Raw genomic sequence first — 72,089 nt, 5'->3', positions numbered from 1 at the left:
ATGAGCAGGTTTTAGAGGTATTTACACCAACAATGTGGTCTAAAAACTTCTTGCTTTTGTTGCTTAAAACTGTAGAGGATCATAGGAAAAACAATTTAAATTCAGAAATTAGCTTGCTTATCTGAAAGAACAATTTATGTTTTTTTTTTTTACTTTTAGTACTGTTGAGAATAAATGTATAATTGAACCAGAAAAAAAATTGATGGTATATGCATTTTTTATATTATATTAACAATTCAGATATACCATCATAATACGATAACAAAAACTGACATCATTTTCAATGGGAGATGGCAAAAAATTGACTGAGTTTGATAAAGGGTGAAGTTGTTCAATAAACCGGGTCATCATCTGACATCATTATGCATAGATGACCCTACGATTTAGGTAAAATAAGTAATCAATCTGCCATATTTCTCTTTAGAAAGTGTAAGAAAAAAGCATTGTTATGCTGAGAACCTACCTATTGAGCAAGCTTTGACCACCTATTTTATAAATTTGAGAGACAGAAGTGGAAGTGCGAATCACAAAAGAACTAATAACAATGCTCTAAATTGATTTTAACTTTGTAGACTAACATTAATATAGTATTTAGTAATAATAAATGAAGTTTACATGATTTTTATAATTTGTATTTATTTCCATTAATTATCAGTTGTCAGTCTCCATTTTATAAAATGAATTAAAAAACTACTTATTTATAGTATAATAATAATACATAAATACTAGTTTCCTAATGCTATTATCATCACAATGTTAATGGTATTCGTTTTAAAGTGAAATTTTGTATCAATTTTATTGTTTTAATGTTATATTTATATATATATATATATATATATATATATATATATTTATATATATATATATATATATATATATATATATATATATATATATATATATATATATATATATATATATATATATATATATATTATTTTTACTTTATTTACAACACCATTTGATATACAACAAACCCCTACAAAGCTTACAATAATTCAGTTAAGATTCAATCTGAGTTATTGAAATGTAATAAATTTAACATCAATAGAAAAGTAAAGCTGTCATCATTTAAAGTATAAAGGGTGTTATCAAAATATGTTGATAGTAAAATTAAGTTACTAATAAAATCACGTTCAACAATGATAAACATTCTTACTGTAGTAAAATATAGTACTAACTGATAAATTTGAACAAATAAATATAAAATTAACAAAAACAATGAATAAATAAGAACATTAACTTGAACTTTAACTAAATCTTAAATTTGAATTAATTGGTACTAATTTGTTCAAGCATAACCTTAAAAAATAAGTTTTTATAACAAATTATATGTATAACTAGTTATACATATAGTTAACTATCAGGAGTTATATGTATAACTATATGCATTTTAAAGCATATTATTTTATTTAAACATTACTTAGATCATATTACTTTGAAAACTGGACCCAGAGGCTTTATTCTCAATAACACTGTGGTACTCCAGATTTAAAATTAAAAAGTTTCTGTAAATATCCTGTTTTTGTTCCTCAATGTAGTTCGTAAGTCCCTTAAGTCTTAAGGACCTTATTATATCTAAAGTTAAAAGTTTTGGAGCATAAAAAAAGTTACAGAAACCCATCTCCATCCTATTTTTTTCTTTTTTTAATAAAGAAAATTGGGAATTCTTTGACTTTCAAACCTGCATTTCTTTGTGGGACACTGCAGTGTCCCATGCATGCAAGATTGGTTTTTGACAACATTTCAACTTGCATCAGTTAATTGTTTGCAAATAATTTACTCAAGATCTATATTCAAATAACTATTATATTATCCTAATAATACGTCTATTTGCACAAATCTTAATCTTATTTCTATAAAGAAAGATAAAAATTATTCGTGGTATTTACATACTTGCTTGCCATTCTCTTTATTAATATAAAATATTTTCACACAATATAAACGTAACGCAATGCAATGTCGATTTAAAATTTTTTTTTTTAGTTTCTAGCTTTTAAATTAATTCCCATGCAAATCCCACAGGAAACCCACGTGGGATTTCCCATGTGTGTAAATACCATATGGTTCCCACATGTAATATGGTTTAAGGTGACAAATTTCCATACCACATGGGAAAATCCGTCCCACGTAAATCCCATCAATCCCACACGGAACCCACGCGGAACCCATGTGGGACGCGGTTTTATTTTTCACTGGGAACGTGTTGATGACTTGGAACGTTCCGGACGACCATCGACTTCGATTGATGATCGCCATGTCAACAAAATCAAAGAATTGGTGCTTGCAAATTGTCGGTTAACCATTCGAGACCTTGTTGACATGGTTGGAATATCATTTGGGTCGGTGCAAGCAATTTTGAAGGATCATTTGGGCCTCAGAAGACTCAAATCACGCTTGGTGCCGAAATTTCTCAATTTCTGTGAAAAAGAGCGACTATCAAGACGTCTAAAAACAAATTATTACTGGCGATGAGACTTGGGTCTACGCATACGACCCTGAAACAACCGACCAATCGAGTGAATACCGTGAAAAAGGCGAGCCGAGATCGAAGCAACCACGTCAAAGTCGCTCAAAAATCAAGGTCATGTTGACTGTTTTCTTTGATTATTGTGGTGTCGTGCACTACGAATTCCTTCCAACTGGCCAACTGCGACGTTTGCGTGAAGCTATTCGCAAAAAGAGACCGGAATTATGGGCCAATAACTCTTGGATTTTTGCACCACGATAATGCGCCTTCGCACACAGCACTGGTTCTTCGTGAGTTTTTCGCCAAAAACTCTACCCATGTTGCTCCATAACCACCGTATTCGCCCGACTTAGCACCGTGTGACTTCTGGCTGTTCCCAAAGCTCAAGAGACCACTCCGGGGAAATCGTTTTGAGTCCATTGAAGAGATCCAACGTGAATCGGCACGCGCATTGAAGGCTATCCCTACCGAGGACTTTTCGGCATGCTTCGAAGACTGGAAAAAACGTTGGCAAAAGTGCATTGGGGCCGGGGGGGATTATTTTGAGGGGGACGATACAGATTTGGAAGAATAAATAAAGATTTTTCATTTTATAAAAAAATTCACCTTACTTTTTGATCACAGTAGTATATATGTAAATTATGTTAGTGTATTTTACAAATAGAGTGCTCAATGTTCTTAATGAACAGAGCAATAATAAATTAGTAAAAAACACTTATCTAACTTTTATCTTCTACTTTAAGTTTCACAATTGCTGGATCATCAGGAAGAGTTCTTCCTGATCATGATCCCGTACTCTTCCTGATGATCCAGCAATTTATATATATATATATATATATATATATATATATATATATATATATATATATATATATATATATATATATATATATATATATATATATGTAAATTATATATATTATAGCTGAAGATAAAAATTATATACACTTATCTAACTTTTATCTTCAGCTTTAAGTTTCACCATTGCTGGATCATCAGGAATAGTACTCTTCATGATGATCCAGCAATGGTGAAACTTAAAGTTGAAGAGAAAAGTTAGATAAGTGTAATTTACTAATTTATATAATATATAAATTAGTAAAATACACTTATCTAACTTTTCTCTTCAACTTTATATATATATATATATATACATATATATATATATATATATATATATATATATATATATATATATATATATATATATATATATATATATATATATATATATATATATATACATATATATATATATATATATATATATATATATATATATATATATATATATATATATATTATATGTCCTAAACCCAAACAGTTTGAGTCAAGTCACCTTCGTTTTACTTAATGAGCCAAATGTAATAAAAACCTGCTAATGCGGCAAAATAAAAAAATAATAGATAGAGATAACATGTCTAACTAAATTAGGAAACGAGCAGCTGATAGAAAAGAGCTTCAAAATGTTGCAAAGAAATGCAGATCCTTAGCTGGATACTTTAGGTAAAAAAAATAATTTGATCTTTTTTAAAAAATAATTAGTTTGATTAGTTTGATATTAATTAGATATAGATATATATATATTATCTATATGTTGAATTTTTTTATGATAGTACTTTTTTATTACTTGTTTTTTATTGTAATGTTTACGCGAGTTTTTTTAATTTTGGTATAATTTAAAATCTGAAAGTTTATTATTAATTACTAACGTTTCAAGTATTTTTTATTATCGACTGTTCTCAAAATGTAACCGATAAAACATTACATTAAAAGAACGTGATTTTAAAGAAGAAGAAAAACGAAATGATTTTGACGAACTCTTGCGCGGAAAACAAGAATTATCAACACATGAAATACACAAAATGTTTACGAATAACTTAAACAGAAAATACATTTTCAATTTCCCAAAACACTAAAACATGGTTGCAACCGCGCTTGTAAAGAAGAATATTTACATAAATGGAGTTGTCTACAGCAAAAGTGAAGACGCATGTATGCAGTAGACTTACTGCATATACTGCACTTTATTTCTAAAACAGGATTAAAAAAAAATTTAGGAGCTTTTGTTAACCGTGGATATAAGGAAAGGCACAATGTTTTAGAGAAACAAAAACTACATATAGGCAATAGATACCATAAAGAAGCTATCGAACAAGCTAATGGCATTTGTTGTAGTTTTGAATATCCAAGACCAACCATTCCATTACAAAACAATAGCACTTTAAAAACTGTGTTACGATGGCGCACCAAACATGCAATCTGTAAAAAAGGTCTTGCCGGCTATATTTTAATAGGATCACCAAAAGAAACTGTAACACATTGTATCTCACATAATTTGAATTTATCAATTGCTGCAATATCAAAAATACCAATCATTGATAACATTTTGGAGTTATGCAGAAATATGTCCATTTATTTCATCAAAAGAAAAAAGAGTGCTTGCTGGAGCATGTTGCAGAGATCCGTTGTAAATCAACTGAAAGAAAAAAGATTTTGAGTGAGATGTGCAAAACAAGATGGTCAGAAAGAGATGCCGCATATGAACACTTTTATTTAGCTACACCATTTATGGCAGAAGCATTTGAGATTATTTTCACTCTAATATATGGCACAGTTCAATATAGAGTTTAGTATGGATTGGGACGCACAAGGAAAAAGAGAGGTCAACTCACTCCTTAATGCACTCACTAAGTTCGAATTCATAATTGGTATTATAACTTTGTACCGCTTACTTCACCCGTTGTCGTATATAACAGAGAGGTTATAAGGGCGCACAACTGATATTGTGTATACATACAATAACATTCAAGAAACAATCGACGATTTGAACCATCTACGGAAAAATGTTGAAAAAGAAACTTACGCAATTTACCAACAAGCCACTCGTATGGCAAGTAAATTATTTGTAGAATTCCTGTTTTACTATAATTAAATACTAAGAGTAAACAAAATTGTTTACTCTTAGTATTTAATTATAGTTATTTATTATTGATGTGGAAATTATTGTCCTATCATATAATTTTTCAATAGTTGTATTTTTATATAGTTGCTACTTTTTGTTTTGGGTAATTTTTTTTTCTTTAGCCAATTAAAAACAAACAATTAGTAAGTTAGTTTGAATTGTTTAGATGTTTTGTCATTTAAAAATATTTATGTGCTGCATTAGTTTCAGCGATACAATTACAATCCTGCAAATGCAAACCTGTTTTGTATAATGCCAGAGTAGAATAGTTTAATAAACAAAAAATGACTTAATTTGCACCATTTCTTGCTACAAAGATGATGAATCTGATATTGAGGCTGTTGACTATTATATGAAAAAAAAACCAACTTGCTGCAGATATTGTCTCTGTAGAGTCACAATTTTATTAATTTAACTCCCCAAAAATTGTAAAAACTCATCGTAAGTGCTGTGACTTGCAAAAACTCATTACAAGTGCTGTGATTTACAAAAGTTCGTCGCAATTGCTGTGATTTCCAAAGGTTCATTGCAATTGCTGTGACTTGCAAAACTCATCGCAAGTGCTGTGACTTGCAAAAACTCATTGTATGTGCTGTGACTTGCAAAAACTCATTGTTGGTGCTGTGACTTGCAAAAATTCATTGCAAGTGGTATAACTTTCATAAACTCAAAGCAAGTACTGTGACTTGTAAAAATACAATGCAAGTACTGTGACTTAAAATTTTTGATAAACAGATGTGGCTTACCTTTACTTGGTGTCTATTGTTAAAAATGATCCTAAATAATTTCATTAATGGAATTTATCATTGTTATCATTTACTAAAAGCCAAGACAATACTATATAAAATAAAACGTTAAAATAATCAAACGTTATTTTTTGGTAATAACATTTTATGCTTTTTTTAGTTTGAAATTAAACTTTTGTGAAGCACTGTATGAAAGGTTAAAAGATTTATAAAATTTGGTAAATCCCTTGATTTTATTGCCTTTTTTACCACTATTGGCAGATAATAGAAATCCCTCAGTATTAAAAGAATGTTTTAGTAGTTTATTCTACAATTAATCAAAATGTTTCTTTCGAAAATTCGTTACACTTATTTGGGGTGGGGAGGGGACAGACGCCATCTGTCTTATGACCATGAATGCACCACTAATGTATCTTTAAATCTAGTAAAATATGTATTTACTTCTTTTTTGTTGTACTTTAAATAATCAATCAGATATTTCAAGAATTAAAGCATTTTTTGATATTATAGTACATCAACATATCTACTATGACTTTTACATTCATCTCCCACATTTGGTAGGTGTCTGGTATGAATTTTTTTATTTCAATTTATATATATTTTTTAATTTATTATTCTAATTTTGAAAATGGTAGTTGCATGTTTTTATCATTATTTTCAGGTCAAGTGGGGAAGGGCGGCGCATACGCTCCTCCCATAATATAAACACCACTTGTATACGTAAAATCTTGTATAACATAATTTTATACTGTATACTAATTTTACTCATTTTATTAAAGATAAAAATATTTATAAAATCAAGTCATTTTTGATACAAGGGTGTATAAAACCATCACCACTACACCCACCTCTATTGCTAACATACACCTCTCATAAATTTTGGTGGTTTAGTATAAATTTATAACAATTTTTTTGTATATTCATATTGCTTATGTCTTACAAATTATTTTTTTTTGAAAAAAGTGTTCAGTGTTGCGCGCGATTGCGCACGTATTTAACTCTTTTACGCTTCTAATTTATTCTTATATACACGAGGTTTATTATTGAATATATGTTTTTTTTTTGTTTTTTTTTTTTCTATTTATTTCGTCATTTTACACATTTTACAATGTTATCTATAAATTTAAACAAATATATATAATTACAAGCTGACTGGGGCAAGTAGAAGTCAAAATGACTTATCATCAAGCCCCTTTGTGAAATACAAAAAAAAAAATACGATTAAAGTTTACATTTTCCAATATTACATAAAAGAGTGAAATTATTAAGTTTAAAAAAAAAAATTGGTTAGAAATTTTAGAAGGTTAAAGAAGAACTTAAAGTTAAAAAAAGAAGAAATTTAAGATAAAGTTAAAATATGAAATAAGAAATAAAAAATTACAAATCTGTACATATTCGTATACATATTAAAGACAATAAACAAAAAAAAAAAAAAAAAAAATTTAATTCGCTTCATATGCATATACATATTCAATACAATATTAAAATTAAATAAAGTACATAAAAAATTAAAAATACAAAACTATTTCGATTTTATTTTCAAAAAAATGAGAGAATGTACGTAATGTTTAAATTTAGTAAGTGTTTTTTATAGTTCTTTTAAATATAGCAATAGATTTTATTTTTTTCATATTTTCGTCAAGAACCGAATTCCACAAGCGTGGTCCCCGGTATATAGTCGAGTAGTCAGATTTTTTGAGTGATGTTAGTGGGATGTAGTAATTACTCATTGAATTTCTTGTTTCATATTTATGATTAATTCGAGTGAAACTTTTAAAAAAATATTTTGGAATCATTTCATTTTGAAGTTTAAACATAAATAACAAGTTATGGTATATATTTAGTTTGTATACATTTAGAGCATTTATTTCCTTGAGTAACGGCTCGGCACTTTCGTATCTACTTGCGCCCAAAACTAATCTACTTGCTTGCTTTTGTTTTGTATAAATAATTTTTAGGAAAGATAAATGATTGTTTGCCCAGGCAATATTACAATAGTTAATATGACTATGTATAAATGAAAAGTATAAATTTTTTAAACATAAATTATTTAAAAGATGTTTTGTCTTGTACATAATCCCCAGGGTCTTTGAAACTTTGTTCTCGACTAGCTTTATTTGGCTTTTCCAATTTAAATTCTCATCGAAAATTATTCCTAGTATTTTCATTGAAAAAACTCTTTTTATTTTAATATTGTTAATTGTTAGTTCAGGTAATTTGAGTGGAAGGTTCTCGGATTTAGATGACTTAGCAAACAAAATATATTTCGTTTTTTCAATATTTAATGAAAGTTTATTTGCTTCAAACCACTCATTAAGATATATTAATTCTGTGTTTACAATATAAAAAATATTTTTTAAATTTGAGTCAGAAAAGAAAACATTTGTGTCATCAGCAAAAATAATATAATTAAGTATTTTTGAAGACAAATAAATATCATTAATATAAATTAAAAACAGCAGGGGTCCAAGTTTTGATCCTTGGGGAACTCCGCAATTTATTGATTCAAATGGGGAACATGTTAAGTCATATGGTACTCCTTGTTTACGATTTTGTAAATAACATTGCAGCCACTTTAAATTGGAGTGAACTACTCCATAATTGTGTAGTTTATAAATTAGAATCTTGTGGTTGACAGTATCAAATGCTTTTGATAGATCTAGAAAAATTCCGAGTGTGTAACTGTCGTTATCAAAACCATTTAAAATTTGGTTGGCAAGATCAATTACTGCATGTTCCGTGGAATGGTTGTTGCGAAATCCAAACTGTTTATGATAAAGAATGTTGTTTTTTTCAAGATAATTGTACAGTCTGTTGTGCATAATACGCTCTAGTATTTTGGAAAAACAAGAAAGTATGGAAATTGGTTCACAAACCGCACTTAAGAAACGTGTATCTCTTGTAGTTATATTATAAAACCAATTCGTAACAAGAGACTCCTAATATAAAATACCTACTGATTATAATGTATCCAAGAAGATACAACATTCAGTTTCATACAGGCAAGGTGGTGGTTCGGCGCTCCCTCTGTCCATCCAATAAACCCGGTGGTTAGAGTTTAACATAAAGTTGTAGTTTCACTCTAACACCTTTTAAGACTATGAACTATAATTATAAATAAATGCATAATTCATAAAAATGTTAAAATAAATAAAATATCGCTAAGCGAAGAGCCATCTTTATTTAAAATGTTTCTTTTTATATTTGCCTCGATATTAACTTCTGGTAATCGGGAATAATTTCAGCGCGGGTCCCAGACAGATCCCACCATAAATACTCTTATGTATCCCATACCAGATAACCGGACGAATCCCATACGGTACCCATATATATTGGTAGGCTAGACAATCAAGCAAATTTGCTAGATTTTTTACCCATATGGTACCCTTCTGGAAACCAAAACAAATCCTCTTGAAAATCCCGTAAGCCCAGACTAAAACCATACGCTACCCATATGTCAATGTTGGCTTGGTATCTTTTTTTTTTTTAAAGCATATTGTTCAAATATGCGCTGAGTGATGCTACATGAACTTTCTTATAGCCTGTTGCTACAAGGGAGTGCTGATACATCAACTGTCTTTTTTTTTTGTAGCTATTTCGGTGCTCCCAGTAGTTCGTACGATCTTTATAAACTCTAACAGAGCACCGCGGGAAAGCATTTAACAAATAGTTCACGCCTCCTTCTGTACCAATGTTGCTTGTTGAGTTAGAGCAAACCCACGGACTTTTAGGTTCTGAGCCAGAACTTTAACCACTGCGACATATATCTTCAGAAAACCTCTACTCTGTGGATGGTTTCAGTAAGTCAATTTTAAAAGTGAGAATTTTTAACTACTGTGTTGTTTTTTATATTCATTTGTCTATTTAAACTAAATAGACAAAGAACCACCTATTCAATTTTAACAGACATACACAAACACACACACACACACACACACACACACACACACACACACACATATATATGTACATATATTGATGCGCGCGCAAAATTTATTGTGCTTTCAGGTGGGACGAAAAAACGCACCGCAGGGCCTCATTGAACTGGCCCAAGAAGAAAAGGAGTTTAAAAACATCACTAAGCTGTAAAATTTCATCCACCGCTTTTAATTCTCGATTTAAAGAGTGAAGAATTGGTTGTTGCAAAAAGTCAGAAGTTTTATCTACTCAATAAGGTACAGCAATATTAGGAAACTTTATAACATTAAATGTAAACATTTATTTGTAAATATGTGGTAAACATCATACATTTGTTAATATTGCAATTTTACTGTGAATATTAACAGTGTTAATATTAAAATATTACCACTGATAATATTGTAATACTAACTGTTAATATTGTAATATTAACACTGTTCATTTTGTAATATTAACAGTGTTAATATTACAATATTAACAGTGTTAATATTACAATATTAAATGTGTTAATATTACAATATAACCAGTGTTAATATTTGTTTCTTCACCTGAATATGTAGATATAAATTTACCATGTAGTTATTAGGGGAGAATAAATTAATAGGAATAGGAACATGGCAAAAACATGATATTTAAAATAATGTAACAGAAATTACTGGTATAAATGTTGATTTGACATAATTATTTAAAGAGATACAGTTAGGTAAAAAAAATTACTTTTTATTAATTTTCATAAACTAGATTTTCTAGGACAAGTCATTTTATTCTATAGTTATAACAGGAACAGTAATGGCAAAAAGAATAAAATTATAAGTTTAGAAATTCTAGGGAAATTGAACAGTTTAGAAAATTGATTTTAAAATATCATGAAAAAGTTTTGCATTTCTTTTATAATCAACAATCTTGTACATTTTATAACTTTTTTTAGTGAACCACAATTTTAGGCATATATAGTTTTTTTAACTTATAACGCATTTTTTTTTTTTACATGAAAAAAATAGTGGCTCAGTCATATTAATGAGAATCTTGATTTGTGTATTAATCGAACAAATGTATTGCAAATGTATGACAATGTTTAGCAAATTTATATATTGTGACACTAGAAAGCTTAGTCGTTTCTACAAATATAATAAGAGCTACAAACTGTTTGTACTTTAGAAATTCTTGTTCTATTCTCAATGAGAGATTGCTGAAATTTGTTTTTTCCAAATAGCTTATGTATTCTATTCTGCGGCATAATGAATCCGCTATTGAAAATTGGTTATATTGTTTGGTGGCAGTTGAGTTAATCTACCTTTTAAGTTGCATATTAGATCGGCGCTGAACCAGAGCCATTTTCAACCATGAGGATAAGCATCAATCACAAGTTTTAAAAAACTTTTTATCAGCAAAAACATGCAACTGGGTTTTCAAGAAATATTTTAAAATTAGTTAATATTATTATTAGTTTGATACAACAAAGGTACAAACAACTAAAACAACAGAAGATATAAAGAAATTTTTTTTTCAATCACAAAAACTGTACCACTGGTGGTACCGTTACATTTTGCACACTGCTTTTGCTAAATGCACACATTCATAAGTTGTGCATTTAGCAAAAGCAGTTTCAGTTATAGATTTCCGAAATCAAGTTGCAGCCAAACTATTCATGATACCCCTATTCCATCTAAATCATATGTCTAATTGCAGTTTATGCCAGCTAGAAAAGAAACAAAAACTTCACAGAGATTTTGAATGTAAAAAGAATGGTACAGCAAAAACAATGGCGTAAACTCACCCTTCTCATTATGCAGCTTATATATTTCGCTATCAGCGTGAGTTTGCTTTAAAAACATGTTGTATCTATACTAGTTAGTGCTAATGACAAGCATCGGATTAAAGTAGGAGAACCTTTATGTCCAGTAGCATCGGCCGAGCGAGGTCGCCAGGTGTTTGTTTATGGAAAAACGTTGTTTCAAGTTAGTGATCAAGAGCTATTTTCTCCAATCAGACATGCCATTGAATTAGCAAATCTTATATCCGAGGCTGCTAAATTAAAGTCAATTTTGTTTATCTATTCTGATGGTCGTCCTGAACACGGAGTGACCTACATGAGTGTTAATTTATCTATGATTTCCCTTTTTTATATCTTGATCTTGACTATTTGTGTGCTGCTCGCACTGCTTCTTATGCTGAACGAGTAATGTCAACCTTGAATATGGGTCTTCAATCAGTTAGTGTTGCACGTAATATAATGGTTGACAGTAGTAAAGAGGCTATAAAAAGTTGTAATAGTGTTGCAAAAATAAGAATAATTAAAGAAAAGCATAATCTTCGCGAAGATATATTGGACTCACTAGAAGTGAACATCTGAGTAAAATAACTAAAAGATTACAGTTAAAAGAAGTTTAATGTTATGCATTCAGCTTCTGAAGAACTTAAAAATAAAGTGTGGAGTTGTTTGAATAGATTAGATTCTGAGTTTAATCTAAGCTAGTGAAAAAATTTGTCTGAACTGTTTGACACCAATTTTTAAACAACTTTTAACTCATTGTTGCCATCAACGTCACTATTTCTTTGAAGTGAAAAAGTGCGGTAATCCAGAATGTAAAATCTGTTGCAGGTTGAGGCTGTCTACTGAAGAATTATCTAAGATCAAATTATTTCCACACCCTAAAATGAAAGATGATGGTCCAAATCTTTTGAGAATATTCGTGGGACAGAAACTTCTGAAAATGATGGACCTTCACTAAAGAAAGGTAAAGGCATTCTCTTCCTTTCTATGTCAGTGTACAATATGCCAAGAATAATGGCACGATGCTGTGTTGTGATGAGTGTGTTATATGGAGAATAATCTATGCTTCACGAAAACTTAAAACCGATAAGAGGAAACTGCTTGAATTTACTCTAGATGGTCGGTGTTTTTTTTGTGGTTCCTTACTGCAAGATGCAGAACTGCCTGAAGGTTTGCAAAATGTGGTGTTTGATCGATCAATGATTGTGGTGAACCAGTTGAACTTTTGTACTACTCAGCTAACTATTTTGACATTTTTTTTTATTTTTCAGCAGACCTACCAATAGCAACACAAAAAAAAGACTATTTTCCTCAATGTGACGAATGCTGTTCTCAGTATTGCATATGTGTTTTTTGTGAGCATTATTGTATTACAGTATTGGTTATACAGATTATAATCATATTTTATAGAGAATATTACAATAATACTTTTATCTCTTTGTTATCTTTATGCTTAGAAGAGCAAGGAAGACGTTTTAAATGTATTCTGCTTTTTTTTACAAGGTCTTAAAAATAAGAAGTTTTATTTTGTATTAAAACATTGTTTCAAATTTGCACCACATAATTTTATGAAAATTTCATGCTAGAGGTCAATTGTAGTTATAGTTAAAGAAATTATGAAATGACAATATTTATAAAATATTCAAGAAAATTCATAATTTAAAAGGATGTGGTGTAAGTCAAGGCCAAGGACTTAATTTTTGAACTTAAGGCAAGTCCAAGGACTGACAACTCTGAAAAAAGTATAAGAACATAAAAAGTTAAAAAAAACACGCAGTATTAGTCCGAGTGACAAGCCTCGTCGAGTCTTCATGGTGCTTATTATAATAAAATAAAAACAACCTTATTGTGTACAAATAAGTCTTACGTATACGACCTAGATCAATACACATTACTTACTCGACCTAGATTATTCTAAGTCGAGTATGCAATACGATCAAAACATCTATATAGGCTCGTCAGGTCTAAATCAGATCTGTTTGAATTCTTATTCTTCACTGATTGTTATACCTGATGAGCTTTACAGCTTGTTATCCTTTACTCAACCTAGATTATTCTAGGTCGAAAACGCAACACAATCAAAACATCTATATAGGCTCATCTTATTATGCCATCTCATCGTCTTATTATACCAGGTTTATTATACTTATAGTATTGTTTTTGAACCTTATCGCTAAAAATCAATCTGCTGCAATCCTGACCTTTATAAGTATAAATGGTATGAGCCAGTTATATTCTTTATGGCTCATTTTAAAAGCCCTTTTGGTTATATATTTCTAAGGTATCTACATTATAATAAATCCACATTTTTAAAGTTTGATTAATAATTTTTAGTACTAGCAAATATTTAACGAAAATTTATAATAAAAGTAAAGCTATCTTAACACCAAGCACTTGGACATTAAAGTTTATTTTGTTGTTTGGATATATAAAGGGTTTTATTTATGAAAAAAAAGAGGAGAATAATTTTGTTCACCATATTTCTAACATCCGGCCCACTGTTCACTGGTCGAAAAAATAATCCTAGAACCTAACAGTTTACATATCTATAAAGAAAAAAATGTAAAAAAAAGAATAATGAAGCATGTAAATTTGCCGCCCGTCCACATACTTTACAGTTATTTTTTAGGACGGGAAACAACTTTGCGATTTAAAGTGGCCTTATCAATGAAAAACCTTATTATAAGATAATCTTATGATAACTATTCCGTAAACTATAGGTATAAATTAGAGTTAACTATATTCCATGCCTATATATTATAAAAAGAATTTTAACGTCATGATGATCAATTTTAACGTCTGAATCGCAGAAAGCATGAAACTCCGAGTAATGTTACAAATTTAAATGTACTTCATTATTATTCTAATATAACATCCCAGTTAACAATAGTATATGGGTCATATATCGGACCCATGTGGGCTGTTTTATGGGCCCTATGTAGGAAGCCTATCTGAGACCCATAAAAATTTGTCCGCGGTTTATCAATGGGTCCTATAAGGGCTAGTCCATATAATTAGCCCATATTGGACCCAACAACTCCTATGTTTTTATTTTATTTTTCTTAACAGAGTTTTTCATGGTTGGCCCATATTGGACCCAACAAACTCCTATTTTCTTTTATTTACTTTGACCCATACATAATTTTTTATGGTTACTACTTTTTTGGACTTAATAAACTCCAATTTTCTTTTCTTAACTTTATTAGACTTTTATTTTATTTTATGACCTATATGGCGTATTCGATGGTTAGCCCATATTGGACCCAAAAAACTCCCTTTTTTTAGGACCTATATTGAACTTTTTTAAATTTATATATATTAGATAAAAACAATAACAATATGCTGAGTATAATATATATTTCCTATTAATGTAAATATTATATTATACAAAAAAAGTTATAAATAAATTAGAGCTTGTTAGACTGTTTTCTTGCTTCGCCACGCTTAGCTCTATTACCATCACGATCGCGAGCACCAATAAGCCATTTTGCAAGGGACATTTCGAAATCTTTCATCGTACATCCCCGTAAGCAAGCCCACTTAGAGCCGATTGTTGGCAACCTCATATGGGTCCTAAGTGCGTCTGATGTTTGGTTTATTTGCGGGACCAATACGGACAAACACAATTAATAAATAGTGAGCACAACTTTACGGGACCCGTCTGGTTTTGATATGGGCTTCCTATATATAAATTTAGAAGTGGGCAAGTCCACATAGGGCCTATTATGGGCTGACTCATATAGGTCATAAGTGTATTTGATAGTTGGTTTATTTATGGGACAAACACAACAATTATGTGGGCAAACACAACAAAAAATATGTTAAAAAGCAAGATAATAAAACTCTACTGGACCCGTCTAGTTTTAACGTGGGCTTATCTATGTTTAAAATTTAAAAATAATTGACATAGAGGCAGATATGAAAAAGGTCAAATTGAAAAATTAAAAATGGCTAATCGTCTCGTGAATTTAGAGTTTATGAATCATAAAATGATGTTATTGATGATGTTAGGTTATTTTTATTTTGTTGTGTTTTATTTAAAACATAACAATTTCTTTAAGGTATAATGCCTCAATGCAGTTTTAGTATTAATAACGATCATTTAAGAAATTGCTTTATTAAGATTATCTTTTATAAATAAATTTATAAAAGTAAATTTATCACAATGATAAATTTACTTTTTGATGTGTCATTGTTTAATGTTAATAACTTTCGTGAATGGCATTATTTATAATGTTCTATTGCATTAATATATTAATGCAATACAATTTTGTGCTTTTAAGAAACATAAGTACTCTTTTTTAGAAAAAAATTATTTTTATAACATGGAAAGATGTTCCAGAACTCAGCGTCGTAAAGTACAAAAAATTGTAAGCACACTGCTAACTAATTTAAGTCAAGATAATTTAATGAATGAAGAAGTGATATTAAACAATGGGATTGAAATTATATCTACACATGGTTCACATGTATCTTGTAATTGGGGTGATGAAATAACGGAAATCGAATTGCCACAAAATGCATGTACAGAAATTCCATCATATGGAACTTGTTCAACTTTAAATAATGATTTTGTCTACAATGAATTATCAGAATTTAGCAATGATTCTGATAATGAGTCAATTTCAAGTTCATTGAGCAGTGATGACTACAATATACAAGAAGAACTTCGACAATGGATAACAGAATTCAATGTTTCACATAGGGCTGTTAATGCTTTGTTAAAAATATTTCAAAATGTGGGCGTTCATGTTCCGAAAGATGCTAGAACTTTATTAAAAACACCATCTAGTGTTGTACAAAAAGTAGTTGCAGGCGATGTGTAATATCATGTTGGAGTTGAAAATGCCATTAGAAAGCTCCTACAAACAAAGAAGTTGCCTGCTGATTGTGTAAATTTAAAATTAAATATTAATATTGATGGTCTACCAATTTATCTTAATTCAAATGTGCAGCTATGGCCTATTTTAGGGTCCATAATTAAAGTATCTTTGAGTGATGTTTTTATTATTGGACTCTATTCAGGTATAGCAAAAGCATTTTCACCATATGCTTATTTAAACGATTTTGTTACAGAAATGAAACAACTGGGTGTTGATGGTATAAACATCTTAGATAAACACTATGCAGTAAGTATAAATGCTGTTATTTGTGATGCACCTGCCAGAGCCTTTATAAAATGCATTAAAAGGCATTGCGGCTATAATGCTTGTAAGCGTTGCACGCAAGGTGTGTATTGTTAAAATAAAGTGATTTTCCCAATTTTAGATGCACCTTTAAGAACTGATGAAGATTTTCTTTCACAAAAGGATGAAGAACATCATACTCCAAATATGGAATCTCCGCTTACTGAACTTAATATTGGGATGGTTTCTCATTTCCCTTTCGATTATATGCACCTAGTTTGCCTTGGTGTGGTTCGCAGAATGATATGTTTATGGATTAAGGGTGAATTTCAATGTAGGCAATCATCTAACACTATTAGCATAATATCAGCAAATTTGTGTTCATTAAGAGAAGCAATGCCTAGTGATTTTTGTAGGCGACCGAGATCTTTATTTGAATTTCGAAAGTGGAAAGCTACCGAGCTTCGACAGTTTTTGTTATATTCTGGAGCAGTTGTACTTCGCAATATTTTGCCACAACACATGTATCAAAACTTTTTGACACTTTCCATATTCATGATACTTTTGTTGTGTCCAAGATATGCTGCATATCAACACTATCACGGTTATGCAGAAAAGTCGTTGATAAATTTTTTTCAAAACTTCTGTATAATATATGGTGATGATCAACTGGTGCACAATTTTCACACATTAATTCTTTTTGTTCAAAACTGGAGAATACATGGACTATAAGATAATATTTCAGCTTTTTTCCTTCAAAAATAAATTAGGTATTATTAAAATAAACTCATTCGTAAACCACATAATCCGATTGCTCAAATTATTAAACGTTGTAAAGAGAAGACATTTGCTGCACTGCAAAATAGAAAGTCAATGTCTGTTTAACAAGGAGCTGCTAAACTTTTACAAAGAAAACATTCAACAGGTATGATGCCTCCAAATTTGCCTTCATGATATTATCAACAATATAAAAACTACAATGGAAAAAAGTATTTTGTTTCAATTTCTTTACGCGACAGTTGTTTTAAAATTCATGGGATATTATCTTTTGTCAAAAATATAATTCTATCAAATAATAATGAAATTCTTGTTGTTTACAATTCTGTTGCGGAATGCAGTTCCTTTTTTGATTATCCACTCGAGTCGTCTCTATTGGAAATAGTTGTTGTAAAAAAAATTTCCTGTCTTTTAAGGTATGCCAATATATTAGATCTTGAAAAAAAGTTTATCATCATGCCTTTAGATAATAGCAGCTATTTAGCTATACCATTGTTGCATCAGAAGTAAGTAATGCAAAAATTTGATTGAAACTTTGACTCTTAATGCAGTCAATAAATTTATTGAATATGTTGTTAATAGATTTGTATTTTTTTTTCTATGTATTATACAATTAAATTTTTTTTTTTGTATATAAATGTAAATTTGAAAAAAAGTTATTATCTTATTTTTGGTGTATATAAAATCAAATTAACATAAATGATAAAAAAAATACTGAAGTTTTAAAATTTAGTTATATAGCTTTTGTGTCAAATTTTGGTATAAAAACATTATGGTTGAATATTTATTCAACCACATCAATTTGAGTAGATCATTTGAACATTTAAACCAATTTTAAAAACAGCAAAATTATTGTTTAGTGGTTTCACCTTCTATTTTTTTATACTAATGGTTTAACGTTTAATTTAAATTTGTTTAAATTTAACAATACTTTTAGTTTAAAAAGTAACGTTATTACATACTTATCTATAAACAATTTTGTATTTCGTTCAAATATTTTACTTCAAAAAACTTAGTTATGGCTTATGCTGTAATAGAATTTTGTGAGACAAATCAAGTAGAAGTTATTTCTACAAATTGGTTTGTTTTAGACCAAGAAGAATTTTGTTTGTGGCCACCAAAAAAATTATCAACAAAAGCGCAAAAGATGGCAAAAAATAGAGTGGCACCTGATGCTCAATGGGATGAGTTCGAAATTCGTGTCTTGGGAAAAGCTGGTATGGGACATTGTTATTGTTTTGTGAATTTTGCCAATGTTTTTTATAAAAGTTGGCAATTTTTTGAATTATTTAGAATCCCCAATATTAGATCAGTTAATGCCATGACCAGGCCAATAAATATTTTGTACGTCTTTATCATTATTTTAACTTATTTAGCAACTTACACAAGAGCAAGAAAAAAGCTACAACATGCAGAAGATACTTCTGATTTAAATTTTACGGAACAGGAGGCTGAAGAAAAAGATGTACCTATTAGGCAAAAAAGGTAATAATAAAAGTACTGTCTGCTCAATAATTTTACTAGTGTTGAGTGTATTGGTGTTTAGTTTTATAATTTTTAATTGAATAATTTCAAATGTTTTCAAACTATTCTAGAAAATATTTGGTGATAATTACATTTATTGTTTAGGATTGCAACTAGAAAAATTTCATCAGATTTTGAATCTGAAATAGTATTTGAAAATGACATTGATTATTTTCCTCTTAAGAAAAAAAAATTAGCTGGGAAAACTCAACTTAGTGCCACAACTCAAATTCTTCCCCCTTCATTTTCTGTGCCATTTTCTGTTACGGCATCAAATTCACCAACATTGATAACAACTTTACCCATTATGCCAATATCTTATGAAACACCATTTTCATCTCTTGAAGTAGCAGCATTGATGACACCGACCCAGTGTACTCAATTATCAAACACAACAACAGGTTGTATGTCAAGGACGGTAACAACAACATCACCAGTTTCAAATATTGGTGAGTTACATAATTTAAAAAATTTGATGTTTAGTTTTATAATTTTGGATGCGTACCTTGCATATTTTTTAATGTACTTAATCTCAAGCTGAATCAGTTGTTAGTAATTTGATTTTTATTATTTATGGTGTTATAGTTCAGTTAGCACTATTTTAGATGTTGTTACAGTGCAAAACATTGGGAGTGCATTATCTTGCAATAATATATCTAGTAAGTGATTATTGATTGTTGATTATTTGTTTTTTTTCAGATTAAATGACTATAAATGTGATAATGTAAGTAATTATTTACACTTTTCCAAGATCAAACAATGCATGGATTGGTGGTACAGTTGCTGAAAGTGTGTGTGGATATTCAGCAAACCCAGGCTATCCACACCAACATGCTAAATGCTATGCTTAGTCAAGGCAATGTAATGGTGCAACCTTCACGGTTACCAGACGGGATAATATTTCCAATGGACACCATGAAAGCTTTTGATGCAATTGAAATGAAGCTTAAAGATATCAACATTGCAAACATAATTGTAAGATAATACTTATGACTTAGGACATATTAGTTTAATGTACAGTTCAATATAAAATAGGAAAGCAATATAGATAAGTAGAAGCAACTATTTATATATATTTCTTTCCTATTTTATGATGAACTTTATTTAAGCTTTATTAATTTTAGCATAATATTTTTAGTCTATCGTATTTAAATATTGCAATACCAGTATTCTGGTGTTTAGTAAATATCATGTATCATTCATATATACTGTATATGCATTTTTGCTATTATATAATAAATTTTCAATTTTTATATTGTTTAAGATAATCTTTTTTAAATTATCTTAATATGTTTGATTAAATTTTGAAGGTTAACTTTCTAGCCGGTATCGGAGGGAGAAAAGTCGACGAAGCTATTCGCCGTATGATGCAGCAGTTGTTAAACAATAACTTAGCTCTGCAATTTAATTGTCAGCGAGGGCAGTCAAAAAGAGTGTTAAAGGGTACTGAGCTATTTCAAGTGATTTATAGTGATTATTCATAGTTTTAAATAAATTTTGGTAATATTTTTCTGCTATTTTGTCAGATATTAAATATAATTGAACATAAGTAAATTTTGTTTGGTTAGTATTAAAAATTGTGCACTCTGTTGTTATGTTTAGTAAAAACCCTTATGGTTTAGATTTTCAAAGACGATAATAATATTGTGTATTTAAGATTCATTAACTATTGGAAATGTATTATTTTTTATAGAAGCCTTAAAGCTTAACAACCTGACGTCGACATGTACGATGAAAGATTTCGAAATGTCCCTTGCAAAATGGCTTATTGGTGCTCGCGATCGAGATGGTAATAGAGCTAAGCGTGGCGAAGCAAGAAAACAGTCTAACAAGCTCTAATTTATTTATAACTTTTTTTGTATAATATAATATTTACATTAATAGGAAATATATATTATACTCAGCATATTTAATTTTAAGCAGCATATATAAATTTAAAAAAGTTCAATATAGGTCCCAAAAAAGGGAGTTTATTGGGTCCAATATGGGCTAACCATCGAATACGCCATTAGGTCATAAAATAAAATAAAAGTATAATAAAAGAAAATAGGAGTTTATTGAGTCCAATATGGGCTAACCATAAAAAATTATGTATGGGTCAAAGTAAATAAAATAAAATAGGAGTTTGTTGGGTCCAATATGGGCCAACCATGAAAAACTCTGTTAAGAAAAACAAAACAAAAACATAGGAGTTTGTTAGGTCCAATATGGGCTAATTATATGGACTAGCCCATATAGGACCCATTGATAAACCGCGGACAAATTTTTATGGGTCTCAGATAGGCTTCCTACATAGGGCCCATAAAACAGCCCACATAGGTCCGATATATGACCCATGTACTATTGTTAACTGGGATGTCGACGTCAGGATGTTAAGCTTTAAAGCTTCTATAAAAAATAATACATTTCCAATAGTTAATGAATCTTAAATACACAATATTATTATCGTCTTTGAAAATCTAAACCATAAGGGTTTTTATAAACATAACAACAGAGTGCACAACTTTTAATACTAACCAAACAAAATTTACTTATGTTCAATTGTATTTAATATCTGACAAAATAGCAGAAAAATACTACCAAAATTTATTTAAAACTATGAATAATCACTATAAATCACTTGAAATAGCTCAGTACCCTTTAACACTCTTTTGACTGCCCTCGCTGACAATTAAATTGCAGAGCTAAGTTATTGTTTAACAACTGCTGCATCATACGGCGAATAGCTTCGTCGACTTTTCTCCCTCCGATACCGGCTAGAAAGTTAACCTTCAAACTTTGATCAAACATATTAAGATAATCTAAAAAAGATTATCTTAAATATAAAAATTGAAAATTTATTATACAATAGCAAAAATGCATATACAGTATATTTACTAAACACCAGAATACTGGTATTGCAATATTTAAATACGATAGACTAAAAATATTATTCTAAAATTAATAAAGCTTAAATAAAGTTCATCATAAAATAGGAAAGAAATATATATAAATAGTTGCTTCTACTTATCTATATTGCTTTCCTATTTTATATTGAACTGTACATTAAACTAATATGTCCTAAGTCATAAGTATTATCTTACAATTATGTTTGCAATGTTGATATCTTTTAGCTTCATTTCAATTGCATCAAAAGCTTCCATGGTGTCCATTGGAAATATTATCCCGTCTGGTAACCGTGAAGGTTGCACCATTACATTGCCTTGACTAGGCATAGCATTTAGCATGTTGGTGTGGATAGCCTGGGTTTGCTGAATATCCACACACACTTTCAGCAACTGTACCACCAATCCATGCATTGTTTGATCTTGAAAAAGTGTAAATAATTACTTACATTATCATATATATAGTCATTTAATCTGAAAAAAACCAAATAATCAACAATCAATAATCACTTACTAGATATAATATTGCAAGATAATGCACTCCCATTGTTTAGTACTGTTACAACATCTAAAATAGTGCTAACTGAACTATAACACCATAAATAATAAAAATCAAATTACTAACAACTGATTCAGCTTGAGATCAAGTACATTAAAAAATATGCAAGGTACGCATCCAAAATTAAAAAACTAAACATCAAGTTTTTTAAATTATGTAACTCACCAATATTTGAAACTGAACTATAACACCATAAATAATAAAAATCAAATTACTAACAACTGATTCAGCTTGAGATCAAGTACATTAAAAAATATGCAAGGTACGCATCCAAAATTAAAAAACTAAACATTGAGTTTTTTAAATTATGTAACTCACCAATATTTGAAACTGGTGATGTTGTTATTACCATCCTTGACATACAACCTGTTGTCGTGTTTGATAATTGAGTACACTGGGTTGGTGTCATCAATGCTGCTACTTCAAGAGATGAAAATGGTGTTTCATAAGATATTGGGTATATACATAATGGGTAAAGTTGTTAACAATGTTGGTGAATTTGACGCTGTAACAGAAAATGGCACAAAAAATGAAGGGGGAAGAATTTGAGTTGTGGCACTAAGTTGAGTTTTCCCAGCTAATTTTTTATTCTCAAGAGGAAAATAATCAATGTCATTTTCTAATACTATTTCAGATTCAAAATCTGATGAAATTTTTCTAGTTGCAATCCTAAACAATAAATGTAATTATCACCAAATATTTTCTAGAATAGTTTGAAAACATTTGAAATTATTCAATTAAAAATTATAAAACTAAACACCAATACACTCAACACTAGAACAATTATTGTACTTCTGCATGTTGTAGCTTTTCTCTTGCTCTTGTGTAAGTTGCTAAATAAGTTAAAATAATGATTAAGACGTATAAAATATTTATTGGCCTGGTCATGACATTAACTGATCTAATATTGGGGATTCTAAATAATTCAAAAATTTGCTAAATATTATAAACAACATTGGCAATAATTACAAAACAATAACAATGTCCCATACCAGCTTTTCCCAAGACACGAATTTGGAACTCAACCCATCGAGCATCAGGTGCCACTCTAATTTTTGCCATCTTTTGCGCTTTTGTTGATAATTTTTTTGGTGGCCACAAACAAAATTCTTCTTGGTCAGAAACAAACCAATTTGTAGAAATAACCTCTACTTGATTTGTCTCACAAAATTCTATTACAGCATAAGCCATAACTAAGTTTTTTGAAGTAAAATATTTGAACGAAATACAAAATTGTTTATAGATAAGTATGTAATAACGTTACTTTTTAAACTAAAAGTATTGTTAAATTTAAACAAATTTAAATTAAACGTTAAACCATTAGTATAAAAAAATAGAAGGTGAAACCACTAAACAATAATTTTGCTGTTTTTAAAATTGGTTTAAATGTTCAAATGATCTACTCAAATTGATGTGGTTGAATAAATATTCAACCATAATGTTTTTATACCAAAATTTGACACAAAGCTATATAACTAAATTTTAAAACTTAAGTATTTTTTTATCATTTATGTTAATTTGATTTTATATACACCAAAAATAAGATAATAACTTTTTTTCAAATTTACATTTATATACAAAAAAAAAATTAAATTGTATAATACATAGACAAAAAAATACAAATCTATTAACAACATATTATGCTAAAGTACAAAAAATTGTGCTAACAATTTTTTGTACTTTACGACGCTGAGTTCTGGAACATCTTTCCATGTTATAAAAATAATTTTTTTCTAAAAAAGTACTTATGTTTCTTAAAAGCACAAAATTGTATTGCATTAATATATTAATGCAATAGAACATTATAAATAATGCCATTCACGGAAGTTATTAACAGGAAACAATGACACATCACAAAGTAAATTTATCATTATGATTTAAGATAATCTTAATAAAGCAATTTCTTAAATGATCGTTATTATTAATAATAACGATCAGTGCAACCTCAATGCAGTTTTAGTATTAATAATATTAATACTAAAACTGCATTGAGGCATTATACCTTAAAGAAATTGTTATGTTTTAAATAAAACACAACAAAACAAAAATAACCTAACATCATCAATAATATCATTTTATGATTCATAAACTCACGAGGCGATTAGCCATTTTTAATTTTTCAATTTGACCTTTTTCATATCTGCCTCTATGTCAATTATTTTCAAATTTTAAACATAGATAAGCCCACGTTAAAACTAGACGGGTCCAGTAGAGTTGTATTATCTTGCTTTTTAACATATTTTTTGTTGTGTTTGCCCACATTGGTCCCATAAATAAACCAACTATCAAACACACTTATGACCTATATGAGTCAGCCCATAATAGGCCCTATGTGGACTTGCCTACTTCTAAATTTATATATAGGAAGCCCATATCAAAACCAGGCGAGTCCCGCAAAGTTGTGCTCACTATTTATTAATTGTGTTTGTCCATATTGGTCTCGCAAATAAACCAAACATCAGACGCACTTAGGACCCAAGTGAGGTTGCCAACAATCGGCTCTAAGTGGGCTTGCTTACGGGGATTTGCTCTACTTGTGTATTGAGCACTCTTTACCGAAAAATTACTTTTATTACAAGTATATAAATGTATATATATATATATATATATATATATATATATATATATATTTATATATATATATATATATATATATATATATATATATATATATATATATATATATATATATATATATATATATATATATATATATGAATTTTTATAAAATAAAGTTCTAAATTTTCCTGAATATTTTTAAATAAAACTTTTTAAAAAAAAATCATATTGTATACATACCTATTGATGGAGACTATAATTGAAAATGAGAATAAAAAACATAATGAAAATATTAGAATTTGATAAATATTCAAAACAGATTGTGGAACTATAATTATACAACTTGTTAATTTAGCATTATAATTATTAATGATTTTTTTCTCCTAAAGACTTTTTTCAGACAAAGTAGTGAAGTTACTTTTCCAAATTTATTTTTATACAAAAGGTTTAACTATCAAAAGATGTTTTTATAGTATACTGGCATGGGTTATAGTTAACTCTAATCCATGTCTATAATTTACGGAATATTTATCATAAGATAATCTTATAATAAGGTTTTTCATTGATAGTTCTACAAAGGAGGTTAAGGTTTTAGCAATAAATTGTAAAGTTTGATAGTAAAAAATTTTATTGCATTTTACATTTTAATTAAATTAGAACACATATGAAGGGTTTAGTGCTAAAAGTACTTGAGTCACAAAGTAAATGTTTTGAGAAAATCTACTTTGATCAGCCATTTTAAATCCTTGTTTTGAAGTGTTATATCTCTGATCAAACTAAATTTTCTCAAAACATTAATTTTGTGACTTAAGTACTTTTAGCACTAAGCCCTTCATATATAAAAAACATTCTGTTAACCGACTTTTAGAAATAGTTCTACCGTCAGCTGTTTATTTATGATATTTATTGAATTTTGGTATTTATCCTTTGTTTTATATATTTTTTAAGTTTTAAAGCAGCTAACTTTAAAGCATTTATAAACAACTTATATATTTTTTAGATACTTATTAGTAACTAATATTATATTATATTTAAATTTTACAGTGTTGTATAGCATATATACTATACTATACATAATATATATATTTAATTCAAATTATCTTTAAAGTGTTGGCATTTTTAAAACTTCAACAAACTTGACCTGAATAAACTGTATAAAATTAGCTATAATATATCAAGATTTTGAATAAATTATATGCATCTTTGTACAACGTCTAAAACTTTTGCAAATAATAAATAGACATACACACATCAATAATATATCTACATACATCTTAACTCTACATAATTTTGCGTGCATTTGTATTACGGTAAATTAATTTCAAAATGAGATGATTAATGTGGCGTTAATAGTTTATTCGCTCAGTTCACCGTTTTATCAACGTCGACATTATATCACTTTATCAACGTTGGCAAAATAAAACCTTAGAATTGCGAATAAATCAACACTTTATAAACACAATGTTTAATAATATTTAAGAGAATAAAGCTACTTTTTATCATTTTTTGGCACGTTTCAACTAAAACAAGTCTTCATTACAGACACTTCGCAACGTTTTTAAAGCATCAATTTGTTAACGCTTATTCAACGTTGTTTTTAAAGAAGTTATGTTTTGTTAGAATTTAAATGCTCAAAGTTAAAAATGTAACGTTTAAAACGCAATTTACTTTCAACGTTGAAAAAGCGCAAAATTTGTATTGATTTTAAAGTGACATTTTTGCGTACCTTTTTTTCTACGTGTTTTATTATTAAGCTCAATTACGTTACAATTTAAATGCTCATATAACGTTTCAGTTTACCGCGATTTAGTGTACAAAAATATACGTCGATTTAACTGTTTCTTTGTAATTAATTTTACCTATTAATTTATAATTAAAACTGAAGATGCTAGTATCAAAAATCTAGCGAAAATTTCTTAGATTAAATAAAAAAATTAGTATTGAGAGAGTTCGTATCCATTGATGTTCATATGTTAAACTAATTCAACTCTCATACAAAATGTCAAAATTTAAATATATTTTATATATATATATATATATATATATATATATATATATATATATATATATATATATATATATATATATATATATAATAATAATGATAATAACAATAATAATAATAATAATAATCAATAGCAATATAAATCATAATAATATCTTAAAGGTTTACAAAAACCTCTGCACTACAAAAGACAATCTGATGGAAATCTTCAAGGTCATTTTGTTTTTTACAAAGAAAAATTACATCGTTATTGTTTTTGTTTTGTTGTTATGCAGTATTTGGCATTTTACAGTTAACAATAACATCTCAAAATTTCCTGGTTTCAAAGTTTTTAAAAATTTGACTTTTCAATGTCCTAGTAACAAAACTGATATTAAAAATTGTAAAATAAATATAACAATGAACTCACCTGGTTCTAAATGTTATGTTTTTATCGAATCTTTAAACTCGTGTAATATTTCAAAACATTATGGCGGAGACTTTTGGTGGATGAAAATAATTGGCCCTACGTCTTTTAATGTACCGTTAATCGATGGCAATAATGGATTTTACTATCAAGAATTCTTTTTAAAGCTGGAAGGAGTTTATGTAGTAAGTTTGATGCTTGAATTTAGCAATTATGACGGACTAAAAGATCCTCCAAAAGACTGGTTTAAAAAAGGTAAAAAAATCTACTCTTATGTTTATTAACTACTGTTTTCAAACATTTAAATAATCTGTAAATTAAGATGCATGAATGAAAATCTGACTTTTCTCCTTAACACCTGTTACTTACATTAGTAGTAGTAGTAGTAGTAGTAGTAGTAGTAGTAGTAGTAGTAGTAGTAGTAGTAGTAGTAGTAGTAGTAGTAGTAGTAGTAGTAGATGCTGTAGCCGCCCGAAGACGACGAGTGTGTGTATTAATAACACACTTAGACAACCGTGTCAGTATTAATTTTATTTAAAAGGAGCCAATTGTCTAATTGTGCTTTAAAACTCTTTACTGATTTTGCATTGACTACATCTTTAGGTAGTTTATTCCATGGTTTTGTTATTCTGTTAGTAAAGAATGAGTGTCTTAAGTTGCACTTTGTTTTTTCGCGTTCAAACCTGACACCGTTTCCTCTAGATAATTGAAAAGCATTAGGCTTGAAACCGTTTAAAAAGTCCACATTTTCAATCTTATTTAATAACTTATAAGTCTGGATCAAATCTCCACGAAGTCTGCGTTCACATAATGGGCTGAGGCCAAGTATCTCCAGTCTTTCCTCGTATTTCATTTTTGCCAGAGTCGGATTGAGTCTCGTAGCCCTGTGTTGAACTTTCTCGAGCAGTTCTATTTCTCCTTTAAGCTGAGGGGACCACACTGGAACCGCGAATTCAATTATTGGGCGAACAAACGTCACGTATAAGACTTTAAGAGTCTGCACATCCAGTTTCACAAATGTGTTTTTAATCATTCCCAGCATTTTATTTGCCTTCGAGCTGCAAGATATAATTTGCTGTCTCCATTTCATGTTTGCTGAGAATAATACGCCTAGATCTGAATAGTAGTTTTTCCTAGGACAACATTATCCATAGAATAATCGTGTTTTGGATTGTTACTTCCATAATGTATTATTTCGCATTTTTCTTTATTGAATTTCACTAACCATTCTTTAGACCAGTCTCAAGCACTGTTTATATCTCGTTGAAGACTGTTTATTTTCTCTATTGAGTTCACATCGATCATTATTTTGGTGTCATCTGCATCGAGCTTGGCTACATTTTGTATTCTATCCGGCAGGTCATTTATGAACAAAACAAACGATATCGGGCCAATTACCGATCCCTGCGGAACTCCGCCGTAGATATCGCGCCAGCTCGAAACAGTATCACCGTTGACTACGCGTTGCTTTCTATCTTTTAAAAATTCCTCTAACCACTTTAGCAGCTTTCCTGTAATTCCATACGCTTTTAATTTTAAAACGAGTCTTTTGTGCGGCACTGTGTCGAAAGCTTTCGCAAAGTCTAAATAAACCACATCTACCGGACGATTCAGTGCGATATTTTCTGTTAAATAATCCATAGTTTCCATGAGATTTGTCGTGCATGATCTAGATTTAACAAATCCATGTTGACACTTCGATAAAAGTTTATTGTTCGTAAAATGTGCCAAAAGTGAGTCTTTTATTATGCTCTCCAGAATTTTACGCGGCACAGAAGTCAGTGATCCTGGTCGATAATTATTCGCTTCTAGCTTACTGCCTTTGTTCTTAAAGATTGGGGTAATGTTCGCAAATTTCCATTGCTTAGGTAATTCGCTCTTATCAATCGAAGACATAAATATCAATGTGATTGGCATTGCTAGTCCTTCAGCGCAATTTTTTAAAATGATAGTACTCAATTGATCAACTCCACATGATTTCTCAATGGATAATTTGCTTAATCTTGTTACTACGTCACTGTAATTAATTGCACTCTCGTCAAAATCTAAATATTTACCCCCACATCTCGATCCGAATTCTGGTAATACTTGGTCGCCTCTCAAGTGAAAGAGTTTTGAAAATTTTCGTTCAAAATGTCAACAATCTCACTAGTCGTATTTGTAACATTTCCTTCGACGTTTTTTATCGCTTTAATTGAGCTCTTTACATTTTGTTAATCGTTCACATATTTAAATAGTATCTTCTTGTTTCTAATCAATTTGTAGACCAGTTCGCGTTCGTATTTTTTTCTGGCTTTTCTCGTTTCAATTTTAACTGTTTTACACAATGCTTTGTATTCGTTTACCATATTTTTGTTTTTCCGATTTGTGCAACAGTTTAAATGTCTCATTCGTCTTTTGTTCTTCACAAGTTCTTTTAGTTCATTGTCAATCCAAAAAATTCTTTTACGAGTCCTGTTTTTCGAGCTGTGACACGGTATATATTTTTGAAAAGCTTCATTAACATAAAAAATGAGCGTGTCGTACATCTCCTGGACATTAATTGCATCAAAAATGTTTACCCAGTCTGTATTTGTAAAAAATTTGTTCATTCCTGCGAAGTCAGCTTTTTTTAAAATATATTTCCGATTGCTAGCTACAGTTTTTGTCTCATGGTGATTGAGTGCATATTTAAATCAAATTACAAGATGTCCTTTGCTTATATTCCCTAATACCGCATTTGTCTCAACTTGAAATAATCTTTGTTCGTTTACTGTGAACATTAAATCCAATGTATTCTCGTACGTTGATTCGTTTAGTTGAAAAGTAGGTATCGCGACGTGCTGAATTAGAAATTCGTCGTTTATTATTTCCGAGAAATGATGTTCTATCGAATGTTCACTGGAATTTATTGTATGAACTGCTCCATCTGACCATTCAATTTTCGGAAAATTAAAGTCACCCATTATTAAAAGATCTTTAAAACCCCGTTTGTCCACATATTCTCTTGCAGTTCTGAAAACATTTCTGAACAGTTCCATATCTACCACATCGTTTGGTCGGTATATGCATCCTACCATATTTATTTACCATAATTTATTACCATAAATATTTGTCGTTCTCGAAAACTAGTACAGTCCAGATTTGTTCTAAGTCAGTCGTCAATAGCCATTTTTCATTTACTTCATAAGACGTTATTTCGCTATTCACGTAAATACAAACACCTCCGCCCACGCGGCCATCTTTTCTGTCGCTACGATATAAGCAAAAATTTTCCACACACGTAACTGAAGTTTCACTAAACCATGTTTCCGTTACTCCGATTATGTTTGGTTCATTCAGGTGACACAATACTTTAAATTCCTCAAACTTGTTGTTTAGTGAAGTGGCGTTCAAATATATACAGGATAAATACGATAAATTTTCGCTTTTTTTCGCTTTCATTTTTTTTTCTCTATAATTGTTTTTTAAATCGCAATCTCGTTTCCACGAATCGCATATCAAAAGGGCGAGTTGGCGTCAAGCTTTGAATTTAAGTCGTTTCGTTTCTTCCTCAACTCAAAGTCCTGTAGTCTCTCGGCCTCTGTCAAGTCTGGGCATATATAGATTTCTTTAAAATCTTGCTTTTCTGTTAGCTTTTTTGACGCGAGTAAGAGAGGATTTCTTTCGCCTTCGGATAACTCGAGTAGAATCGGGCCTGGTTTGGCAGCGTTTTTTGATTTGAATCTCCTTAAATGTATCGGTTTAAAATTTTCTTTTCCTATTGTTTTTAGTAAATCCTCAATTGCTTTCTTGTCTTCTTCAATTTTATCTTTGCTCTTCGTTTTGCTCGACTCTTTAATTCCATATATAATGACGTTCTTTTCGCGTTTCTTTCGCTCCTCCTGCTCATTAATTGCTGCGTTAACTACAACTAGTTGTTCTTTCGATTTTTTTGCGTTTCGCGACACCACATTAACCCAATCATTTCTAATGTTCACTGTTGAAATCACAGCATTTGTTGTTTTGTCCTCCAGCGTTTTAACTCTTTTCTCCAATTCCACAATTTGATTATCTTTCACAACAATCGCTGTTTCAAGAACAGATATTCTCTTGATTAGCGCTTCTATTTCCGTCTTGGTTACCATTTTTTGTTTGTTGTGACGGTATCCAAGCAGCCAATTTTGTTTTTATTTTTTACGATATTTGTTGTTAATTGAGATAAGATTTAAATTGTCGCTCGGGAGTATATACTTCAGAGTTGATACGGTTGGTTGAATATATTAATATGTGATATTAGATTAAATAAAGCTAAGTTGAAACTAAATTTATAACTTGAGTTTACCAGTTCTGTTAAAAATCACAGCGTGAAAGCAGAAAAGTATACCAAAACCAGTAGACCAGTATTAGTAACCGATAAATCTGCTCCAAACGGTGAAAACAATATACAAAGTATTTTGTATACATATACCAAAAAACTGAACAACTTTATTAAGCTCCAATAACACGTCCAATAAAATTATATTTACATTATTATGTTTTTTTTAAATAAAACTTTTTTAATTTATTGAAATGTAATTTGTTTATTATAAACGCTTCCATTAGTACAAGTTATAAACATGTGTTCTGTTTAAACTTAAAATTTTTATTTAAAATGATATGAGTTCAGGAATATTTTGAATGGCTTATGATAACTGGTTAAAAAGAAAGGAGATAGCAAAAAAAAAGTTTTTTGTCGTTTTGAGTTCTTTTATATGAAGTTCTTAACAATAAGCCTTGTCTGATTCTATTTTATGGTTAAATAGTTTTGAAGTTATCATCAAAAATATGTAGAAAGTTCATAATTTAAACACTTTATTAAAAAAGGTAAAAAAAAAAATTTGAAAATTTTAACTATGACTACCGAATGACTACCGAATATTTTACTATTCGGTAGATTGAACTTCGTGTGTGGCAGTAAAACTATAACTAATGTTGAATATACAACATATTAGTGTTGGATATATCAAATTTTAATAAGTATGGATATCTGTCATTGTAGGTAGCAAGATATCTAATTATTTCAGCAGTTTTAAATAACAACATGTTTTTTCAGCAATATTAAAAATAATAATAGTAATAATAATAATGATAACAATAATAAAAATAACAATAATAACAACAACAACAAAAATAATAATAATATTTATAAACAATTAATTTGTTATCATCCGGTTGTTTAACATTCTCTATGTTTTCTGTTTCATATTTATTAAAAACTTTATGAGAATATTTTCAGACCAGATAATCAGTTGCATAATTAGTTAAAAAATTTATTTTTCAACTAATTATGCAACTAGTTATAATTATATAATTTTTAAGAATTATTTTTAATTTTTTTATGTTTATTCATTTTGTTTTGTATTTATGTAAAAACTTATTAAATTATAAAACTATCGACTATACAGCTATCGAATCAGTATATATTTTTACAATGAAAAAAAAAAACTGAAAAAAAACTGGGGCCAAGTAGAAAACTTTTTATATTATTATCTTTTGTAAAATAAAAAAATTAAAAACAAAAGTTTACAACTTCTTATATTAAAATAATATTAATGTATAAATGTAAATTTAAAAAATTTAAAAAAAAACTAAAGAATGAAATTTATAATACAAACTGAAGCTTTTACAACTGAAATAGGGTAATAATAGGTAATAAAACATAGGTAATAATAATAATAGTAATAAATATAGGTAATAATAGGTAATAAATTTATAAAATTTTACAACTGAAATAGGGTAATAATAACTAAAACAATTTTTTGTAATTAAAAAATTTGAGAAAATTAAAGACATTTAAGAGAATTAAATTCATTTATTTGTTTTTTCTGAACAGAATTAAAACAAACAAACAAAAACAACAATAAAAGCATATCATTAAATAACGTTTTAAACAGTCACAAAAATATTTTTTATATATAAAAAAAAAAAAAAATTTATATATAAAAAAAGTCAAACCAGCAAGTCGAATCAGCAGCAGCAAGAGCTAACAAAAAACTTGGTAGACTAAAGAAAATATTTAGAAGTCGTGGACCATGGGCGCCCGCAGGATTTTTTGATGTTTCGTATAGGTCACTTCACACATTGTGCAATCTTTCAAACTATATTATGTTTATACCTATGCTAAGTGAGGAGGCCTTGCAAAAATTTGGGCTAACGGTTGCCTGGGAACAAAAAAGCCCTAAAACGTTTGCCCCCTGTCCAAACGTGAGGGCACTAATGTAGTAAAATTTACTATCGTAAACTAAAAGTTTACTATCGTAAACTAAATTTAAATCTATCGACAGATTTTATATTTCTTAGGAAAAAGTTGTAAATTACAAAAGTTATGACCATGCAAAATTTACCCCCTCCTCATGGGGGGGGGGGGGTGGTTGTAAGATTTGCAAAGTCATAACTTTTGTAATTTACAACATTTTTCTCCGAAATTTAAAACCTGTAAATAAATACCGCTAAAAGATTTTCTAAAACACACTCTTAAAAAGCTATGTGGCATACAAAACATAATGCTAAGGAATTAACTAAACTGACGTTTAGATGCAAGGCTGGTTTTAATGGAGCTACAGGATATAGTGTTTACAAACAGGTAAGTTAAAATGAAAATAGTGACGAATGAAGACTGCCTGTTGATTATTTGCATAGTACCTTTAGAACACAGTAGACTTTATAATAATAAAGACGTTGTAATATTATTGATCCAGAATGTGCGGCTAATAGATTAAAAATAAAAAAAATACATTTTTATATAAAAAGATAATAAATAGGGTAGGGTGGGGCAAGATGTTCCCCTTAACAAACTTTTGCGTATAACGGGTGATGCGGAAGTTATCGGACAAAATAAAAACGTCAATAACTTATTTATAAATAAAAAAACAAACTAATATTATATTTTTTTTAAATAAAGCATTTATCTTTTAATAAAAATATATTATTATTTATATGAAAAAACACCACCATCTGCAATTGATCTCAATTCTGCTCTGTAAAAAGTTTAAATCAATTTCTTGTAGTTTTAATTTAGTTTAATGCGATCAATCAAAATTTGCTCTGTTGAAGCTTACCAATTTCCCTCGAAAACCTTCTATGCCAAATGTCCCCAAAAATTTTCAATTGGTGCTTGAGGTGTTTTGGCACATGCTGATTGGTGCTTATGGTGTTTTGGCACGTGCTCGATGTCTCACGTCATCGATGACTAGAAGCGATTTTGTGTTTTAGAATTGGTTAACTAGTTTCCTGCTTCTTTTCTTTGCCTTTATTTGTTGTTCTATAGTGTATTTTGGAGTCTTTTCACGCTATCTATATTTAATATTCATTTTTTTTAACTGACGACCAATTGTCGATTGATTTACACCGAATTTAATACCTATTTTTCTCTGACTGACCCCTTTTCGATTGTTAACAAGTCTCGTTAATTCGGTTTTCTTTTCTCTAGTCCAGGATGTCGGACGACCAGGGTGGTTTTTATCAGAAAACGATTGAACAGTTTCAAGTCTTTTTAGGTTATCATATATTGTACTTTGAGAAATTCTTCCTTTTCAAAATGATTTACGATTTTTTTTTTTTTTTTATATTAGGTTTATTTACAAAAAATATTTTTAGTCGCTTTCGAAAAGATTCTCGTTCAGCTGCCTTTAACCTCATTTTAAATAATTGTGTTTCAAATAATAAAGTTTATATTTTATAGAACGTTTACGCCTACGCATAAAACTACAAATACTAATTATTATGCTCAAATAATGAAATTAAGATTTGTCCGATAACTTCCGCATCACCCGTTATAACAAATACTTTTACATTTTCTAGTAATTTTTTTTTTTATATCAAAGTTTACTTATAAGAGAAGGCATTGGTAAGATAAAATAACTACTTAATTACTGGTGATAAACTTTAAAATTAAAAAAACTAATAATTGCGCAAGGAGGCATCTTCCCCAGCCGTGGGGCAAAATGCTCCAAGGAGTGCATCTTGCCCCAAACCTTTAAAACAGTTGTTAAAAATAACTATCAGTTAATATAAAAGCTATTAATAGTCCTTTATAAAAACTCTTTACATTTTATAAAAATAACTGAAATATAAACACTGCAATTGTTTTATGCAATTGTCTTGAAGATAAATAACTTTTTTTAATTTATATCACTAACATAAATGTTCAAATAACATATACATGATTATGATTCACAGTAGTAGCATAAGTCTGAATCATCTGGACCAAATGAAAAGTGGTACCAAGATGTACATTTAGTACATTGTGTCTAATCATCAAACGGTGGCACATTGTATGGACAAGAGCATATGGTGCATAGAGTTGTATCAATGATAAAACTTTCAGAGGCAAAAACCATATCTTTCTTCCTTTTCATTTGTTTCTTTATGCCATTAGGTCTTTCCGCTTTCTGCTTTTCAGGCTTCCTCACCTTTTTTTTTCTTCAAATTTATTGATTTCATTTTTTGCTTGATCACCTTATTAATTGCAGCTTTTTCTTTACGCAATATGACTGCCTGTTGCTTTTTTTTTTACACTGTTTTCATGCTCTTCTAGTCGCTTCTTAAAAGGTGAAGAAGTAAGGTTTACTGCTGACTCTGTCTTTCTCTTTCGTTGTTTTAAAACAGGAATTTTGGGACGCGGAGAAATCTTTTCCAAAATATTTAAAGGAGACTTAAGGCCAAGATACTCATCAACAATTGGCAAAACTGCATCATCAACAGCCTTCAATTTTGCAGCAGTAGTTGTTGTGCTCATGAAATTTGCCAACTGTATAGGTGCAACAAGAGGCAAATTAGGCAATTCACTAGATTACTGACAGATTTTCAATGGCTTAGCTTCATTAGTGAGCAAAGCTGCTTTAAAGGCTTCTTCATTAAAAATAAGGTCATTTATTGGGTATAAACCAGAGCATCTAAAACCATTGATTGCTTTGTCAATGTTTGCAATAAAGATGTAGGCAGTTGCAAAAATACCTGCCGTGTCAAAAAATGAAATTCTACGTCCCTGATGTGATAAAATCCAGTTGCTTGCTGCTGTATTGCAGCCAACTTTCAATGGTTTAAAAAATGTACGATCTAAAGTTTGCATCTTGTGTGTACAATGAGGTGAAAGAGTTGTGAGATGGATCCCATTGTCACGACAAAAGTTAATGGCCTCAAGTGTTTTGTGACTGTGATGACCATCAAGTACAATTAATTGCTCATTAGTTTCAGATGCATAAGTCACAGCAACAAAATGTGTTGACCATTCAATGAATAAAGATGAATCAGTCCATCCACTGGAGCTAACTCTAATAATTGAGCCTGAAGGTGCACCAACAGCCAGCCTATCAGTCATTCGCTTACGGAGAAATATAAATAAGGGTGGGACATAAGTGCCACTTGCACTCATTGCACACACAACTGTCACAGTAGCACCTCTTTCTCCACTAGTTATTTTCGAAACTTGTCGATCGCCTTTCGTTGTAATTATTTTTCATGGCTTATGAACATTTGTGATTCCAGTTTCATCCATATTCCAGAGCTGTTTAGTTGAAAACTTATGTTCCTCAAATAATGACTTGTATACTGAAAAAAACTGATTTACTTTTGGTTTATTGAAGCCAATGGCTCTGCTTATACTGGTGGCTTGTGGAGTTTGAATAGAAAGTTGTGGATTGCGAGACATAAATCCTCGCAGCCAATCCACTCCTGCCATTTTTGACTCTTTAATAAAAGGACTATCGATTCGCATTTGTTTAGAAAAATCATATGCTAGGCGACGCACATCTATTGTTGTCAAGCCAAATAGAGCTTTTTCAATAATCTGAACTTGTGTAACAATCTTTAATTCAAATTTTTTACCAAAAACAGGAAATTTTCCAGCCAGAGACAAACCACCAGCTACTTTTACTTTTCCATCTCGATGACGTTGTAATGTTTTTTTATAAATACTAAATTCTGATGCAACATTCTTTAGACTGCAGGCCATCTATATTACATCTAATGCTGACTTTATTCTATCATTTGTTGCACCTCTCTGTGTTTTTCGCACATAATTTCTTACTATTATTTGAGGGGCTCAGAGGAAAAAGCATACAAGTGACATTTTTTCTAAAAACGATCTAAGTGCATCATTGGATAGCTAAAGCACGGTTTTGTTTAGAGGAAAAATAATACAAGTAATTTTTCGAACAACCAGCGCATTCTGTGTGCGGGCAATAATACTTCTTCACCAATGTGGTGTTTTGGTTAGGGGAAAAACAGTACAAGTGACAGTCCAAACATTCTGTTTACATAGAAATGGCGGGATCGTCGTCTAAACGACTTGATTTGAGGTCTTTAGAAGATCTAGAAGATCTAATGAATGGTAAATATACATTTTTACATTGTTCAATGCAACACAAACAAATACTTAAAGTTTATAATGTAAATATTTAAATAAATCTGGTCTAGGCTGCATTAGACATAACCTAACCTAACTTTTGAAGTTGTATCACTTCACTTAACATATGCCCTTGATTACTTTTCGGTTTAAAATGGCTCAGAGTTAAACTTAATACTCTTACTTTGAGGAGTCATTCATAATACTATATAATATATAATATTATGAATGACTCCTCAGAGTAAGAGTATTAAGTTTAACTCTGAGCCATTTTAAACCGAAAAGTAATCAAGGGCAGATGTTAAGTGAAGTGATACAATTTCAAAAGTTAGGTTACATAGTACATATTATATATTAGTACATAATATTACATACATAATAATATTAGTACATAATATTATTATGTACTAATTTTGTATTTGTGTGTAGAATCTGAGTCCGATGTGGACGATCCTGAGAGCGACGAGTATCGACCGTCGTCAAACTCATCTTCGGATGCTGTTCAGGAATCCAGTGGAGACGATACTGAAGAAGAAGCACATGTTGAACCTGAGCCTACCCTACCTCCTCCAGCTCCTCAACAGAGAAAAGGTCGTAAGCGACAACGGAACGAAAGTAAGAAGGAAGTTGCTAAGAGGAAGCGTAACTCTGGAGTCGCATATACCGGCCACAGAGGCATTCCTAAAGCAAGCAGATCTGTGAAACCTTACATGCACAGGTGCCGTTACAAATGCTGCTTAAATATAAATGAAGACCAGCGACAAACTGGCTTCAATGATTTCTGGAAGCTTGGTTCGTTTGACCTTCAAACGGCATATCTGAATGGGTGTGTGAAGGTCGGTGAGCCGAAAAGGGTGAATGCAAATGCTACTGCAAATAAGACCATCTCGAAAATTATATCCTTAATGGGCCATCGAGTGTGTAAAGACTTTTTTTTAAAGACACATCAAACTCTCATTTTTGTCATGTTACGAAAAATAGGTCCAAAAGCGGGATATCTCCCCAAGACGGTCGAGGAATGTGGCCAGACAAGCATAAGATTGTGATCTAGACTTCGTACGGTCGCACATCAACTTGTTCCCAAAATATAAGAGTCACTACAGTAGGCATGATAACCCCAACAAGACTTATCTTCCATCTCACCTCACATTACAGTGCATGTACAAAATATACGTAGAAAAGTGTGTAGAAGTAAACCGGAAGCCCGTTCTGCTGTGGTGCTACAAGAACATATTCAACAAGGACTTCAACATCAGTTTTCATCCACCTCGCACGGATATGTCATAAATGTGATCGGTTTGAAAACCTACTGAAGATCTGCGTTGACGGTGAGGCAAACAGTATAAAAACGGAACGGGATCTTCATCACCGGAAGGCTGAGAAAGCGGTGGAATCTAAAAGGTCAGCCAAACAACAGGGAAAGTGTGATAATACCGTTGTGGCCATCACATTTGATCTGCAACAAACTCTACCGACCCCAGTTCTTACAACAAATAAAGTTTTTTATATGCGTGTCCTGTGGACATATAATTTTGCCATTCACAACCTTGCAACAGGCAAGGCGGACATGTTTATGTGGGACGAGTTTCAATGCATATTTGTAAAAGTTTTACAAATATGCATTGAATTGCAGCAATAGCATGTGATACAGCTTCATTTTACTTCGCATATACATTATATTATAACATTTACTTAATATATAAAATTATTTTAAAAAGCTATTTATAAATATGTATAATAGTTATCAACATATAAGCCAACATATAAACATTGTCAATAACTAAATTTAGCATACGTTTTTATGTTTTAAACACAATTTAAAAATGGTAGAAATTCCGTAAAACCACGACGCAAGAAGCCCTTTGAGGGCATCTTACCCCACGTAACCGAGGACATCTTGCCTCATCTGTAGTGAGTGCAAGTTTAATACAAATAAAATTAATTTTATTGATCAGTTATAAAATTTCTTGACTATATATTATTGTGGGATAAATTTCCTATAAAACAACACATTTCATACCTTAATCGCATAAGTATTGCCAATCCAATAAACGTTCAAAATTAGAAGCAACTTACTAACAAAATACTCTAAAAAGTTATAAACCGATTTAAACCTCACCTACCAGCAATATTAAAAACATTTTTTATTCCACGATTTTGTTTTAACTTTATGAATAGAATTATAGAGAGATAAAACATTACCGTTCTATGATACTCTCACATAAGCAAAAAGACTTCTTGCCCCACGGTCATCTTGCCCCACCATACAGACTTAGTCAAAACGTCGTGGGCATATAATAATATCAATAATAGAGTTTCAAATCTATGTATTCATTTATATTCTCTATATATTTCTATAAATTTTTTATATATTTCAAATCTATTAGACAATATCGTTAATAGAGTTTCAAATCTAGTGATAAATTTTCATTTTTTCTGAAGAGAGCATTTTTATTTTTAAAGTTCGTTGCATCAATTTTTTTTAGTTTATTCCACCAGAAGAGTCTGTTATTCAGTTCCACAATATTATGAAGTTATAGGATTTGAAACTAAAAAATTGCAAATCCGCGTTTTAAAAGTTTTATTAAGTTTGTTAAATAATTTTTAGAATTAGCAACTATTTAACTAAAATTTATAATAAAAGTAAATATAACTTAATACAAAGTGATTCTTTGGACATATAAAGGGTTTTAGTAAAAAAAAAAAAAGATTAAAATAATTTTGTCCACCATATGTCTAATATCCGGCCCACTGTGCGCCGGTTTGATTTTGGGCGAAATTTGTTGGATGTTTTAAACGCCTGGCGGCAACTTAAAATGTATTCTATAAATTGTTTTGTTCTTTTAAATATTATATATTAGATTAAATATTTATCACATAACAGGATTAGCATATTTGAAAAATTAACAACGTAGTCTACTCAATATTCGGAAATTGGTGAAAAGGCTTTGTTTTTCCTTATAAAGGGTGAAAAGACTGTATTAATATTCCGCGGCGTATAAAAAGTATTGGAGATATCAAAATAAATCCGGTGTCCATAGTTTCCAGTTGCGAAACTAACTATACAGTAAATGTTTTATAATAAAAATTAGGTATAAAAAATGCACATGATCTGTGGGGTAACCAGTCCTGGATACTAATGCAAGTATAGATAAGATACTCACATATAAGTGTTAAGCGGGATTAGAAAGGTGTAGTGTATCATGAGCTGCTAAAACCTGGTGAAACTGTTTATACTAATTGCTAAAGACAAAAATTTATCAATATCAACCATAAATTGATCGAAAAACGACGAGAATGAGTTAGAAGATACAGCAAAGTAATTTTGGTACACGACAATGCACATGCTCAGTGAGCATGTGCATTGTCGTGCAATGAACTCAAGTAGGCGAATCAACTAAATAGCTGGAGTTTCTCTCAAACATAAGTGGTATTAGTTCAGAATCAAATATTCAATTGATTTAGCGCAGCCAGGCCCAAGTAATTAGAAACAAGCGCTAGTCAAGGATTTTGTTTAACTAATGCATTTATGCACGAATGTAATCGTAAAGCAAAAACTTGGCTACTTTTTCTCATTGTCTTATTAAACTATTTGGCGAGCTTAAAAAAAATCTATTATTTTATCTTTTATTTCTTTCTATGGAAACCTTAAAATAAATAAATTATTTAAACTGCTTTAAAAACAATAGCAAATTTAGTGGGAGGAAACTCTTGGTTTATATTTACTTTGTTTAATCCTACTAAACTAAATGATAAACTTTGTAGCCCGGCACCACTATAGGGTCATCCATTATATACGTCACGCAGTTTTACTAGCACTTCTCCCTAAAATTAAGCAACAAATTTGTACTCACTCCTTCCACTAATATTTATTTTTGTGGTTTTAAACACAATAATATTTTTAATTTTTCTAGCTGTTTTCAGTTAGCTAATGAATACCTTTTAATACATATAACATTTAATAATTATTATTTAAAATTGCTATGCAAGTCATTAATTGTACGCGTGTATAAATAAATAACCAGGAAAACCTATTTTTTGTACGCAAAATATTTTTAAATTTTTTTACACGAAATATTGGCGTAGAGCCGTGGATGTTTAAGATTGCATATTTTTTTTTTTTTTTTTTTTTTTTTTTTTTAGGTGCCCCAAGAAGTCCTTTTAAGGGGCAATTTTAAGGGGCAACAAAGCATGGCTTCAAGGTCTTTTAATAGAGAATAAATTTTTGCATTTTGATGTTTTGTTTGAAAGTATTTTATGTATTTTTTTATTATTTATACTTTTTAAAGTTTCACGCAACAATAGTAATCAATGCATGCATAATTTGACTGATATAGCTGTAGTCGCAGTGTAGTTACATACATCGACTGACTTAAGGCGGTATGAGGTAAGTGAAGTGTACCTTATGTACCTAACTAAGTTTCTATATTCTTTTGCGCACTTCTATAGTTCGATATAAAATTGTATAAATTAACATTGATAGACAAAAAAATACCTCCGAAGATACATTTAATTTTTGATAAACATTATTTAAATAACTTCTTTAGGAATAAGTTTGTTTCTCACTCCAGGTTATATTAACATTATAATGTTTAATGCTTATACGTATGTTTGTTGTTTTTTAATTATTATACTATTATTTTTATTTAGCAGTTTAATTATCATTAATTGGTTTTTTTATCGATAATACATCGGCTCTATCAATGACTTATAAAGCCGTAGACGGAGTTTACGTTAATTGACTAAAACTTAAGTCAATTTTTAAAAAGTAAATCCCAATAAACTTTAAGTCATTTAAAAAGTCGAATCAAATTTATGTTATATTGGAATCCCTGCAGTCGAGTGAACACTAACTGAGGGTTTAGGTTTTATGCTTGGCACTCTTTTAAGCAATATAAAAGACTTTCTAAATTAGAAACTTGAAAAAAAAAACGTTGCGTTGCAAAACCTAATATCTCTCTTATCCCCCCTGTAAAAAGTTATAACAAAATTGCCAACCTCTTCCCCCTTTCCCTGTTGCATGACGTAATTTGTGGACAACCCCTATAGGAGTATGTTGACCAATTTTTTCCTTATTTGCCTCTAACGTTGCAGTGGTTAACAACATTTCTGAAAGATCTATTCAAGTTCTACCAGACTTTGTAAATAACAATGAAGATGATCTACAGATTTTTTTCGATTTTTTTATTATTATTTTAAGTTAATTCACCTCACCAAGGCCACTTCAGACAAGGAGGCTTTTTAGTTGTGATTATAACCCTGTCTCAACTCTATAACTCCGAAACACCAATTTTGGCGAACAAGGCGGAGAAACAAGTTGAGCGCGACACTACTAGGGACGTGGTGTGAATCGAAGTCGGAATCTCTCGCTTATGAAGCGAGCGCTCTACCACTACACCGCTACCGCATATTTATTACAACATTGTAGTTCTGATGACAAAAATGTTAGAGTAATTAGTGTCATTAGAACGTTGTAATTCTAATGGAAAAAAAAGTTACTTAAACCAATATTAACACAACGTTGTAACTCTGATGTAATATAAATTAGTAAAACTAACGTTATATTAACTAACGTTATCAACGGGTGACAACTGAAAAACGAGCCTGGATTTAAAAACTCATAGTTTCTTCGAGGTATAAGATAAAACAAAAAGGAAAAATGTTTTCAAAAGTATTTTAATTTTTAAATTTTTTTACGTGTTTTTATTTTTTACAAAAATATGAATAAAAAATAAATTTAAGAAAAGATAATATTAGAAAAGGTCTGTATAAATTTTATTTAAATTACAAAAATGTTGGTAAAAAGTTCACTTATGGCCACTTTAAAAGTGAGAATATGCCTAAAAATACATCTACAAGATAATTACACGTGCTGAAAGTGAATCTAATTATCAAAAAGTTCAAGGAAGTGGAGGAAAGTCTAAAAAAATAACCATAACAAACATTAAAAGGCTCAAACTTATGTTTAACCATAATGACGGAGATTCTCCACGACAGACAACAAAAAAGTTCAACTGTACTTAACAACACATAAGTAAAACATTAAAAAAAAAGAAAAAAATTATTCCAAGAAAAAAATGACAATTCCAAAACAATTTGACTAGCAAAAAGCAGTTGCTAGAACTAAGTGCAGTCGATTGTATCAGAAATTCAAAAATCGTAAACTAATTATTCATGATGAGTCTTATTTCACGTTAAATCGCTCAAGTATCAATGGGAATTATATTTTTTATACTAGCAATGTAAAATTTACTCCATCTACTGCTAAATACTAAACAAAACAAAAGTTTCAAATAAAAATACTTCTATGGATTGCTTTTTCTAAAAAATGGCTTTTTTCAGACCTATTTTGTTCCTAGTGGGCTAGCTGTAAATCAAGAAGTCTACTTAAACAAATGCATTAAGAAGAGACTTATTCCATTCATCGACAAGTATCATTCAGAAGGTGCATATGAGTTCTGGCCTGATTTAGCTTCATCTCAATTTGCAAAAACAGTAATCACGCACCTAAACAAGAAAACGAGAATTTTGTTGAGAAAGAGGATAACCCTAAAAACCTCCCAAAGTATCGTCCAATACTCAAAAAGATTTGAAGTATATTAAAAGGCCTTTTCTACAAGAATAATTTGGTTGCAAATAATCTTCAAAAATTTTGCTTTAAAATTAAATATTTCCTTAATAAAGTTGATTTTGAGCTCGTACGGAGTTTATCTTAGTCTATACCAGGCCTAATTGATAAAGTCGGAAAAATTGATTAAGGTTGAAAATTTCCGGAAATTTTTATGAAATTTTGCTCAAAATTTTCTGGAAATTTTCAAAAACTTTCTATCGCAATAAACTTATATAGTTTTATAAAACTCATTTCTTTGTTTTAAAAATATGCGTTTTATCATCGTAATATATTGGAATATTCTTTAAATATTTCAACCAAAAATATAAAATAATAAAGACCCAGAAACGAAAAATATAAATCTTTAAGTCAAATTGCGCATTTTTTTAGAAAAAGCATTAAAACGCTCAAGTTTTTATATCACGACCTCAGAACAACGAGGTTTTAAATCTCAATAGATTATACTGTGGGTTAAAACGATTTTGTTTTGAGGTCGCCATATGTTACTTTTACGTATATTATTTTTGTATAAAATGTAGATGTTTTTCGAGTTTGTGTATTTATGTTATAAATGGACGAGCTGCGTTGGATTATGATAATTTTTCAAAAAGGACATGAAAAACCATGTTTTTTAATGTGTGTGTGTTTTATAAGCAACATAACAAGCAAACTAATTTATTAGTATTTTACTGAACATTCAGATCAAATGCACATTTGATCTGAACCTTTAGTAAAACAATAATAAATTAATTAGCTTGTTATGATGCATATAAAACACACACACACACACACACACACACACAAATCGTCCACTTGGCAGAATACGTTGAAAAATACGGTATACATTTAAACAATTTTAAAGTATAGCATAATTTTTTAATTTACTAATTTATAAAGTCAAAAGTGCCCTAACAAGGTTGCTGCGAGTAAGACTCGTGCCTTAAAAGCACTTATTTAACATAGCGACGGAATTTTTGACCTCGAAATCATTTCGAAAAAATCATTTTCTTTATTTTTATTGCGAACTATATTTTTTAATAGTTCAAATTTTCAAATTGTTTTCTTTCAATAACGTCATTAAATCAGGAAAAATTTGTTAAATCCTGTAAATATTCAAGTAAGTCTTTTTATATACATTTTTACAGTTTTCAGTAATTTGTAGGCCAATTCAATAAACATTGAAAAATGCCCCTTCCCCTGGGGGTGCAGATAATGTTTAGCCTTAAACAATGCTTGCTACGGCAATAAACGCCAATAAGCTTTGCAAATAACAGGATAAAACAATTTTCTGGCCTAAAATAACGTTAGTGTTATTAGTGTTAATAAAACATTGCAATTCTGATGAAAAATAACATTAGTGTAACCAAAGAAATTTACTACGTTAGGTTCAGTTGCTCGGCGTTGCCCAAGATAACCCAACATAAAACCAACGTTGAATCGACGTCGTGTGCCCATTGGATTAAGTTCACTAAGTCTTTTTAACAAAATTTAAATTGCTGTGTATTGCTTTTAAAAACCGCTACGGTGTTTAAAAGTCAGATTTTCTTAATTTCAAAACAAATTTGTTTGTTTTTTAAATGATTATTTAAAGTTAGTTAAAAATTATAATAATAATAAAAATGAGCACAATCGGTATAAAAAACTTTCGATTCACTTGAAATCACTTGAAATTATTTCATAAAACATGAAATAAAAGCATGTTATTTCTAGTAATAAATAAATCTAAGAAAGATGACAATTTTTTTAAATATTTACGAGAACTTAATTTTATAACATTTTAATTAATTAAGCAAAAATCAGTATTTCCTTGAATATTTTTAATTGGATCAGTATTCCCTTAATATTTTTAACATAATCAGTAATGACGAAAATATGATTTGTAAATTTCTATTAGCGTCCTTCGTTTGAAAATGCCTTTAGAAAAATCAAAGATTTTAAAAAAGTTAAATTTTAAAAAGTGGCGCGAATATAAATAAATATTTAAAATTCAAAATTTAAAAAGTATTATTAAGAAAATAATACCTTTACAATATTTGGAATAGGCTAATGAGCTTTCCTGAGTAATTTTGTAATAAGTTTATATTTAAATACTCAAATCATAATAAGAAGTTAAAAATTGAAGTGGTATCAATACCAATGCCATAATAAGAAACATGTTAAAAATTAAGTGGTATCAGTATCAAATCATAATAAGAGACATGTTAAAAATTAAGTGGTATCAGTACCAATGTATAATAACCAATCATACCAAAAAAATACCAAATCATAATAAGAAGCATGTTAAAAATTAAATTAAGTAGTATCAGTACCAATGTCGGCTAATCCATCGTCAGTTTTCAAAAACATGTTTAATATATATCCATAAATATACTTTAAAAGATATACATTCATAAGTATATGTACATATTCATAAGTATATACACAACTTCAAATAATTAGCTTGTTTTACTCCAGCTTTAAGCAAACTAATACAAAAAATTGCTGGTATCGAGTGTACTCTTTGAAAGCAGTTTTTCACATGTCATGTGTGTACAAGAACTTTCAAAATGCCTAATTTTGCAAAGAATCATTGTCGGAAATCCGTTTGTGTTATGTGCATGAAGAAGTGCTCACGTGAGGTTACTCAATTCCTTGCTGAAAAAATTTTCAAACACTACCACACAAATCTTGATTTTAGCGATACCAAAGTGGCAAGAGGTATTAGTGACTCTTGTTGAACAACTCTTAGAAGAAAAGATGAAGGAAAAGATGTTGATCTTCCACCTTTGTTTGATTTCTCTTCAGTAAAAGTCAAGCCAGCAAAAAGGTATCAAGATTGCAACTGTCCGATTTGCCAAGTTGGTCATCTAAAGCTGATGAGAACAACCCTTTAAGGTGTTCCAAACCTGACCAAGACAATACTCCCCAACAGTGTGGTGATTGCTTGAGTCTTGTTGGAAGAAGTCTGCCACATCAGTGCACTCAAAATCAAATTTAGAGAAAATCTAAAACAGTATGCTACAGCAAATCCATTGGCTGCAGAACCAATTGCAACTCAAGTAATCTCTTCCAAATCCTTCAACTCCAGGAGGAGTTGAAAGTTTGGAAGAGATTACTTGAGTTGCAATTTAAGTCTGGTATTAAATTACACACATTGTGATATTTAAATTTTAACTAAAGATATTTTAAAATGTTTATATTTTTTAGGAAGCTCAAGCGCCAGACACCTTTTTCCTAAGCTAAGAATCAAAACTGAAGATATTGTGCAGGTTCAGTTGAACACAGTATTGTCAAATCTAGGCATGAAGAAATTGTCATCAACCATTAACAGAGTCAGTAACACTAAGCTTGTGGAGTCAAATTTTCGTGCTAAGTTTGAGGCCATTGGTGCACAGCTGTCTGAATTTTTCACTCAAACCAGCATCACAGTTTTTTCAGAAAGCAACGGCAACTCCACTGACTATGTGGTTGTGCATTGAAAGGATCTTGCCCAACTTCTCAACGAAGTGCTCCTTTCTCGAAGAGTATTCCAGAGCCATATAATCATATTATTGATTTAGGAATTGATGGTGGTGGAGGATTTCTTAAATTATCACTAGGTATGATTGAGCTGGATTCTCAGAGTGGTTTAAGGTTACCACCACATAATAGACTTTTAACAGAGAGGATAGCCAAAGACAGCAGTGTCACGCGTCAAATGTTTGTGGCCATTTCAGAGGGATTTCCAGAAAACTTTGAAAATGTGAGACAAATATTATCAATGATCAATTTCAATTCAGTCAACTTTGTTGTAACATATGACATGAAACTCGCCAACAATATATGTGGACTGCGAAACCATGCAAGTTCTCACCCTTGCTCATGGTGCGACATTGAATCAAAGCATCTCTCCCAATCAGAATCATTGAGAACACTTGGATCACTTATCGCCTGCCTTCAAGAGTTTGTTAAGTCTGGCAATGACATTAAAAAGGCAAAGTATTTTGGCAATGTGGTCCATGCACCATTGCTGTCTGGATCTGAAAACAAACTCATCTTGGAACTTAAACCAGTGGAGCCCCATTTGCTTCTTGGTGTGATAAATCACATGTACAAAGCCTAGACAGAAGTTTGGCCTGGTGCTTTCAGAATGGCCCTCAGCTATCCACATCAAACAAGAGCCAAACCATGGTGGGCAATTTGACGAGAATGCCAGCCACAAGCTACTCAAAAATAAAATCCTTTCTCCAAAGGATTGCAGAGTCAGAGTCTGCTTTCTAGTTTTTGGAATCATTGATGCCCTTTTAAAGTTTAAGTCTGTGGTGACATCGAGTTTTGGAATGATCCTTGAGGATGATTTTACAGAAAAAATTGATCGCTTCAAAGACTCATATCTGGCAGTTATGAACATCAGTGAGACTCCAAAGGTTCATGCTGATTTCTTCCATGTGAAGCAATTCATTGAGATGAAAATGGCTCCATTGTGGATCTTTAGTGAGCAAGAAATAGAATCAATGCATCATCATTTTAGCTCACACTAGCTAAGGTACAAGCAAGATCGCAATCATCCAGAATATGCAAAGAGGCTTCTTTCTTGTGTTGTGGATTACAACATTAAGCAATTGTAATGAATCTAGTCTTTAGAAGAGTTTAAACTGAGAAATTAACTAGTTTCTTTTTTTATTTATGAGATTCCAAAGTAGGTACAGTGTTTTAAAGCAGAGTATTAAAAAAGAGTTTTCACAGAAAATTTGTTTTGCTGTTTCACATTTTCTGAAAGAATGGTTGTTTTAAATTTCTGTAAAATACCCATCTTTGGCTTTGTAATGTATATTTGTATGTTTGGAGTAATAAATATTAGTTTTAGAATGCTTTTGAATGCTGTAAAAATGTAAAATTTGAAAAACTGTCATTTCGCATATTGTGCAAAATGGTTAAAACTTAAAATCAAATTTATTTTCTCGGACGAAATAGTTATGTTTCAAATTTTACATTATTGGAGTAAGGAAACATTGAACTTTCACCCGGTCAAAGCGGTTTTCTCGGGTCAGCTCAAAGTAGTTGTCAGTAGTTTTGTACAACAGTAAGTATGTTGCTTTCTTGACGTAGTAGTTTGCTTTCTTGACGTCGGGCTCTCTACTCTACTTACTTAAGTTGGGATAGCTCTGCGCAATTTTTTTTTGCACAAGTTTTTTTTCTATTGGAATGTATTTACTTTGAAAACTCACGCTAAAAATATTTTTTTGCTTATTTTTGTTGTAATTTAAAGATTTGAATGTCGCCCGCAATTTAAACACTTTTATATAAGATTGCTTTATTTTTAATAACAATTTAAACATAAACTATTTACACGGTAGCGATGAAAAAAAAAAGAATCTTTGTTCTTTTATATAAATGATAAAAGAAGTTACCAAATAACTTTCTTCAACTTTGAACTAATATTCGACTCGATAAATATTAATTATAATTTTTTTAAATAGGTGATTATCAAGGTAGAAGACAGAACGAAGATTACTTTGGAAGAAATTACGATTATATTCTTGAGACAAAAAAGTTTGAATTTGTTGTCTCTAAAGGAACTGTACCATCAAATGATGAGCAGTTACAAGGTTGGCATTTTCAACCATTCTGTGTTATCAATAATGCACACGGCTCTTGGATTAATGACAAATATGTAACTGTAAATGCGAAGACAGATAGTAATCCAAAACATGAATTATTATTAAGAAGTTTGGCTCAAAAATCAAAAAAAAATACTGTTCTTAAGAAAACTATGTGGATGTATGGAGATTCGTTAACTAGACAATTTTTTATTGACATGAAATCAACTGAAATTTGCTCTGAATTCAATTGTCAGTTGACAAATACATGGACCTACCCTTTGACAAATGAAAATCCTGCACAACAACCGTTTGACGATAAAGATTTCAATCAAAGTAAGTTTCTTGATCATATTAAAGAAGTTATAATGAATCCTTTAATGATGAGTAATAATAGTGTTTTAGTTATTAACTTTGGATTACATATACTAAAAAATATTAATATGAGTCAAGCTGAAAAGTTATTAAATGGTTTTATCGATATGGTGTATGAAATAAAAATAAACAACGTTTTATCATTTCCAAAAATTGTATGGAAAACCACAACTCCAGCATATATAGAAATTTTTTTGAAAAGTCAAGGAATGAATAACTTGGAACGTCATCTTATAAAACAGGTATATTATTTTTTTTATACCTAGAGAGCAATTATATGGAACACATTTTGTTTGAAAAAAATGTGCGAAAATAATATACCTGTACTTGATGTTTTTTGGATGGCAGCATCTTACCCTCAAGGACCGTTTGATGCAGTACATTACCCTGGTTATGTGTTTTCGAGTGCAGCTATATTTTTAGAACAAGTTTTAAAATAAACGAAATATCTAAAGAAATTCGATGTAGATTTACGTTTTTAAATAGCATTGATAGAACGTTGAAAAAAAATTTTTTAGCACATTTATATATTCAACGCAAAACATATTTGATTACTTGGAATTTAAATGTTTAAAAACTAGCCTAATAAAATGTATAAACTGAACCAAAGAAGTTTTAACGAATAAACCTTCTTTTTAGGCACCGATTTAATACCCTTAGGTTTCCAGCCAATTATAAATAAGTATATATACTTTTGCTTTTAGAGAAACCGTGCCATTAGGGTAAAGTGGAACAAATGTGAGTACAAGTGGCACAAAAAACTTAAAACAACATTTTAGCACAAAATATTAAATAGAAACTAAAACATAATCTACCCTTAATTCCATTAAAAACTACACACAAAAAATTACCCGTTGACAGGTAATATCTGTGGGAGTATTAAACCCACCACGGTTAATTGAGTCTATGTATTGTCCATACTTTTGGAGGTAAAAATTGGTATATCTAAAAATTTATTTTCTAATAGTTCTTCATCAGAAGAGCCATATTTGTATCAAAAAAAAAAAAAAAGATTCAAGATCTGGTATATTGTCAAATATCTCAGCGGAGGGCTCAAAGAATAGAAAACCACAATTCGGACATGTACGGAGATTGTATCAAGACTTATCTCAATAGCTGGGTTATCAAGCAAAAGCTTCTCGAAATATTTAACTTTTCAATCACTTGTTGTACTGTTATAAAATATGTACCTCTAGAACTTTGGCGCATTTTGCTAAATTTTATTTCCAATTAATCAGAAGAAAACTCACAAAAAGTTGCATATTGATGTAAGCTATCCAATAATGTTTTACATAGTTTAATAACGCCATTGCATATGTAATAAATTGACTGAGCAGTGTCACAAGTAAGTTATTTTTTTTCTTTTACCTTGCTTTCCAGCCATTTTTACAGCCAATATTTTTCTTTTTGTTAAATATTTTTCTAATCTATTATCATTATGTTCCCTAATTACTGCTTAAAGTTCATCATTGAATCCAATATCAGCACCATTTCCCTTAACATTGAGAACTTTCTGAAACAACTATGCTAATAAATCTGATGTATCTTGTCTTTCGTTTACATGATACAATCGTCAATGATTAATTAAAGCATTGGAAGTTTTGTCACAAAATACCCTTAAACAGGTAAAAACTGACTGCCTTTGAATTGGCTTTAGAAATATTGGAACTTCATTTAAGTTGGATTATTTAACTAAATTTTTGGGTTCAAGTCCATAAAGTATTTTAAGATGTTCCCATTGTGCTACTTTACTTACTCCTTTATCATAAAAAATAAGTTTTTCAGTAAGCCAATTATTTTATAACCAAAGATTAAGTAAAACCATCATTTTTCAACCAGGGTTTATCTGGAGCTGATCTTTCAAAGATCTAAAAAAATGCCTGATTAATTCTATTTCCATCACATACTATAGCTTTAACTTGACCTGAAGACTCCTTTATTAATTGGATAGTAATTCAAATTTGTTCAAAAAGAAATTGAGAATTTAATTTACTTTTACGTATTATTTTGAAAATAAAGGATAGTTCACTGAATAAGAAGTTAACCGTTAGACTTAATATAGTCTTCGCAAGAGTAGTTGAACCATCGATTGCTTTTCCGAATAATTTACCACCATGGTATAACAACATTATTCTAACATAAACCTCATCATGCAATAAAAAAAAAGTTTTTGTTTTTCTTCAACAGATTGAAAAAAATTGTCAAAAAATGCCTCTCATTTAATTTAGAAACTTTTGCTCTTACAAAAGGCAACTGGTAGTCTCTTTGCAATTGATCATACAAACTTCTTGATGTAGCAAAATGCTAAAATGATCTAATAATAACCTCCTTAAAATAAATCTTACTACCAACACACTGAGTCCCCATAGAAGTTAAATGATCCTGAATTAAAACTTCTTTTCTTCCAGGAATTATGTTCTTCTAATCAAATCGAGTTAAAATTACTTTTCTTCCACGAACTATGTTCTTCTATATCAAATAAAACTTTTTCTAGTATAGACCATGTGGTGATTTTTGAAATTCTGTTTTTATAAATTGTAAGAACTTTGTTTTCGACACCATAATAATATGTTTCAAAATGCAAATATTCACTAATCTTGATTAAAAAACATGAAACTCTATTTGAATAAACTTGTGACTGTAAATTAATAGTGTTATTAATCATAAAGCATATTAATGGAACACCTAAATCTCTTTCACTGCTTAAAATAATTTTTTTCATTTTATCAAAAGTTATTCTTTTTTCTAAAAAAGTTGGGCGCTACTCGACTTTCTTCCCCCTGTTTTTATAATTAAATATGATAGAATACGTTATACTGATTCAGAATCATATAAAAACAAAAAAAATGAAAAAGCACAAGTTGTTGCACATAATGGAAAAAAATTGGTGGGATCTGACAAAACGGTATGCCGGGCCAAACAGGTGTTGTAAGTTTATGACAATATTTTCTTCAAACTATATGTTTTTCAAAATTTATCGGCCAATACAACTCACAAACTACAGTATAATTTAACGGTAGTAGAGCATCAATTTCAAATGGCAGTGGTATAGAACATAAATTCTATAAAACTTTAAGTAATACTTTCCTCTATCAACAAATAAACATACCAACTTTTCAATTGGCAAATGGCTCAACCTCAAATGTTTTAGATTTAATATTCACAACAGATCCTGGTAATGTATATTATATATTACCAGATTCTGTTATATGCTTTTGATCCAAGTTTTGTGTTTGGTGACATAAACAAAGGTCATCAAATTATTTACTTTAAATTCGTCTTAAAAGATAATGTTAGCAGATTAGCTTGTAGTAACTTTTAGTTTTTGTGTAGCAAAGTTAAATTTGATGAAATTTCTGATTTTATATCCAATATTGATTGATTTAACTAATTAAAAGCTCAACAACTCCTTGGATTAATAACGAAAACAAGCAATTGATAAGAAGAAAAAGAAAATTAAAATACATAAATTGTGCTCACAGATGAAATGATGTTAAACTGACCAAAGAATATAAGCAGTTATGCTTGACTTTTATTTGAAAAAAATCCAGTGTTAACCTCCTAACTTAATCCTAAACTGCTATATAAATATTTAAACAGTACAAATTTAATAATAGATTCAATAAAGGCCATGAGAATGTCTAATGGTGATTTATCCCATGAACCAAATGAAATTGTATTCTGCCTAAATAAACAATTTCAGGATGTCTTTACTATTGAAAAAAAGAGAAATTTCAGCATGTCTTTACTACTAAAGAAAAAGGATCTTCCACCTAATCATCTTAAATTAAATGATGTAATTAAATTTGAAGATATTAAACCTGATGATATTAGGTTTGAGTTAGTTTTATTTTATTGAACAAAGCATATCAGCTTCAGGTGATTTATACAATAAATCACCTGAAGCTGATAAACTTTGTTCAATAGTCATCAAGAATTGTGCTTTATTGTTTACTTTAACACTAACTCTTATATTTAGAGAATCACTTAAAACCAGCCAATTGCCAATCCAGTTCAAGTCAGCAAATGTAACACCGATATATAAAAAAGGTGACAAAACAGTGGCCAGCAATTATCGCCCTATTTCATCAATTTTTATTCCTTGCAATATATTAGAATCTAATTTTAGAAAAATAATTGAAAAACATCTTTACAAAAACAATTTTCTAACAATCCAACAGCATGGTTTTGTAAAAGGCAAATCTTGCACCACTTGTTAGAGACTCTTGGTTTTAATTCTATGTGCAACAGCAATGGTATACCTGTTGATGTAGTAATGCTAGACTTCGCTAAAGCTTTTGATAGTGTTCCTCTCAAGAGACTCTTTGCTAAATTGAATGCATATGGTATTATTATCTTAGTTCTAAAATAGATGGAAACTTTTCTAAATAATAGTCGACAAAGAATAGTTCTTGGAGAAGTTGTTGAAATTTTTAGTGGGGTGCCACAAGGCTCTGTTATTGGACCCTTAAAGTTTATTATATACATAAATGATCTGCCAAGTAAATTAATGAATGAATGCAAATTGTTTGCTGACATACTAAGATTTTCCCCAAGGTAATTTCAGATAAGTGTACCTCAAGACACAGAGGGATTTAATTATATCATTTAAATGGACAAAAGACTGGCTTTTAAAGTGTAATGTTGATAAATGTGTAGTAATGCACTATGGAGTAAACATCGAAAAGAATCCTTGAAATATTAATGGCATAAAATTACCAGATCAAACAGCGTAAAAGATTTAGGTGTAATATTTTCCAAAACACTAAAGTGAAGAGGATCAAATTATTTCTGTAACAAATAATGCAAATAGAATGTTAGATTAAATTAAAAAATCGTTTGGAACATTAGACTGTCATTTACTTAAATCACTATATGTAACCTTCATTCATCCTTTTCTAAAGTTCTCAGTACCAACATGGTCCCCGTATCAAAAAGGTGACTGTAAAGTAATTGAACAAGTTCAGCGTCGAGCCACCAAAGTGATTAAATCAATTAATCTTTCAGTTACGAAAATTGATTAAAAGTTTTAAAATCGACAACTTTAACTAAACGTAGAGAAAGAGGTGATATGATCCAACTATTTAAAATAATGAACAACATAAAAAAACATAACATAACATACAAACTTTTCAAAATCATTTAAGAGGTCACTGTTTTAAATATTATAGGGAACGACAAAATATCTGCAAAGACATAATTTCTTTTACAATAGATCGTCAAACATATGGAACTCATTGCCTATGAAACTAGTCAAAGCATCGTCGGTAAACTCATTTAAAGCAGGATTCAACTGTTGAAAGAACAACCATCGATTGAAGTGGCTGTCACAGTGTGCTTAAAAGCATGCACTTACTGGCAAAACAAGTTACAGCAATAAGTACTAACTAATTACCTAACTACAGTTTCTTTTGACTATGGTCTTTGATATAACAAGTTAGAGTGCACCGATGCTTCAACATCGATCTTGGTAACCATCTGCCGGTACCGATTTTTTTGAATAATCAGATTTTTAATTGTGGTGTTTCTATAACCAAAAAGCATGCCTAAGTTAATATAAATACACATCTAAACCAACTAAACTTTTATATATTTTCTGAACTGTTTTTTATCAGGAGCCCGATGCATTTAGTGTCTTTTTATAACGGGGAAAGTAGTTAGATGACTTAAGAATCCAATCTTTACAAAGAATAAGTCTAAAACGAGAAATTTAAATATAATATGAAATATCAAAAAAAAAATTCTGCCAGATGTTCCACATCTTGATATTTTAATTTTGTAAAATTTACAAATTGCTTTCAACTTTTTCAAATCATCTTTACCATTTTCATCTATATCAAAATAGTCAATCAAGGGTTTAGTTACTTTGCTCATTGTTGATATTTTTTAAAATGATTAAATAATAAGAATATAGTTATATATATATATATATATATATATATATATATATATATATATATATATATATATATATATATATATATATATATATATATATATATATATATATATATATATATATATATATATAATGTTAGTGTATTCAACAAACAAAGTATAACATTATATATATATATATATATATATATATATATATATATATATATAATGTGAGTGTATTAAAAAAACACTGAGCTCGCTGTTCTAAAAGAACAGAACAATAATAAAATAGTAAAAAAATCTATCTAATATTTGTTTTCTTCAATACCATGTTTCACCATCAGAAGGTTTATCAGGAAGATTCTTCCTGATGAATCTATTGATGGTAAAACAGTGTTGAAGAAAACAAAAATTAGATAAGTGTCTTTACTAATATATATATATATATATATATATATATATATATATATATATATATATATATATATATATATATATATATATATATATATATATATATATATATATTAGTAGAAAATCACTTAACTAAATTTTTCCATTTGACACTGTGTTTCATCAACAAAGATTCATCAGAAATGTTAAGTGATTTTCTACTAATATATAATTGCTCTGTTCTTTTAAGAACATTGAGCACTCTATTGTGTAGAATACTTTTTAAAGTTGTTTAATATATATATATATATATATATATATATATATATATATATATATATATATATATATATATATATATATATATATATATATATATATATATATATATGTATATATACTTAAATTTGAGAAAAAACAACTTTTAATATAATTTTTTCTAAACTTTAAGTATAAAACGCTCTGTATATATATATATATATATATATATATATATATATATATATATATATATATATATATATATATATATATATATATATATATATTCTTTATAAATATATATATTCTTTATAAATATATATATATTCTTTATAAATATATATATTCTTTATATATATATATATATTATATATATATATATATATATGTATTATATATATATATATATATATATATATAAATATATATATATATATATATAAAGAATATATATATTTTTATAAAGAATATATATATATATATATATATGTATATGTATATATATATATATATATATATATATATATATATATATATATATATATATATATATATATATATATATATATATATGTGTATTTATATATATAAATTGATTTTAATAAAAAAAGCAGCGTATAACTATCGTATTACAAGATATGACTTTTAAAGATTATATATATATATATATATATATATATATATATATATATATATATATATATATATATATATATATATATATATATATATACATATTTTGCATTTCCGCATACGCAGGCATTTCTAATAAATCTTTGTTGATGAAACACAGTGTAAAATGAAAAAAATTTTTGTTAAGTAATTTTCTACTAATATATAATTGCTCTGTTATTTTAAGAACATTGAGCACTCTATTAGTATTAGTAATAAGAATTGCTGTAACTGGTGTGAGCCAGTGAGTGTGGTATTAACACACAATGACAGCCGATTTGCTTGATTGCTGCTCATCCAGCAATCAAGACCTGCTTTAAAACTGTTAACTGATTGTGCTTTAACCAACTCGCTTGGCAAGCTATTCCACAAATTAGCCAATTTATTAAATAAAAAGTTTTCACGACAGGCTTGCTTAGTGATTTCTTTAACATATTTTAAGCTGTGACCTCTCGTTTGAGTTTGTTGAATACTAATTTTTTTGATTGTTTCTAAATCGTTAAAACCGTTGAAGAATTTAAAAAGTTGAATTATATCTCCTCGTTGCCTCCTTTTTGTCAAGGTAGTCAAGTCAAGAGCTTTTAGACGATACTCATAGTTGATTATTTTAAGTGATGGTATTAATCGAGTTGCACGATGTTGGACTCTTTCTAATAACTTAATTTCTCCCTTTCAAATAGGTGACCAAACTTGTACTGCAAACTCTAACAGTGGCCGCACAAAAGAAACATAAAGTATTCTCACCAGTCTAATATCTAAGCAAACGAAGCATTTTCTAATCCGACCAAACATTTGGTTGGCTTTGCCTACGCATTTTATAACATGATTTTTCCATTTCAGATTGCTTGAGAATATTACTCCAAGATCACTTTCAGATTCTGTTATGTTTAACTTTTGATCATTGATATAAAGGGGTGGTTTTTTGTTATTCCGGCCAAAGTGCATGACCATACATTTTGAAATATTAAATTTCACAAGCCCGTCTTGAGTCCACCTAAAAGCTAAATCAAGATCTGATTGCAAAGAAAGAGTTGATGCACTGGAAAGCATTTCATTCAAATTTTTGGTGTCATCTGCATACAGCTTAGTTAGATTTTTTAGAGTTTCAGCAAATCGTTTATAAATAGTACAAACAAGAATGGTCCAATTACTGACCCTTGTGGCACATTACTGGTAATTTCTGCCCAAGAGGATACATTTTCGCCTACCGCAACTCTTTGTTTTCTTTCTTTTAAAAATGCTTCAATCCATTGTATTGTCAGACCAGATATTCCATAAGCTGTAAGCTTAAGCAACAATCTTTTATGTGGCACTGTGTCAAATGCCCTGGAAAAATCTAAAAAGTTAACATCAACAGGTTTACCATTCTCTAAGGCGGTGGAAACAAAATCAAGTGTTTCAAGAAGATTCGTTAAGCATGATTTATTTTTGACAAAAACGTGCTGTTGCTTGACTATTAGTTTGAACTTATATAGAAACGTTTCAAGTTTACATCTGATTATATCATTCCATTATTTTACATGCACTTGAGGTGAGTGATACAGGTCGGTAGTTTCCTGCTAAGGTTTTTTCACCTTTTTTGTACAGAGGAGTGATATTTTCTGATCTAAATTGCACTGGCAGTTAGCTGGTTTTAAACGATTCTTTAATAATATACGTAAGTGGAATAGCAAAGGCTGATGCACAGTTCTTTAAAATAACTGAATGTAAAATATCAACACCACTTGATTTGTTATCTTTTAAGTTTTTTAATCTTAGATAGACATCTTCATATGTAAAATCTTCATTTGTCATAATGAATGTTTCAGTAGTTCTTAAATCAAAAGAAGGCAGTGGACCATCATCTTCTTTCACAAATGCAGCTTGAAAATTCTTGTTTAAGATATCATCAATATCTTTTGAATTTTGAGTGGTTATACCATTTTCTCCCTTTAATGCTTTTATAGTATCTTTGACTGCTTGTTGATTGTTCATGTAGCTGTAGAGAAGCTTTGGATTCTTGATGGCTCTTTTTACCAGATTAAACTCAAAGTTTTCTCTCACTTTTTTAATCTCTTCTGCTACATTTTTGCAAATCATTTTGTATTTAGATTTCAAAACAGGGTCTTTCCATTTACAAGAGCAGTTTTTATATCTTAAATTTTGTTTGCTTCTAATAAGAAACTTTAACCTAGCATTAACCCAGACTGGTCTAATTTTTAAAGAGTTAATTGTCTTTTTAATTGGAGTAAAATGATTACATGCCACCTCAGTATAAAAATTCAGTTCATCAAACATTTCTTGGACATTTTTGTTACTGAAGCATTGTATCTAGTCAACATTTGAAATTAGATCAGATATTAGTTCAAAATTGGAATTAGCAAACATAAATCTTTGCTTACTTTTATTGTCACAGATTGCTTTATCAGACAAGATGAAACTGAAACATATTATAAGATGGCCTCTGGTTATATTTCCCAGAACAAATTTTAAATCTATTTTGTTAATTCTCGATGACTGAGTTGTAAAGATTAAATTTAAGGTGCTCCCAAGTTGTTCATCTGACAGCTGGAAAGTTGGTATGTTAATATGCTGATAAAGAAAATTATCATTTAAAATATCTGTAAATATATATTCAATTCCATTCTCATTTGAAATTGCATCAACACAGCCATTTGACTAGTTGATTGATGTGAAATTAAAGTCGCCCATGATAAGTAAGTCTTTGAAGTTATTTTTGTCTATATATTTGCGTGCCAGGCCAACAACCACATCAAATTCTGCTATATCCAAAAAATCATTTGGCCTGTAGATACATCCAAGTAAATACTTGTCATTATCAAAATAAACAACTGCCCACACTTGTTCTAGTTTACAGGGATTTAGAACAGCATCATTTAGTTCATACGAGTCTAATGAGTTGTCTATATATAAACAAACACCCCCGCCTTTTCATCCGTCTGATCTGTCTTTTCTGTTTAGATGGTAACCTTCAATGTTTACAACTGAATCACTTTTAAACCATGTCTCAGTCACAGAAATTATATTTGGTTTGTATTGTTCAATTATCACTTTAAACTCATTTAACTTCTAAATCTAGAGAGGTAGCATTTAGGTATAAACATGACAGCTTTTTAATTTCATTGCAATCTGACACTGAATTATGTATACAATTATTGATCTGATTTCTTTTTGAATTTGATGATCTTATTGCCACGGATGCCATACCAAAAGGGGTCATTGTCCGGTCTTGCTTGATTCATTTTATTTATTTCAGTTCTGAGGTTAAAATCTTGGAGTCTCTGAACCTCAGTCAAATCTGGACTAAGATAAATATCTTTATGTGCGACATTACTTCTCAATTTTTTAGCTGATGCTAATATTGTGATGCGAAGAACATCCTCAGCTAATTCAACAAGAATTGGACCTGGTTTATTAGTTTTAGATCTCAGCCGTCTAACAAATTTTGGTGTTACTTTCTCTTGATTTATGAGCTTAAAAGTTCATCACTCTATTGTTTAGAATAAATTTAAAAGTTGTTTAAATATATATATATATATATATATATATATATATATATATATATATATATATATATATATATATATATATATATATATATATATATATATATATATATACATATATATATATATATATATACATATATTTAAACAACTTTAAAATGTATTCTACACAATAGAGTGCTCAATGTTCTTAAAAGTTTTTACACTGTGTTTTATCATCAAAGATTCATCAGAAATGCATGTATATGCAGAAATGCAAAATATGTATATATATATATATATATATATATATATATATATATATATATATATATATATATATATATATATATATATATATATATATATATATATATATATGTATTTAAACAACTTTAAAATGTATTCTATACAACTTTAAAATGTATTTTATACACTAGACTGCTCAATGTTCTTAAAAGAACAGAGCAATTATGTACTAGCAGAAAGGCACTTAACAAAAATTTATTTTCATTTTACAATGCGATAAAAATAAAAAAAATGCAACTGCATAGACAAAAATGTTTGTCTGTTAAATAAACAATACCTTTCTAACAATGTCGTATACCAAACCACTGTAATCTCGGGAGATCCTCAATGCAAAAATAAAATTTATTTTGGTATAAGTGAAACCACATTTAAATTAAGATATGCCAACCATCTTAAATCTTTTAATGTATCCAAATATGAAAATGACACTGAACTTTCCAAAGAAATATGGAAGCTAAAATCAAAAAATATAAAATCTGTAGTTACAAGGAAAATAATAGCACGATGTAATCCGTACAATCAAGCATCTAAAGTTTGCAACCTTTGTCTCCGCGAGAACTTTCATATATTGTCATATAAAGGAGAAAACTTACTAAATAAAAGAAATGAAATAGTATCAAAGTGCCGGCATTTAAAGAAATTTTTACTATCCTTGTTCGACACCGCGGACTGAAGCCTTTGACGTCTTTTTGTTTTTGTTTTGTTTTGTTTTTGTAACGTCGGAACTCGTTCTACTGTAATTTTAAATTGTAATTTTTAAACGGTTTTTAGGTGACGAAATACAGAATGGCTGATGATTGCCGAAAGGCATAAAACTCAGAGTTCCATCAAAAGTTGTTTTAATTCATTTTATAAAAATAAAAAAAATAAAAAAAAAAAAAAAATGTATATATATATATATATATATATATATATATATATATATATATATATATATATATAAATATATATGTATTTTTCAATTATTCACCTCCCCAAGGCCGAGAGGGGAGAGGAGGCTACTTTTTGTGGTTACAACCCTCTCTCAACTCTATAACTCCGAAACACGAACAAGGCCGCTACGCGGAGAAACAAGTTGAGCGCGGTACTAAGCTTTAAGCAGTTTTAATTAAGTTAAGCGGCAACTAAGCATTAAGCAGTTTTTAGGAAATAAGCAAGCTTTAAAATTAACTGTTAACATTATAAACCTATTAGTAAAAAAGAAAAGAGTACTAATTCGAATTAGGTATCGGCTTGTTCCGATCGGCATTGGCCAAAAGTAGACATCGGTGCATCTTTATTAACAAGGCATTATAAAGAGGCCAATTATAAACATTTGTATTAAACTATTAAACGTTTTTTAAAAGCAATAGTTTACACAAACCTAATTCTATTTTTTTAATTTGCATTTTTAAACTTTAGTAAATTTCAATAACCGCTGAATTTTTCTCCTTCTTCTTAACAAAGAAAAAAAGTTAAAGCATTTTTCTTTGAAAAAAATTTTACAAAAAATTAGAAGCCTACTTTTGTCACTGTAATAATTAGGGGAAGTTTATAACAGCTTATAAATATTTTACATGACTACTATGATCCATGTCTAGCTCATATTACACCAGTTTTAAGGACTTTCAACTTATTTTGTACTAATTACTTAAACTAATAACAAATAATACTACAGCATACATACACACATTTTCCTTATTGACTATTCGCATCACATGTAAAGCTATAAAAAAATGAAACCAATTCACTACTCTCACCGGACCTCGTTTTACTGCAACAAATCACTGCACTTACTATGAAATGAATACAAGTTGTACTGAACTTCACTAAGTGTCCTCTGGTATCAGTGTCAATGCAGAAGTATGTGGCAATTGTCCTGATGGGATACCCTGAGAATAGTTATTTTGGGATTACACAAAGGAATAGTCTAACACAAAGATACCCTGGTGTACACCCAGAGTGGAACTTCTTATGGGATACCAGTCTCGAATGAAAGCTGGAGATCTTCTTGTATTCAAACTGTACCATAAGGCGCGAATCCACACCATACTCAAGACGTCCATGACACGCATTTAAAATGTATGTTAACTTTACTAATAATACCAACCAAATAATATCCGCTTATAAAACGAATAATTCTGCCCTGCGACTGACACTCTTGCGCATTACACTAACAACTTTACATTTGCACAACAATTAATGACTCTTACTTTCCTAGACTATTTTTTCTATTTCTGTTTATATTTACTACATTGATTTATGAATCATTTTTAGTATTTCTCTTGTTGTTTTCCACTAGACATCTATCCTTTTGTACTATTATCTCAATCTGCTACACCCATTTTAACTTATTATGCTACTCTAAGTCGTTCATTAATCATTGCAGTTCTACTAGAATAAATTGCATTCAATACATTAAAATGCATTGCATTGCATTATCATGTAAAAGCGTTTAAAAACTTGTGGCTCTGGGTAAAATAAGTTTTTTTAAATTGTAGATAGAAACAATAGCTATTGTACCTAGAGCCGTTCTTTAAGGTGGCACACAACTGAAAACAAGTTTTTTTGTAAATAATCAAAATTTTGATTTTTTTTTTTTAATGACAATTATTTTATATTAAAATAAAATAAAAAACAGATAATTTTTTTTTTTAATTAATTTTATTATCCATAATGGCCAAAAATGGGTTGTAAAACATGTGTTTTTAGTAAATCTTCAAAACCTAATAACTTAATTTTGCCTCAACTACTGAAACTAAAATTTTGAACATAGCTTCCTAATCATATTTCACCCTGTTTGACCGTGGGAATTTTTATAATTTAAATTATTTCATGAAATATTGCATTTCTAACAAAATCACCTAATATATATATGAAATATCAATAAATTCAGCACTATAAACATCAATATTTCACTTTCTATAACTTTTTATGAAAATTCTGAGGGTTAAATGAAGTATTATATTATGATAAACAAATCCTGAAAATTGTATTATGTAATTCTGTTTTGTTAATGAGAAAATGTGTTTCAAAGTTTAAAAAAATACATATTGAGAAAAAAGCAAAAATAAGAAAAAAATATATAACAACATAAAAATTATCAAAATCCACCAGAGATGTAACTATCAGTTGTTTCTTTTATTTGCTGATCGTCTATGAAACCTTTTTTAACTGCTCTTATTTTTTTTCTCTGCATTTTACTTTTATCCGTTGACTTTGACTTCATATGTCGAATTCTGGTTTTGTCAACTTTACTTGACGAAGCTAATGTAACAATTCCACTCAAGCCAAAGTATTTTAAAACTTCTAATACACCATTAGCACCATCATTATAATGCAGCACTGCTGAGTATGTTCCCATTTCAATTGTAGACTTACTAACAAATGTGTGCTTTGGTACGCGAGACCATATAATAGAATTTAATGCTTCATTGGCATTTTGCGTCGTTCCATGCAAACATTTAATTAGAAGATCATCAGCCTGAAGATCCTTGATGATTGGTAAAATAAGATTCTTAATCCAGATAGGTATACATGATTTTGATTTGTAATTTGTATTATTTAGAGCCCAATATTTGCACCAACTTGCCAATCCTCTTGGGCAAAACTGATGTTGCATTTGCTGGTTTTCAAAGTTGGTAAAATGAAATAAAATAGCATAAACTGCCTTTTTCATAGCATACAAGTTGTTGACATTTTGACGAATGGCCATGCCATAATAGTTTTGCATAGAATTTATACATTTTTCTGTTAGGTTACCTCTACCTGATAAAGGTGTTTTAGTGCCTTTGTGTGCTTTGACTAAATTTCTAAGTCGTGTACCCAATCTTTTTTGCACATGACCTACACATTCAAGTTTTATTGGAGTGATGTCAAAATCCTGGTAAGGGTTTGAGTTTTTGACATCTTTGAATGAAGAAGTGTCTCCATCACCTAGAAACTCTTTATAAATTAGATTATTTTTTTTAACCGAGCGATTAAAAATTGTTACTGCTCCTGCAGACTCCATACTTCCAGACGAAGATTTGTGATTTATTTCACATTGATGATCAATTATCCAACACTGATATTCTGGAGTTCCTTTTTTACTGTTCCACATTTTACAGCCCATGCAGTACTTAGACAAAACTTCAATATCAATGCATTTATCCCCAGAAATCGCAGTAACTACACCGTGCAATGAATTGTGACCGCGTTTCTGCCATGTACCATCAATTGAAACTCTTACACATGGTATATCCTGAGCAATGTCAACTTTTTTAGAGTCCTTAGTCGCTAATAACATACTTTTCTCTGAAGCACTTTTATAAGCTACCATAATAGTTTTGTTTAATTTTTGAAATCCATTTTCAGATATACATTTTAAGTTCATGCAAGATGAAAATGTTTTTATAGCTCCATAACCACAGCCTACTTCTCGAAAAGCTATTATTGCACGAATATTAACATCATATGGTGAGTTAGCTGTTACTGCATCAAATTTAGCATTTATTGATTTGTTTGATGAATTAAATCTTTTAACATAATCACAGTGTTCACATTTTAATTGAAACAAATGTGCAAATCCTTTTCTACTGGAATCAACATCTGTTAAAAGTAATGGCTGAAAGCAGTTGTTGCATGCAGTTTTAGCTATAAGTTCTTTAAGAATTGAAAAATTAATAAAAACAAAATAGTTATCTTTTCCAGAATCAAATGTATTCGAGTAGTTGGGTTTGATTTTCCTTTCACTAGAACAGCTACTTGCTGCTTGAGTTGTGGACGATGTCATCGTCGATGATAAGATGTAAGAAGAAGATGATTTTTTATTTCCAACAACACCATTCCATTTTCGTTTTATCCTTCTTGATAAATTTTGTTTAGTTTTATTTCCTTGTTTATTCATTTAAAAACAACTTTATTCCAACTAAATTGAAATCAATTTTTAAATTATTTGGTATAAAATGAGAGAAAAGTTACAGTATAAAAGACTAACATTAACAGATTAAAAACACTCTTGTTCGTAAATAAAATTTTGAATTATGACTTTTAAAACTGAAAACTAACAAGAGTCTGCGTATAACAAATTAAAACCAAGTTTGTGATGGTGTTTTACTGTTTTGAATTCAGAAAAACTCCTATGACTGATGGTTGCTAAGGCGTTGTTAGGGAATTTATTTTCAAGTGTCATCTACTAAAATGATATTAAATCAACTTTTATATCATTTTTGAGACTAATTTTTTTTTTTATATGTTCAAGGAATGGTTATAGAATCAAAATACCCAAAAATCTAAAAATTGATTTTTTTCAAAAAACTTGCTTTTTTTCAGTTGTGTGCCACCTTAAAAGCTAGGTTTAACTCCATAATAATTTTCCAACAATAATAGACTCATAAATTTGATTAAAAACTTATTTAATTATAGATTATTTTAAACAAATTTGTCTAGTGTTACTTGAATGCAACTCTTAATTAAATAACAAATTTGAAAAACAATTCTGAGCAAAATTGACAAATAAGTCAAAGGTAAAATGATAATTCCAAAACAACCGCAAAAAAAAAATTGCTCTGCACCAATCAAAATTCAACAATTCACCTCGTTATCATACAAATTCCTTATCGGAAAAACCCACGTCATGTATACGATATTTATTCAGTATAGCCTTAGGTACAAGCGAACAAAATGGTCCTAGCTACAGGACTTGATAGCCTCATAAAAACAAAAGAAGTTTTTTTATAACCTTGTGAAGCTAATAATTTCAATAGATAATTTAACAGTTGATATTCCCATTTGCTTTTACCCAGTAGGCACAGCGACGTGAAAAAAATATGTATTTTACTATACTTTTGGCACGTGACATTTAGGTAACATTTTGGTCCCCATGAAATGACCAAAAGGTGTAATTTATGGACGTACTTTTCACGTTACTTTTGGCACGTGACATTTAGGTGACTTTTTAGTCCCCATGAAATGACCAAAAAACGTGATTTATGGGCGTGCTTTTCACGTTACTTTTGGCAGTTGATTTTTAGCTGACATTTGGTACTTTTGGCACGTGATTTTTAGCTGACATTTTGGTCTCCATGAATTTTAAAGGTACCAAAAATATTTCTTTATAGCAATAATTATGCTTTACACTTGCGAGCCTTTGGATTTGTTTACAGAAAAAAAATTCAACGTTGAGGAAATATTTCATACGTGTTAAACTATATGGTTTCATTAGTCAGTAAAATAGTTCTTGACATGAACATTTTATATTTGTAATAAATGCTGTACTTTTGTTCAAATGTCATCCTTATATTGAATAAGTAAAAGTAAGTTCAAAGTCATAGATCTGCTTTTAACTTACGAAGAGCACACTTCAAATTTTATTTCATGAATCAGACGATATTTTCTCCCATAATAGCTAGCGACACCAAATTTAGCTATAAAGAAACGAACGAAATCTTAAATAATAATTATGAATATTGAATAATTATCTTAAAACACAAATTTTAAACAAAAAACCTTACTTGGTAGCTCGCCAACTACTTTAGCAAGTAGATTTTTCAGTGTTGCTATTTGTTTGCTTTGATCTAAAGTATCATTAATTTAATTTTAATAAAACAATCCTACATACAATTAAAAATATAAACAAATTAAAAAAGAATTTTGCCTTTTAATTTTTCATTCATCAAATTTTGTTGTATCTATATTTTTTTATAGAAAACGAATGAATTTTCTGCTGAAAAAAATAAAAACAATTTAATAATAAAAAACACTTTATACTGTGATTGCTAAAAGATAAATAAGGATTTGAAAAAAATTAATAACAAAAATGTCGATAATAATAATGAAAAAAAAAAGAAAAAGAGAAATCAAAGAATCAAGTTAAAAAAAAAAATTATATATCCATATAAATTTCATATAAACATCTCAAAAGTAATTAACTGATGTGTGTGGTGGTGTGATCATGATCACAATATAATGATATATCATTAGTAATAATAATGATATATCATTATTCACTTCATAAACATGCAGTAATATACAGAGTACAATAACACTTGACAAACATGCAGTACACAGAGTACATATCAGCAACAACTCAATTAATAGTCCGCATGCTTTAAGTTTCATTAAAAGTACTCTCAAGTCCCTCATAAAAAAAAAGGGGGGGACGTTTATTAATTTTTGGAAAAAATTCCCACCCACCCCAAGCTTATTAACATCCCCCCTCCCTCCCACCATTTATTAATTTTTACTTGTTATCAAAAAAAAAAAATAGGATAAAAAATCTGTAAAAAACGGCCTTAAAAATTTTAAAATAATTATTTCAGTCACTAAAAAAACAAAATTATTCAGTGTAAACAGACTTATTAATTCACCGATCGAGTAAATCTCGATTTATAGAAAATGACTATTTAACTTATTTTCTCACATAAATTATAAAGCTTATATTAACATGTTAAATCCTATTGAAATTATTATAAAACAACTGTTAGATAATGCATATTTGACCTCAAGCTACGTCAGATTTAAATAGTTTTATGTGTGTTTGTAAAAAATATATGTTTGGATTTATAAACTGAAATTTTTATATTGTAACATAAAAAAATTTTTTATATTGCAACATAAAAAAGTTTCTCCCTCCTTTTATTAATCCTTAAACTTGAAGTTTTACACGCTTTGAAAGCAGGGCCGTCGACACGGGGAGGCACTTTTTTTCTAAAAGACATTTTTTTTTAAGAAAATTCTAAATATAGAAAACTTTTTTTAAGGATTGACAATTGTTCTCCTCCCCTCCCCTCCCCCCACACTTCGAAACCGTGTCGTCAGCCCAGGAAAGTAGACCAAAATAAATGCTAAACAAATAGCAAAATGTAAATGTTATAAATAATATTTTATATCTTAAACATTTATACCATTATTCTTATAAATACTCTTACAAATAATATTTTATATCATAAACATTTAAATTATTATTTTTATAAAAGTATACGAGCATTTGAAAATAGAGGTAACATGACAATTTCAAATAAAAATCGGGAAATATCAATAATCAAAAGTAAATAAAATATTTTATATTTTAATTAAACTCTATTTATACATTCTATAGAATGTTATTTATGATGTAGGCAGGGCCGGCGCAAGGGCTATACGAATCATGTATTTGCTCTGCACTTCAATAAAGACAAGCAAAAGTTATAGTTGATTATTTGAAAGAATTTTGAAAGTTATTTGAAAGTTTATGATTCGTCATGGTGACAAAAAAGAAATCTTTAGAATTTTTTTAAAAAAAAAAACATAAATCAGATATCGAGAGTGAATACAAAAAACAAGCTAAGACATTGAATAAATTGTTCAAAACAATAATCAGTTGCAGTATCAATTGCAGGTAAGATTTGATATATTAGTACATTGATTACTTCTAAGTTAGTTAATAACCGCAAAATAATAATAACTTAGAGAGCTAATAGATTACCGTAATTTATGCTTCAATAACCATAAGAGCGAATTAATTTACAACCAAGTACCACCACAAGTACGTCAAGTTCACCATTTTCATTGGAGGTTTAGACTTTTTTTTTAAATATTGAATACAAATACAGTAAAATGTCTTGTTTTAAAGCAAAACCGTAACTCCTCTCATTGCGTTATGTAATTTTGTTAGACATGTTTCAAAAAAAGAAGAATCTTTACAAATTATGCGTGGCTAAGTTTTTTGATAATTGATCAAGCAAGAACGGAAAGTATGTAGGCGTACGAAAAAAGGATCCTTGATCTTAACCCACAAGGATTTTTTGTTGCTTGTAAAAGCCATTTAAAAAACTTTGTTGTCAATATGTGCTTCCCTGCAACTAGTGGGTAACTGATATTTTGAATTAATTCTGTCTCCTACTGGGTGCCTGACAAACCTAATTCTCCCTCTACTGAAAAATTTATCTACCCAGCCTACTCGCTTTCCTATGTAGCTGTTAACTTTTTCAGCTATATTCAGGAGGTTTATAACTTTTTTTCTGGATCAACCCATAGATAGAGTATATTAACGAGTCATGTAAATAATTTGGTTGTAAAACCTCTAATGAAATCCGTTGAAAGAGCAGGAATATCTTTGAACCTTTGCGATACCATTTTTAAAATTAATCAAGTACTAGACTGTTATACATCTTTTGATAGAGCTTTATTACAGTATTTTAAAGGTAAAAAAATTATTAAAATCAAACAATTTTACTAAAAGTTATTGCATTTTAAATGTCGAAGTATCGGAAAATGGGTTTATTAATCTAGGTTTTTTTAAATAAAAATTTTTTTTTGTTGTTGTTAAATTTTGAAATTTTTGATTTATTTTTTACATTTTATATATTTTAAATATACTATTCAATACTATTTTATATCATAATATATATTTAAATGTTATTGTTCAAATGTTATATTTTTTTTGGTTGAAATTTTGAATTTTTTTAAATATTTTTTACATTATATATATATATATATATATATATTATATATACTGTTAAATACTATTTTATATCTTAATATATATTTAAATTTTATTGTTCAAATGTTTATTACGATACGCCCTCTACCAACTATCCGTGTGTATGGCGGAACTTAAGTCAAAAATAGTTATCTATTTTGGATGAGTTAGTAGGGTGTCTGGGCGAGCTTTTTCTTATGAAATTTGGCAGTTAGCAAGAAAAAATGTTATTGCTGAAGTCTGAATACATTAGAAAAGAGTCTCTGCATTCCTTCAATTCACACCTGATCCACAAGCAACAAGGAAGTTTTAAAGGTCATTATAAACAAACTTTAACAAAAAGTAAAGTGTGCAGAACTAAAGATAAACCATTCTAATACTCATAAAAATCTATGTTGACACAAATTTCTAAAAAATTACAAAGCAAGTTCATACCATGCCACTCTTCAAAATACTGAAAAAAGCCTCGAACAGAATTTAGACAAAGAAAACGGTTCCGTTATGGTCGGAGTTACACGTACCTAAAATAATAATAGATTTGAGCAGATTTTAAAAATTTAAAAAAATCATACTCTAGAAAAATCATTTTTTAGTTCAAAATTCTCTTGTGTACAACATTAATGTTAGAAGGTACAAAAAAGAATTCATACTTAATTTCATAATAGTCAGTCGTTACTCTTATACTGGTAAAGCTGTAAGGTGAAGTAAGTAGATGAAAAATCAGTTAGCGTAAAAAGTATATTATTTTGGATCAATATTTTGTTCGTTTTGAGTTTTGCAAACGTTATTTACAATTGCCGCTAAAGATTTTTCGACATCTACAATGTTGGATAAATAGTGGTTTCATTGCAAGGTTTATATATATACATAAAGCAACCGGGTTAGAACCAAATTTATTTGATTTTCACATATGTGTATTAAAAATTGAGAAATGCTATTTAAAGAAAAAGAATATTTACACTTTGCTTTACTGGTGAGGAAGTGCTAGGGTTTAAAAGGTTTATTTAAAAGGTTTATTATCTCCTTCTAGTTTAGGCGTATATTTTCTTAAATTTCTCATGTTGCA

The 72,089-nt window shown here is 29.4% G+C and overlaps 3 protein-coding genes and 1 long non-coding RNA gene across 6 annotated transcripts in view; 2 read left to right on the top strand and 2 right to left on the bottom strand.

The window, feature by feature from the left end:
- Positions 1-2,103, bottom strand: part of LOC136090707 (uncharacterized) — a 6,754-nt gene extending 4,651 nt beyond the window's left edge. Inside the window, exon 1 of the long non-coding RNA XR_010643657.1 lies at positions 1,893-2,103. This is a non-coding gene — a long non-coding RNA (uncharacterized LOC136090707). The remainder of the gene's footprint in view (positions 1-1,892) is intronic.
- Positions 2,104-18,737: 16,634 nt separating this feature from the next.
- LOC136090751 (uncharacterized) lies at positions 18,738-21,204 on the top strand. Of its 2 annotated transcripts, none has more exons than XR_010643692.1 (7): positions 18,738-18,993; positions 19,153-19,261; positions 19,406-19,749; positions 19,906-19,959; positions 20,052-20,275; positions 20,624-20,770; positions 20,994-21,204. XR_010643692.1 is itself a non-coding variant. In XM_065817635.1 (7 exons), exons 1-7 carry the CDS (start codon positions 18,795-18,797, stop codon positions 21,137-21,139), a joined length of 1,236 nt encoding a protein of 411 aa, XP_065673707.1. In that variant the 5' UTR covers positions 18,744-18,794; the 3' UTR covers positions 21,140-21,204. The 2 variants fall into 2 exon arrangements, 1 of the variants encoding a protein (XP_065673707.1); XM_065817635.1 differs by having other exon boundaries at positions 18,744-18,993; positions 20,611-20,770.
- LOC136090752 (uncharacterized) lies at positions 21,094-24,056 on the bottom strand. 2 transcript variants are annotated; one of them, XM_065817638.1, is made up of 6 exons: positions 23,737-24,056; positions 23,537-23,577; positions 23,063-23,413; positions 22,700-22,753; positions 22,384-22,607; positions 21,094-22,101 (listed from the first exon to the last, which is right to left on the bottom strand). In XM_065817638.1, exons 3-6 carry the CDS (start codon positions 23,151-23,153, stop codon positions 22,072-22,074), a joined length of 399 nt encoding a protein of 132 aa, XP_065673710.1. In that variant the 5' UTR covers positions 23,154-23,413; positions 23,537-23,577; positions 23,737-24,056; the 3' UTR covers positions 21,094-22,071. The 2 variants fall into 2 exon arrangements, with proteins under 2 accessions (XP_065673710.1, XP_065673708.1); XM_065817636.1 differs by having other exon boundaries at positions 23,063-23,577.
- A 3,390-nt stretch (positions 24,057-27,446) lies between these two features.
- LOC136091195 (uncharacterized) lies at positions 27,447-69,940 on the top strand. The gene is made up of 3 exons (XM_065818221.1): positions 27,447-27,969; positions 50,108-50,844; positions 69,681-69,940. Exons 1-3 carry the CDS (start codon positions 27,507-27,509, stop codon positions 69,732-69,734), a joined length of 1,254 nt encoding a protein of 417 aa, XP_065674293.1. The 5' UTR covers positions 27,447-27,506; the 3' UTR covers positions 69,735-69,940.
- The last annotated feature ends 2,149 nt before the right edge of the window (positions 69,941-72,089 follow it).

Source organism: Hydra vulgaris, chromosome 14, assembly GCF_038396675.1.
Source record: "Hydra vulgaris chromosome 14, alternate assembly HydraT2T_AEP".
Classification (NCBI taxonomy): Eukaryota; Metazoa; Cnidaria; class Hydrozoa; order Anthoathecata; family Hydridae; genus Hydra; species Hydra vulgaris.
This window is presented reverse-complemented; position numbering and strand designations above follow the sequence as displayed.

Coding starts and splice junctions, on each gene's coding strand:
- LOC136090751 (XM_065817635.1), top strand. CDS start 18,795: ATGGCTTATGCTGTAATAGAATTTTGTGAGACAAATCAAGTAGAAGTT. Junction 18,994..19,152: donor TCGTGTCTTGGGAAAAGCTG/GTATGGGACATT, acceptor TAACTTATTTAG/CAACTTACACAAGAGCAAGA. Junction 19,750..19,905: donor ATCACCAGTTTCAAATATTG/GTGAGTTACATA, acceptor GCACTATTTTAG/ATGTTGTTACAGTGCAAAAC.
- LOC136091195 (XM_065818221.1), top strand. CDS start 27,507: ATGGAAATCTTCAAGGTCATTTTGTTTTTTACAAAGAAAAATTACATC. Junction 27,970..50,107: donor AAAAGACTGGTTTAAAAAAG/GTAAAAAAATCT, acceptor TTTTTTAAATAG/GTGATTATCAAGGTAGAAGA. Junction 50,845..69,680: donor AACGTCATCTTATAAAACAG/GTATATTATTTT, acceptor TTTATGATGTAG/GCAGGGCCGGCGCAAGGGCT.
- LOC136090752 (XM_065817636.1), bottom strand. CDS start 23,153: ATGACACCAACCCAGTGTACTCAATTATCAAACACGACAACAGGTTGT. Junction 22,754..23,062: donor ATCACCAGTTTCAAATATTG/GTGAGTTACATA, acceptor GCACTATTTTAG/ATGTTGTAACAGTACTAAAC. Junction 22,102..22,383: donor TCAACATTGCAAACATAATT/GTAAGATAATAC, acceptor AATCTTTTTTAG/ATTATCTTAATATGTTTGAT.